Source organism: Poecilia reticulata, linkage group LG16 (assembly GCF_000633615.1).
Source record: "Poecilia reticulata strain Guanapo linkage group LG16, Guppy_female_1.0+MT, whole genome shotgun sequence".
Taxonomy (NCBI): Eukaryota; Metazoa; Chordata; class Actinopteri; order Cyprinodontiformes; family Poeciliidae; genus Poecilia; species Poecilia reticulata.
In genome coordinates, this window is record NC_024346.1 from 11,192,448 (window position 1) to 11,262,570 (window position 70,123).

The 70,123-nt window shown below is 40.0% G+C and overlaps 5 protein-coding genes across 10 annotated transcripts in view; 3 read left to right on the plus strand and 2 right to left on the minus strand.

Moving 5' to 3' along the window:
• The window catches only part of cdc42ep5 (CDC42 effector protein (Rho GTPase binding) 5), a 4,524-nt gene extending 4,299 nt beyond the window's left edge, over nt 1-225 (plus strand). Inside the window, exon 2 of the mRNA XM_008431571.2 lies at nt 1-225. This exon is cut by the window's left edge and continues 3,504 nt beyond it. The gene's annotated coding sequence lies outside the window, so the exon portion shown is untranslated.
• A 1,396-nt stretch (nt 226-1,621) lies between these two features.
• On the minus strand, nt 1,622-16,553 carry grwd1 (glutamate-rich WD repeat containing 1). The gene is made up of 11 exons (XM_008431570.2): nt 16,003-16,553; nt 15,542-15,648; nt 15,199-15,270; nt 14,747-14,893; nt 12,467-14,598; nt 12,261-12,378; nt 7,835-8,000; nt 6,900-7,110; nt 5,676-5,821; nt 4,964-5,155; nt 1,622-2,212 (listed from the first exon to the last, which is right to left on the minus strand). Exons 5-11 carry the CDS (start codon nt 12,669-12,671, stop codon nt 1,904-1,906), a joined length of 1,347 nt encoding a protein of 448 aa, XP_008429792.1. The 5' UTR covers nt 12,672-14,598; nt 14,747-14,893; nt 15,199-15,270; nt 15,542-15,648; nt 16,003-16,553; the 3' UTR covers nt 1,622-1,903.
• Nucleotides 16,554-17,853: 1,300 nt separating this feature from the next.
• On the minus strand, nt 17,854-28,618 carry flcn (folliculin). The gene is made up of 12 exons (XM_008431568.2): nt 28,385-28,618; nt 28,013-28,219; nt 27,778-27,924; nt 27,165-27,386; nt 26,894-27,060; nt 26,722-26,813; nt 22,369-22,526; nt 22,081-22,194; nt 20,764-20,887; nt 20,558-20,680; nt 19,212-19,314; nt 17,854-18,828 (listed from the first exon to the last, which is right to left on the minus strand). Exons 2-12 carry the CDS (start codon nt 28,217-28,219, stop codon nt 18,621-18,623), a joined length of 1,665 nt encoding a protein of 554 aa, XP_008429790.1. The 5' UTR covers nt 28,385-28,618; the 3' UTR covers nt 17,854-18,620.
• A 211-nt stretch (nt 28,619-28,829) lies between these two features.
• Nucleotides 28,830-38,616, plus strand: leng9 (leukocyte receptor cluster (LRC) member 9). 5 transcript variants are annotated; one of them, XM_017309602.1, is made up of 8 exons: nt 28,830-28,942; nt 29,048-29,273; nt 32,831-32,924; nt 34,202-34,338; nt 34,451-34,780; nt 35,826-36,066; nt 36,388-36,508; nt 36,591-38,616. In XM_017309602.1, the coding sequence occupies exons 2-8, from the start codon at nt 29,126-29,128 to the stop codon at nt 37,209-37,211; spliced, it is 1,692 nt and encodes a 563-aa protein (XP_017165091.1). In that variant the 5' UTR covers nt 28,830-28,942; nt 29,048-29,125; the 3' UTR covers nt 37,212-38,616. The 5 variants fall into 5 exon arrangements, with proteins under 5 accessions (XP_017165091.1, XP_008429785.1, XP_008429786.1 ...); XM_008431563.2 differs by having other exon boundaries at nt 28,831-28,942; nt 34,454-34,780; XM_008431564.2 differs by having other exon boundaries at nt 28,832-28,942; nt 29,048-29,264.
• An 847-nt stretch (nt 38,617-39,463) lies between these two features.
• Nucleotides 39,464-68,163, plus strand: ttyh1 (tweety family member 1). Of its 2 annotated transcripts, none has more exons than XM_008431561.2 (15): nt 39,464-40,020; nt 48,306-48,470; nt 50,414-50,643; nt 53,593-53,704; nt 55,997-56,334; nt 57,112-57,207; nt 57,312-57,384; nt 59,488-59,563; nt 59,739-59,794; nt 60,865-60,957; nt 61,044-61,136; nt 61,217-61,356; nt 62,416-62,583; nt 66,347-66,425; nt 67,089-68,163. In XM_008431561.2, exons 2-15 carry the CDS (start codon nt 48,336-48,338, stop codon nt 67,170-67,172), a joined length of 1,773 nt encoding a protein of 590 aa, XP_008429783.1. In that variant the 5' UTR covers nt 39,464-40,020; nt 48,306-48,335; the 3' UTR covers nt 67,173-68,163. The 2 variants fall into 2 exon arrangements, with proteins under 2 accessions (XP_008429783.1, XP_008429784.1); XM_008431562.2 differs by having other exon boundaries at nt 39,473-40,020; nt 62,416-62,476; nt 67,089-67,177.
• The last annotated feature ends 1,960 nt before the right edge of the window (nt 68,164-70,123 follow it).

Sequence of the window (70,123 nt, forward strand, 5' to 3'; positions counted from 1 at the left end):
ATGTGATGACGGTCATCACATTGCGCCACAAAACAATTTTCTTCTCTTAAATGATTCTTGTGTTCTTATTTTAGTGCAGCACCTTAAATTATTCACTCAGTTGTTCCTCATTTTGTCACATTCAGCATATTTCATTGAGCTGTTGATCAACAAAAGTCGTGCGCGAGTGAAATGGAAGGAAAATGATGCATGATTTTCTAAATTAATAAAAATCTGTAATGTTTAGCGTGTATTTGAGTTTATTACAATACCCCTGAATAAAATCCAGTGCATCTAACCACATCAGAAGTTGTTCAGCACTCCACCTGTGTCCAGTTTAATCTCAACACAAATCCAGCCGTTCTGTGAAGAGCTCAGAGGTTTTTTAAGAGAACAAACACAGCAGACGGGTCAGGCAGAACGTCGTGAAGACGTTTAAAGCAGAGTTAGGTTAGAAAAATAAAAACAAGACACTTCTGGAAATCGTGGATGAGCTGCAGAGATCCACAGCTCCGGTTGGAGAATATGTTAACACAAGTCTGCAGCCGAGGTTTTTGTTTTTTTCTTACCAATTTTCTAAATATATCTGCATAAAGTTTCTACAACAAAATAACACATAGTGCAATAATTTATTTTCCTTCTGTCTTTTTTAATCAGTCAAAATCCTTTTATATTCTCCGTTTTCCACAGTGCAGAAAAAGTATTTCTGCTTCAAGGTTTTTCTTTGAACTCCTGCAAATAAAATAGTTATTTAATTTGACCATAAAACAAGACGAGCTTCAAATGTGAACTTCAAGGCCATGCTGATTTAGTGGCTCTATACAAATGTTATTAAAAGCGAGGACAGAAATGGCTCCCTGGATTTGTAAAGGTAGCTGATCTCCGTGGTTACGGGACAACCATTAATTGTGCACCATGCAAATCTGACCTCTGTGGAAAAGTGGAAACTAGAAAGACATTACTGAGAGAAAGAAGAAAGAAAAGATTCTGAGCAAACATGTGGAAGAAAGTGATCAGATAAGAACAATAAACCGTACGTTTAGAGAAAAACCAACAGTACACATGACCCCGAACTCACCGTAAAACATGGTGGTGGCAGAATTATGACATGGGCATAGATTTCCTTCATCTGATCAGAGATTATGAATTTCTATATGGAGGTAAAACTGACGTATGCCCAGAGAAAACTGCTACAGACTTGAAACTGGGGGGAAATTCATCTTCATGTAGAATAATGGCAGTGGAAGATGAAATCATACTGTATGAAATGGTTTGAAAATCTATGCCAATCATTCAGCTCCACAATCTTACTGCGAATGAGGTAGTTTGCAAAGAATTAGCAAAGGATTCAGTCACTAGATGTGAAAAGCAACCAATCAGAGCAGCTGTAATTACAGCAAAACCTGGTTCTGCAAAGTATTGACTGAATACGAATATTTAAGTATTACAAAAACCCAAAAAGATTAAACAAACACACTACTGTGTGTTGGTCTAGCCACTAAAATCCCAATAAAATATTTTACTGTGCTAGATTACGCCAATCACCGACGAGGCAAACTGACTCATTTCTTCTGATCTAAGTACACTATGAATAAGTTTTAGCATGAAGTTAATTTTTCTTTAAGAGTAGAAACAAAGCAGATCAGAATTTAAACTGTTTATTGTTGGTGAGCAAGAAGAAATGTCTAAAACAGTTTGCACATCTGTAGAGCATATAGAAAATTAATGATACGCTTTTCTCTGCCAGTAAATGTCAGAAATATAGTTATTACTTATATAACCAGGTTATTTACATTATTACAAGCTCCATTCACATATTTACGACTAAATGCAAAACACACACACACACACACACACACACACACACACACACACACACACACACACACACACACACACACACACACACACACACATCCACGGCCTACACAGATATAGTCCTGAAGACGTTAAACCCTGACAGGGCCGTGGAGATCATCACGCCGGGCAGCTGGGGGTGCCAGTGAATCTCCTTGATCTCCGACTGACCCTGGTGCAGGAACAGCAGCTGCGGGGGCAGATCCTTCACCCCCTCCACCCTGGCGACCACGTCGCATGACTCCACGGAGAGGTCCCACTGGCTGACGACGTCGTCCGCCCCGGAGGCGGCGAACACGCTCGAGTCCACGGGGCTCCACTCCACCGACGTGATGGGGCCGCAGTGCTGCTTGAAGCTGGCCACCGGACAACCCGCCTGCAGGTTAAAGACGCCGGTTAATGTGGGACGGCCATTTTATTACCGATCTTTAAAAAGTCTGACCTGCCGATTCTGAATTTAGCCGATTCCAATTTGTTTTTTTTGCCTGAAATATAGCAAGAAAGTTGCTGATTTGGTAACAGTGTGACCTGGTGGTCAGGTCCGTCAGTCGAACCTCTCACTGCAGAGCAGAAGAGGACAGTGGTTGATTTTTAGACTCAAGATTGTTGGAAAAGATAGTCTTTATATGCAAGTATTGGCCAATCGCCAATCACCCTTAATTAAGGAAATTGGTGCCGATGGATTGGTGCATCACTACGTTCTATCATAGTGGCCATATGCATGTTAACTTTGTTTTTGTGGAAGCATTAATGGTTTTGTTTGACTCCGGGAACTGGAGCTCAACACGTTTCCACACGGATTAAAAGGAGGGCGGTAATAATCATCTTAATTATTGTCGGAAAGTTGTGTAACAACCATGAAATGGAACAAAGGTCTGCGTTGAGCTGAAGCTGGATAAATAACAAGGCTGCAGACAATCTGATGCAACATACAAACCTATAAACATTGGTTTTCATGTTGCAATGACAGAAATTCACTCAAGTCTCAGTGGGAATTGTCTGATGTATACAGGAGTAATTGGAAAGTTTATTTGCTTCAGTAATCCAGTTAAAAAACAGGAGGTTGTTGCAGATTCCTGGTTTCTGTCCGTTTTACTGATCACGGCTCACGGCTAGAGAAAAAACTCGATTCAGTTTTTAGTTTCTTTCAAAATTTGAAAATTGCAATCAGCAAAACTCACCAAAAAGGAAATTTAACACATTTAATGGGCATGAAATGGCCTACAAGGTGCTTGTCTTGCAGGGAGTCACTAATACCAAAGTTATTTGCTGAAGAAGCTGCTTATTAATAGAAACCTTAGTTTAAGGAAAAAGTGTAGCGCAAAAGGTGGAAAAGCAACAAAAATTACTGCAGCCTGGATGAGATTATGTAGCAAATCCATTCAGGAGCCAGTTATCAGATAAATGTTGCGTTTGAATTTCCTTTGGAAATCTCAGTCCCAGAGTCTGGGGAATCAGTGGAGAAGCACAAAATCCACACAGCCCAAAGTCCAGTTTGAAGTTTCCACAGTAAGCGGTGAACTGGAGAGCTGCTGGTGTTGCTCCACTGAGATGTATCAAGTTTAAAGTGTTTCCATCTTTTCCTCTATCTTTTTTATCTGCTTACACGCTGCAGCTTACATAACCATGTTTACGTGTGACTGCCGGCAGTCACACGTAAACAGACTGAAACTGATTAGACTACCTGTTAGGGAGGGTACGGACTGCAGAGAAGAATAAAAAGCTAAACTCGCGCTACAATCTTTGCCTCACTTGGTTTAAGGTGAGCTAGGTGTGGCTCAGCGCTGGACGGTGAATGTAACTATCTGATCCATCCGCATGACATACATGGCTTGTGACATTTGATCATTTTTCAGCATTAAAGACTGCTTTTATGTATAACCAAATCTCATCATTTCTAAAGCTAATTTACACTCAGGGGTTCTGGTCGGGTCCTGGAAATGGTTAACGGACCTGGTGGAGCACAGAAACAAAGTGAATGAACTCCAACAAAAGTCAGCGTCGCCGTCCACCAGGTCACTTTAGAGCTCCTCATGCTCCCCTCTGCAGATGAGCTTTGTGGCGGCGCTGACGTCAGTTTTCAGCAGGACTTGGAACCTGCCCACATTAAGCCTGATGCAATAAGCAATTAATCGCATGATCAATTAAAATGAGCTCAATAATTTTGTTTACAGAGACTTCACAATCTACCGTATTTATGGTTTTGGTTGTTGCATTGGCTTTTATTTCTATTTTACTTATTGTTTTTAGATGCGTTTTATTTTGGATATTTATGAAGTCTTCTAAGTGTTTTGTACAAAGTCATGGTTCATTAAGAGGAAAAACTATATTACTATAGTTTTATTAACTATATTATATTATATATTACTTGAAAATGGTCAATGATCACCATTACCGTTTATCGCAATAATTTCTAAGACAATTTATCCTCCAGAAAAATGTGTTTTTCTGTACCAACACCTGTTTTAGTGGCCATGATATATATCACTGTAATTTATTGACCAGCAAACATAGATAGTTTTCAGTCAACTTTTCTGTAAAAAATACTTTTTTATTGGTCTTGTGTGAAATTCTAATTGTCTTAGAAATTTGAATTTAACCAGCTGTAAATCATAATCATCAAAATGTAAAGAAATGAAATACATTAATCTGTACCTAAAGTCACTCTGAAATAAACAAGTTTTACTTATCAAATTTAATTACAGAAATAAATTGTGTAGGTTGTATCAACCTTACAGACCTCTCAGGTCTTCTGGTTCTGCTCTGCATCCCCAGAACCAGAACCAAACGAGGAGCAGCATCATTCAGCTTCTATGCACCACAAATCTGGAACAAACTTTCTGAAAACTGCTAAACAGCTGAAACACCGAGTTTCTGTAAATCAAGACTAAAAATCCAGCTGTTTAGAGTTGCTTTTGAAACTTAATCATGACTCATTTATCTATAATCTCATGTGCAAAATGTTGACTTTGTAATTTTGTGTTTTTAAGATGTAAAGCACTTTGAAACGCCTTGTTGCTGAAAGTTGCTATGCAAATAAAATTTGATTTGGTTTTGATTTGATTCAGTTCTATAAGTTATTGTAGTTTATCGAGGTCTTTCTGGATAAGCTGGTGCTGGTTCCCACCTTAAACTGTCGCAGGTCCCAGACCTTCAGGAGTCCGTCGTCGCCTCCTGACAGCAGGAACGGCTCGCTCCTGTTCCAGCTGATTACATTGATGTCTGACGAATGAGCCTCATTGGCTGAGAGCATCGAGTTTGGCGGGGCGCGGATATCCCAGATACGGATGGACTGGTCAACAGAGCAAGACGCAAAAACCTAAAAGAAGAAAAGAAACAACAACAAAACGTTTCAACTGTTTAAACGTCAGCAGTGAATCACAACCAACATAAACCAGGTCTGAAACAAAGCAACTGTGTTCTTTCTTTTTTTCTTCTTCTTCTTTTTGGCAAAAGGCTCAAGCCAGCCTCAATTTGCAAGCTGCTCACTCCCAAACCTCAAACAAGATGGGGACTGTTTCGATTTTAGCCGCAACCTCGTGTTGCGACATAATTGCAGTGAGCCAGGTGTTCCTTTACAATAAACATACTTTCATCCACTCAGTGATTTCACTCGACACGCCCTGTGTTTTGTTTGTTTTTTTGCGTTTCCCACAGCCAAGAACCTGCAGAGCACAGAGCAGGTGAGCTCAGCGTGACATCATTAATGCATGTCTAATCAAAGCATTCATGCACTCATCGCCAACTCAGAGCCTTCAACTCCTTTCATCTGAGAGGAGGAGGAGGAACAGAGGAAGCCCTGTGAATGTGACCCGCAGTGTCTTGATAATTGCACATACTGTGGCTTCGGTGGGAGACCACTGCAGATCCTCCACCGACTGGCTGTGGGAGCTGAACGGTCTCTGGTCGATCTGCCACGAGGCTCCACCCTCGCGAGGCTCCCACACGTGGATGTTCTTCCTGCAGTCGCCGCTGACGAGGCGACCTGGTGAGGAAAACGCGGGAGAATCTATTAAAAGTCTAGTCTTTATGTTTTTTTTAAAGCTTTGATGGACTAGATAAAAGTATTGGGCTTTAAGATTAATTTCCCTTCATTCTGCTGCACATTTGGTGATCAAAATGAAAAATATGATCCTGAAATTTCACTTTAATACAGTGTTTCACTTTGATTCTTTAATGAAATCCGTTTAGGTTTTCAGATTTTCAATGGCACTAAAAAAAAAAACTTGGAATGAACCAGGTAATTTAGCGTATTATTTTTTATTTATCCTATCATGTTCAGTATGCATTTAATTAACTAGAGGCCAAATATAAAGGGATAGCAACAAAAAAGTATATTTCACTTAAACTTTGATATATCCTTTATAGAAAGTTGATAAATTATTACACCATTGTTTAGGCTGGTGAAACTCACAGAAGGTTAGGGCTCAACGTGCTGCAAAGCAAACCTTAAAATCTCATTTTAGGGACGTAAGAATCCAGAAAGAGACAACTGCAGAAATCCCACTGGCATCACATTACAATAAAAAAACAAAATAAAATATAAAAAGAAAGTGTCGATGTTTTTGCAAGGTCCTGTACTTAAAGATCATCAAGTAGGGCTGATCGACAGCAGTACTTAGTATCTATGCAGAAGGTTATTTCCTTTTAAATACCGTTTTCGAATTTGAATTCTTATATTAATCCAAGTTTCTCTGGAAAAGATGCACCGTTTTATTAAAATCCAAAGGAACAAATGGGATCATTTCCCGCCACATTTTTTAAATCTTCAACTTAGAGACACCCTTAAATTTCCTCTGTTTAAAATATTATCTATAATTAACTTTGTGAACATCCAACTCAACTGAAAGCCCTTTTTTTCTGTTTTTTTTTATTATTGTCATTTTAAAGTTTCTACATCCTGAAGTCATGCTTGGATCTGGTTACCAGTTTTCCCTCTGATCAGACCCACAGCGTGACATCCAGCTCAATTATAGCCGAAGTCTTTGTTATTTTTGGCCTGCAGCAGAAATTCTTGTTTTTTTTTTTTCTTCCTTCTGTCTGCAGGAGGAAGTTTGACTCACCTGGGACTTTAGGGGACCAATCAATCGCGAAGCCTTCACTCATGTGTCCTGAGAAGCTGAACAGCGGTGTAGCTTCTTTCTGCTGCTGGACGAACGTTGCCATGGCAGCAGAGCTGTGGATGGCCTCCAGCTGAGGTCGAAGGTCGAATATCTCTACCTGTCCCTTGTCCGACCACACTGCAGCCAATGGGAGCTCGCCACACTGGGTCACCTGGAAAATAAATTCAACCAACCATTAAAGGGGGCCTGTTATAACTTACATGTTTTATGCTCCCATTTGGGTTTCAAATGCTTCCAAAAACAGCTCAAGAACTGTAAAAACAACAACAAACAAATAAAATCCTCCTTCTGTTTTTACGAAATAAGTTTATGTTTTTGATTGTGTGGAAAATGAGCCGTTTTAAAAACCTTCCAATGGTCAAGTCATACTGGCGTTACCTAGCAACCCAAATGGAGTACCAGCATGTTTGGTCAGCTGGTTTTACCGCTGTACTGTGCTGTACAATGGCAGCTGGAAAAGACAAGTGATTTGCTGTTGACTTACCATCCAGAAACCACTTGCTGCATTCTTGTTGGTTGCGCAGGAGGCTCTACTTGTGCTTTTCAAAGATGTACGGTTGTATAACCGTATTTTTTGCAGCCATTTTCACGTGTGAGGGTGAATGTTGAATTTGAGGGCATCGCCAGCAACAGCTAATTTTGATTTAAAGTGACAAGAGCCCTAAAATGGCTCATTCTGAAAGGAGCTCAAATTAGGCAGAACTGACCAAACGAAAATCTCATTATCAAAGAATGATTATGTGCAAAAAAAAAAACAAACATTTTGTAGAGCGTACAGACCTACACTAACCTGTTAAATAAAGCTAATTAGTTCTCCTTTAAAGAAAATCTGTGCCCTAATTATGATTTACCTATATAAAAAATGACAGACTTACTCTAACTCTGTTAATCCCTCCATAGTGAGGCATCATGGCCAGCTCCAGCTGTGGCTTCTTATCCTCTTCCTCCTCCTCCTCTTCATCGCTTTCCTCATCGCTGCTTTCCTCCTCTTCGTTTTCCTTCTCCGTTCCATGAAGGTTGTGCATGCGCATCACCAGAAGTCTGCAGCGAGAGAGAGGAGCACATTTGCCAGAAAGGTGAACAAAGAGGAGCTTGAGAGTGAAAGTAAAAAACACCCACCACCTTCTAACGGACTCGATTTATATTCAAGTTCTGACAGATTTTCAGTTAAATCCTGACTGGCAGGTAAAGGATTTACATGAGAGCTAACCCGAAATCCGCTCACCATGAACAAGTCTGCTTTTATCTGGGTGTAATGTCTGTTTCTACCACTGACAGTCATTCATTAATGTAAAAGGAGAGTCTTAAAAACAATATTGCACAATGTGAAACGAAGCCAAGAGGAACCGTTCAGAGATTTACTAAAGCTTTAGTTCAACAGAAGTATCTTACTGAGCTTAAAATAATCACAGGAGGACTGTTTAGTTTATTAATAATTTGACTTCTTGACACAATAGGTTGGATTTTATTCCGGTTTTCAGAGTAAAGGGGTAAATATATAAATGCAATGCAAAGATTAGTGAGAATAACACTTCCTCTTCCTTTAATTTCTTCTCAAAAGTTTAATAAAAATTCATAAATATTAAATTTCTATTTTTAAATTTCTTTTCAGTTACTTTAGACGCAAATATACACACAAAGTTCAACAATTATTTACTTTATGGGCATTTCCCTCCTATTTTGTCAGGAGGAAACTTCATTTTTGTGATAAGAAAAACACAAAACATACAAAATCTTCCAATAATAGGTGGCAAAGGAGAATAATTGGTATGAAGTGATTACAACTATCCATCCATCCATCCATTTTCTTGCACCCTTGTCCCTTAATGGGGTCAGGAGSRTTGCTGGTGCCTATCTCCAGCTAACGTTCCGGGCGAGAGGCAGGGTTCACCCTGGACAGGTCGCCAGTCTGTCGCAGTGCAACACAGAGACACACAACCATGCACACACACACACACACACACACACTAACACCTAGGGGCAATTTAGAGAGGCCAAAAAACCTGACAGTCATGTTTTTGGACTGTGGGAGGAAACTGGAGTACCCGGAGAAAACCCACGCATGCACAGGGAGAACATGCAAACTCCATGCAGAAAGACCGAGGCCGGGAATCGAACCCAGCACTTTCTTGCTGCAAGGCAACAGCTCTACCAACTGCGCCACTGTGCAGCCCGATTACAACTATAACTTGACAAATGTTAGAATCAATAATTTATAGAGATGTGCCAACCAGGTTTTTTCCTGCCGATACCGATTCCGATCACCCATGAGGGCCGATCACCGATACCGATCACATAATTATTTTTTTAATCAAAAGCACTACCGGTTACATTATGTGGAAAAAGGAATCATGAATTCACCTTAATTTAGACAAAAATTTGTTTTTAATAACTTTTTCCAAGAAAAAAACAGGCATTGTGCAAATTGTCCTGCTATTGATAATACTATCTTTAACAGACTGAAAACATATGAAGGCTCTGAAGAGGCTAAATAATGCAAAGAGCCAAAATAAAATCTCTCAACATTGCCAAAAAATTCAAGTATAAAACTTAACATTCAAAGGCAAATACAGGATCCATTACAATAAACAATCCTGAGTTACTGAATGAAAACTTCCTGATAGGTGAGTGTTTGTAGCTGTGCGCTGCTTTACCTGCTATCTGATCCTCCATATGTCTTTTTTACTGYAGTGAGCCTCGATGTAGCCAAACTCCTCAAGTATGGCATTGTTTTTATGCCATATTAGCTTCGTTGTGTTGATGCATTTTGACCTGCTTCAATTTTCCGCCGCAACACGCAAACGTCCCCATTCACTCAGTGCGTTATATAGTTCCACATCGCTTAGGATTTGTTGCTGCGCGTTTGCGCAGTGTGAAGGAAAGAGGAGACCAGCTGCACAGGCAGRCTGMGAAATGAGAAGCAGGTGATCGGTTTGTGTGATCGGCAACAAGGGACCGTGATCTGTGATCACCGATCATACACTTTTTCACGGAAATCGGCCGATTATGATCGGTGGCCGATTATGATCGGTGGCCGATCGATCGGCACACCTCTAATAATTTAGGTTAATTACTGGTTAAGAGAGAAAAAATGCATTTCTGCAGTAACTTCAAACCTGAACATATTCAGAGCCTTTAAATAAATATTTATCCCCTTGGATGTTTTACAAAATCAATCACAATCATCATTTGGCTTTCCTGAGGGAAAGAAATAAAAATACAATAAAAAAAATACTTTAACGTAAAAAAAAAGTAATTAACATGCAACATAAAATAAATGTCATTTATAATTTGTTTTGTCAAAAAAACAAATTTTGTTGATCATGATTGAGCCATTAAAGCAATAAAAAAGTAAGATACTTTTTAAAGGCACTGTACAATCTGAATATAACACATACTGTTTTATTTGTCTTATATTCACATTGTGGTCCATCACATTAAAGTTTTTATGGTTGGATTGTAACAAAATGCGCAAGAATGCAAAGGAACAAAGAAACGAGCTTATGCAACAAATTTCACAATAATCAGGCTTAAGACAAAAAAGCAAACACAGATACATCAAACTTCAGTAATCTGGTGGAAAGCTGCACATGCACATTTCTGCATGTTTAACAAAACAACAGTTTTATGGATTTAGCTTCAATCTGTCTGAGAAAAGAGTAAACAACTGACTTGGAGTCTAAGCAAACACGTAATCTATTTTTTATGTGCGTACTAAAACCACAACCAGTCCTGTTAACTTCACGTAAACATTTGCTTTCCGCTCAGCTAAACAAGCACAGAGAATCCTTTGCCATGTCGATGTCCCAACACAGGAACAAGGCTGGATCGGATCAGCTGGATGAAAACGCGAGCAGATGTAACATTTCTGTTGTCTCTTGAGACACTCCCTTCCCACTTTTTCCTCCACAACAAAAAAAAAGAGAGCAAAGTGTTGAGACAAATACTAACTACAGCTTTAAAAAGTTGTTGATAGCATCGCAGATGCACTAGACAGAAAGCAACAACTGGTGCTTCTGTGAGGATACACACAGCTTAATTTAAGCAAAGCTACAGTCCTTTGCGATGCATTAATTTAAAATGCTACGGTCACCTTAACTGCAGTAAACACTAAGCAGAAGCAATCAAGTAAGAGGGAAGACAGTTTGACTGGTGATTATGTGAAAATGAGAGGAGAAATGCAGCCAAATGCGTCCCACCTCACCATTAGAAACTACTTTGTGTTGGATTAACTTGTGAGAAAACATTATAACAAGATTGTGGCTTTTCACTAAACCTGCCACAATAACAAATGTGGTTGTCCCAGAAGTTATTGCCATAAACAGAAAGATTGTTGTTTTTATATTTACAACCAATTAAATGGCAATGGCATAATAAAGCGAGAACGCATCCTCAAAGATCGATAAACTTTAAATTCTAATGAACATCTAACCCTGGAACTGGAAGATATTTTAAATATCCAAAATAAACAAAACAAAACAACAGAAACAACAAATAAAATTAATTTTTAAGTCTCTGCAAGCAAAATTGTCCTTCAAACAAACCAAAGCACCAGACTGAAGACTTTCATCATCCAGGTTTTGGTAGAAAGAGAAAAGAGACAAATGATAAACCATGTGACTGGATATCATTGAGCTCATTTTAAATGATCACATCCATCCATCCATCCACTATCTTACAGGCTTATCCCTAGTGGGGTGGAGAGGGGTGCTGGTGCCCATCTCCAGCAATCAACTCATTTATTACTTGAGCAATTAATTTATTAATTATTGCAACAGGTCAGACAACAAATGTTACTAGATGATAAATTATCCTCAAAATTATTGCGGTAAACAATCACATTGTTGTTTTGAGACCATTTTCAAGTAATATAATGGTAATGACATAATAATGCAAGTTCGCCCTCTCAAAGAATGAGAAACTTTCATTTTGTACTGAACACTAACTAGGAGATATCTTAAATATTCTAAATAGAACACAACTATAAATAAATAACATGGATTACGAAATGTGTGTGAACAAAATTGGTCTTAAAACAATGCTAATCATCGATATGAAATTATCGAGATCATTTACTGCGATTAATTGTTTATTACTGCGTGTAAAAAAAATAAAACTTGTTGCCAATAGCCTGAACTAAAACTACAAAACAAATCACCGAAACAAATAAACCCTGCCACTCGGGTATTTTATTTTACTAATTATTTCCTTTTTGTTTTGTTTCGTTTGTAACATAAATTTGCAATAATAATCTGGAAGATATAAGCCAGTAGTCTAAAAGTGAGCGGCAGTGTGTGGTACCTGTTCTTCAGGGCTGTTTCAGCCTGCGTGCCCGCGCACAGCAGCATGGACACGGGGAACTGCTGCCTGCTGTCTCCGTCTCCGTCCTTCATCACGTCGAAGCTCAGGCACGGAGCACCTGAACGAAAAGTCAAAAAGTTAAACCTGGATGGAGCTCCTGCAGTCTGGCTTGAGCAGCACGTCCAGCAGGCCGGGTCCGAACTCGCCTGTTTGGCACTCGTGGTACATGCGGTACGCGGAGCGGTCCATCTCCAGCTGCTCTCCGGGCTGAAGCGGCTCGATCCCGGGGACGTACACCTTCTTTCCCGCGTCTCCTTCCTCTTCCATCTCTACCCCTTCGTCCTCTTCCTCCATCTCTGCCATCTCGCCTTCTTCTCCTCGGTTTAACGCGTGCTCATCGGGCGCAGACATCTTGGAAGGGCACTTCCGGTCTATGAAGCGGCCACGTGGTTTGAGCGTCCTCCCTCTTTCTCCTCCTCTTCCTCCTCCTCCTCTCCCCTCATTCTCTCTCTCCCACCCTGTTTACGGGAATTCAGCTGGTTTCTTTGGCGCTTGGCTCCCCGCTGCCAGGAAAAAGCTGTCTTTCAAAGATTTCTCTCGAAAACATGACACCAGACTGTTGGCTGTATTGTGTGCATGGTCAACCTGACCTCTCCAAAAAGCCTCCCCCGTATGTGTGCTTTCTTTTCTTTTTTTTTACTGGGGTCATCTGTATTCGGTGACCCACCCAAGACAAGGTTTCAGTGAATCACAGTTAAGCCTATTTACGCGAATTATGAAACCTCCTGACATTAGTACCCCTGTCACAGACTGGAAACCAGGACTTATCCCTCCACAGGCAGACGTCTTAAATATTTATGCATCAGACTGGAAAAGGTATAAAGAAGCGGTTCACGTAATAAAACGTAAGTATTTCCGTCCCCATTTGTACAAATATGTGTTTGTTCCTCCTTGCAAACTCTTGACACAAATTCAGTGTAAACAATGAGCACGCAAAACATGGTGCTTCCATGGCGACAGCAAGGCAATGCAATGCACTTCAAGGGTGAGGACAATGGTACACATTACATGTTTGGGTGTGTGTGCAAGCAGGGGCAAGTGCTAGCATAAAGATTTCACTTTTATTCCTCTTATGGTTTCAGACAGAAGCCAGGCCGCCACGATGCATTCCTCCCCCGTCTGCAGCTTATCTTTACTTTTTTTTTTTTCTTGCTTTCACCCGACATATCCACATCACAGTTCACCTCACATGAATAGATAAAGGAATCCAGGGGCATAAACAAAAGCATCTCATCGCTGAAGGGGCCGCCAAAGCATCCGAGTGATCTAGCATGAACAAAACGTAACTTTAAGGACTACTTTGTTCGAATTAAGCAAACGAAAAGAACTCAAAGACACGGAAGCTGTAAAAATCAAAGGTATGAAAAGAAGCATTTTACTGTTTCAGTAACAGAGCATTGATCCATGCAGCAACATTTACTGTCTGATAAATGCTAAACTATTGCCCTCCTGTCATTCACTAGAGCTAATGCACTCTTCCATCTTAAGACACACAACAAAAGAACCGTAGTAATAAATATAAGTTACTGGACCACTCTAATTTAAACCAAATGCCACTATACCTAAAAGTCTTTAATTTACATTTACTTACAGGAATAAACTCTCACAACATTCATTTGTAAACAGTGAGGCAACCACGGAGAATGGCTTATGTGCACCGACTAGCTCAGTTTGGATCTCTTGTTAGCAAGGAAAGCACAATTAGCTGGAGCTTGTGGCTTTTTTTTTTTCAACCAAGAGAGTGACTATAAGGTTTAATATATATTTGATATAATAAGAGCAAAGTTAGCTGACTTTTGGCATTTAATTTAAACAGCTTGTGCATATCACTTCATTTTAGCAAAGCTTACTGCAACAAAACTCAAAAATAACTCATTCAGTGCCAGGTAAAAGTTTCATTATTGTGCAATAAAAAAACCCAATGTTGCTACCAGTAGAGTCCAAATAACAACAACAATAACAAGGGGCACCAGAAAGCTGCAGGACAAGGCCGGGATCGAGATCTTCCACAGGACGATGGAGGTTTATTGTCTATCATTTTTTCAGGCTGGTCTTCCTCGCGTCTGATGGCTCGAGTGGTCAATAGTTTGCCCCTCACCGGACCGTAGTCCTTCCTTTCCAAAGGCGTGGGCAACGTGGGCGGGAAACAAGTTTCAATTGAAGGTGAGCAACCCACCTGGAGCCACCGAGCAAAAAGTTCTGACGTTAGATTTAATAGTTCTTCTGGGGAGGAGGACAACACTGGGTACTGGTTGAGATTCATCTCCTCCCGGAAACTCTGAGAAGAGGAAATGACGGAATGATCAGAGAAACAACTCAAGGTAAGTCGTAAAAGCTGCGATACTTTTACGACTCCTTCTATAGTTTACAAAACTCATTAAATGGAACATGTCAGGAAATTAACACATAAAGACTGAAAATCCTACCTCTGTATTTTTGTTCTTTCTAACAATTCTATCCAGTGTCTGCTTCAGCTCTAGGATGAAGGTGTAATTGAGATGCTGATCCCAGAGGTTTGTGAAGAGCACATGCCAGGACTGCACGAGAACCACTGCTGCCGAGAACACGCAGCACTGCAGGGAGACCTCAGAGTTAGCAATGCGCAACACATGACGGATCACCACAAGAACCACATCAGTAGCACCCGAGTGCAAGTGACACTAGAGAGCACCTGCTTCAGCAATCTGTTCACAAACTCAGTTTTTTTTTCTCTCTTTCTTAAGATCTGTAAATGAGTGTGGGAGAAAGGTAATAATTATCCAGGTTATGGAGTCAAACATTATCCCAAAAGAGGAGGTTGACTTCCATGAAACACACAAAAGCGGTTTTATGACATGCGAGACTCTGCTCCCTCCGTTTAACTGATAACTAAACTCACCGGCTCAGTTTCGCACAGCATGCTTCGAGTGTAGTGGTGCGCTACACGATAATCTTTAGGGAACACAGACCGCTGGAGGAGAGAGAAGAAAACAAAAAAAAAAACAAAGATCAGAACTGATTGAGCTTTGTACTGAAGTTGATAAAGTGAGGCATATCTTTTGTAATTGTTACAAATCTTCAAGGTGACTAAAAAAAAAGTGCAAAGCATCACATAGTTTGATTTCCCTCTCTGATCTGATGCGCTTACTCTGAATCTATTTGCTATTCCTTCACATCGTTACATCACATCCTCACTGACAAAAAGCTGCTGATTTAAAAATAAAAAAACAGTAAAGACTTACAAATCCATTTGGATTAGAATCGATTGTTGCCTTTATGTTTTCAACACCTTTCAGGTCAAAGTCACATCCACCACATTGGACGATGAAGAGCAGCAGCAAAAGTAGACCTGTTTGACACATGAGTGAGGATGAAAGGAACAGATGACATTCAGATAATAGGTGGAAACTTTCTGTGGTTTCTATCTTCTCGAGCTGCATACCTACAGAGAAACGTTTCAACATATCCTGTGTCAATTTAGCCATTTCTGCAGAAAACAGACGAAAATACTCTGAGCTGCGGTTGCATCGCCAGCTCCAACTGCATGACATTAGTGTGGCTGAGATTGTAGCGACACATGCAGTGAAAGTGTGCTGTGATACCTGAACAAGCACGAGTAAGAGTCTGCTCTACAAGTTCTACAAGTACGCACGTAGAAATAAAAGCTGAAGTAAAGCATTTGAAGGGTGTTCTTATTTCTCACCTGGCATTTTATCTTTCTAAGAATGGACACTTCTCCATTTCTCTTGTTGACAGCAATCACTCTTCAGCTGTGTCACTCTGTAAAAGGCAAAGTTTCCTCCTCTGTGGTTTGTTGAGGTCTCTGACAGAGCACGCTTCTGCCTTTCCTCTCTCTCAGCGGTCGATGTTCAGTCCCCCTTGCTCACATCCCTCAGTGCATTCTCTTCTTCTGGTTTCCTCTGGTACTTTCCAAAATATGACCCATTAATCTCCACAAGCCATCATTCTCTTTCACTTTGGATTTTCCCTCTAAATCCCAGAGTGGCTGCAGCCTTCTTTCGTTTTCAAGAGCTTTTTTTTTTTTTTTTGTCTCCCCTCCTTTTTTTTTTGGTACTGCAGACCTTGAATCTTCCTAAATCTCAGTAGCTCCTGGGTTCCTTAATGGATAAAGCGGCAGAGACGCGGGCCACCCTCCTCTCCCTCTGGTCACTCCTTGTGTTCTCCACTCAGACACAGGCGCCGCTCAAAGTGAAAGTGCTACGCTGGATTGCCTGCCCCTGTTCCCTTTAAGTCCCGGCCCCTCCCACGCCACACGTTTTACCTCACTATTGCCTCCCCACATTCCCTGACACCCTCGCCCCCTTCCCCCCCTTCCAAACAGGGACTGAGGAGGCTTAGTCATGCAGTTGGAGCGTATGTTTCTCATTTGGAGTCTCCCCCGCACCTCTTCGCCTGCAGATCTGCTCGTCTTTCTCCCCTCAGATTCAGTATCATCCCTGATTAATCGTCACATGGGCCGCTTTTGTTTCTGCTTTAAATAAACAAAGAATCACATTCCTTGTCAATCTGGTGAGCAGGATTGCAACACCCCACTGCCAGAACATGCAAGTCATTCTATGTAGAGCAGCTCTTCACAGTCAACGCCATTAAATTCACAGATGCGCCTCATGGGACACTGAAGTCCAGCACTGTGAACAGCTGTCAACATCTTGTCTGTAACGTGTTGATGCGAGGCCTCAGGTCATCTGCAGCATCCTGTTGCTTCGGATTTCAGCGACGTGTCACGAAGGAGGTTAATTACTACTGAAAGGAAGGAGGAAAGAAGTTGTGTCTCTTTATCTTCTTTCCGACTGAAGGTCAAAGGAAAGTGGACCGCTTGCTCTGCTGAGGGGGAATGGAAACTACAGAGCAGCAGCAAAACCCGCCGTACGCAAAAGAAAGCCCCGGTCCAAAACTCCCAGAGGCCTCATCAAGTGGAAACCTCTCGACCTTTACAATGTGCTACAATGACAGTTATAAATATTCAGCCATTGTGCCGTCTTCCTGCTTCATGCATCACTTGCATGTTGAGAAAATATGCAAGCAATTTGGAAATAATGTTTTTTTGGATCTAGCAGAGAGTCGGAGACCAAATGAAATCCAGATTTGAGTTATGAGAGGAGAAGCATAACACCAGAAGAGTTGGTCAACCGCTGCATCGAGAACAAAAGTGCCGGTCAATCCAGTATTTTTAAATTTCATCTTGGAGCAGAGCATGAGCCCAAACTTGTTTCATTGTACAGGGTTTCTACACGTGTCAAAATCCCAGACTTCCTGGTTCCTGGCTAATATTGAGATATTAACAGAAAACATGACTGTGGGTTTATGGCCAATAAAAGGATTGGTAAGTGGATGGGTGGATGAACACAACATTTTGACAGCAGGACAGGAAATTAAGTCTGGCAACCCAAATCTTTTTCTCTTGTGTTTTTTTTCCATACTTATCCAGACCAGGATCCATAGTCTTTCAGACTGTGCAGGAACCCTGGTTGCACAATCATCACATAGTTTCAGGTCAAGTAAAACCCAATGGAAAAAAGAAAAATCTACCCGGTTTAAACAGAGCCGTATGTTGCAGGATTTTATTGACCGAAGTCTGCGGACCTCAGCAAAGCAAGAGACGCTTTGGATTTACACACAAAAAAAAAACAAAAAACAGAAAAAGCACAGAGGATCAGTGTGTGACTGGCTCGTTAAGGAGCCAAAAATGTGCAGATGCCGCGGCCCTACTAGTGCAACCATTTTGTACAACTTTGAGCTGCAGAAAACCTTAAAAGTCTTGTCTTACACCACTTGAGACTTGCTGGCTGATGGCCAGTCAAACAAGTGAGTGGGAGCTGGAGGAGAAACACTCCTTCTGCACTTTCACTCCTTTTACTTCCCCACTTCACCACCAGATGGAGCCAATTTGGGAATAAAGTGCATCAGAGTGAGTTTGTTTCTTTAGGACACATCTGTATTGATAAACAAAGCGGAAAAACTTTTGGTAATAAGTTAAACTTCACATGATGGAAGGTCCTATAGAAGGATTCCCTTTAACAAAAAAAAGCCCCCCTGATGCTTTATCCAAAATTACTCCATGTATTAATCTGAGCAGGATAATCATCTGAGGCGAGTACACAATAGATTTCTCATTACTTAAAAAGACAATAATGGATGAGCAAAATCATTTCTGTCATCCATTCACAGTGCTCCTCCATTCCACACTGAATCCATACAGTTAACAAAACTACCCATGAAAAGACTCACTCCTGCTTCGTTTAGCTTTAGATATTACTGCTGTCGCTTTTCTTCACCACGTCCCTCCTCCTCTTCTTTTTATCACTGGCTGGGGCTCCTCTCCCCTCCTCGCACAGCTGTCATTAAATGACTCTTGTAGGTTTTGCTCAGTCCAGTCATCCAGTACTTTAACAGCCTGACGTTGTCTTCCTCGCCGGGCCCCGTGGCACCCAGAAGGGCCAGAACCTTCTGGGTGTCCTCCCTGCCCCGGCCGTCCACTTTGGAGAATTTAAACAGCACTTTGACTTTGCTGAAAGAGTGAAAACCTGCGGTGAGAACACTGAAATCTTTCCCGCATCTATGTTGACCTCACACTGCAAAAACAGAAAATCTTCTTGTTTTTAATCGAGTTTATACTGCAAATGTCTTTCTACAATTGAAATAAGACAAAACTAACTTAGGAGCTTGTTTTAAGTAAATGGTTCCTTAATATTGGTGAAAACTGAAATAATATGGCAGTGGATCTAGTACTTTTTCATCAATACTAAGGAATTACTGAGTTTAAACTTGCTAAAAAGTTACTTGTAAGCTAATTCTGTCTTATTTCAAGTATACTAAAACATTTGCACTAGAAACTGGACCAAAAATACTTGGTGAGATTTTGGGTTTGTGCAGTGTTGTCGTTTTGCTCACTTCATCCACTCCTCTTTCAGGCACAGCAGGCAGTGAGACACAACATCCACAGACAAGTTCTCGTTAGACAGGGCCACCTCCAGTTTGTTCAGCAATGTTGGACCTGGAAAAAGAAACAGTAAAGATTCAATAAATCTTAGTTTCACAACAAACCAGATTACACAGGTTTGCCTCTGATGTGTGCCGTCTGAACAACTTGCTCACAGAACAATTCTGAATTCAAGCTGAGGAGTCTGGGGAGAGTCAGTGGCCAGATAATTACTCTCTGACGTGGAGCCAGATCCTTGAAGTTTATTTATGCTCTGAACAGTTTCATAACTTGCACAACAACCGCTGCTCTGGCTTAAATCACAATTAATGAGTAGCCTCACATATCACACCGATTAGAGTCCAAAATACAGTATTACAATGCATTTTAAGGCTCAACTGAAAGGTACACCATATTTTCTATTATTTTCTAATATCTGTGAAAAAGTGCTAGTTTCACGGACAGATTAATTAATGTTTTAAGTTATTTTTCCCATGTTACCATTGTCTGTATTGTTTTATATCTAGTATTAAGATTTTAGACTCTCTAGTAGAAATGCAGCACATAAGAAGAATAAAATTTTGTGCTTGACTGGCCTTGACTGCTGAAAACTAAAACTCAAATCTGATCTTTCTTCCAAACTCAATGCCTAATAGCTACCAGGTTACACACAAAAAGTATTGTTTCAATGTATGCAGGATTTTGTTATTTATCTTGCAGAAATATAAGAATCAAGTTAAGTTGTTTTCTGCATATCAGGACTTTATTAAATTGTAATAAATAAAGTTTACCTTCCAGATCTCAGAGCAGTATATTTATAAACTCTTTTTTAAATAGTCTATTTTTTTTTAAATCAAGGTTTTTAATCTCTGTAAACGAGAATTTACTGAAATTTTTTATTTTAGTAAATTAGAAAAGCATTCTGATAAGGTTTGTTTGTCAAATTAAAACAACTTTTACGCAGGTGTTAAACATACTTTTCATTAAGTCCGTTTTAAAAATGTTTTTCTTATTGGTCTTATTTGTAATATTTTAACCTTAAACATTGTGTTTTCAGTAGCTATAAGCAGAAATGTAACAATCTGCATGTAATTAACCACTATAATGTGTTTCACTTAGCGAATGTAGATACTGAAATAAATTTACTTTTACATATTTATAGAATATGGTTGTATAGGCAGTCATAATATTATTAAACACTTTTATTAATAAAAGTGCTGCGTTTTGTCCGTTCTACAAGCAAACAAATACAAGACGTTCAATAAAAACAGCAAGTCAGATATTCTGACCTCTACCTGCTTACGGCGCGCAGCCTCACCTCTGTCTGTCGGCTGTGTATTGGCGCTGCTGATGGTGAACTGATAAAGTGCAGAGATTTCATCTTCGCCTGCAGCTGGACCGTGACAGGCCTTCAACGTGACGTCCACCAGTACTGAAAACTCTGCATGACAAACAGAGCAGATGTCACACATTCATCCCATCGTGGCCTGCAGGTAACTTTGAGATCAGGGGGTCGTTTTGTACCCGAGGAGCTGACGTGGGCCGGGATAGGAACGTCTGGGCTGAGACCCAGGAAGTTGCATTTGTAGGCCTCTTCGTACTGAGCGCTGTATGGGACGGAGCGTACGCAGCCCACTGGCAGCAAAGACTAACAGGAGCACAAAGATTCACAGGGTAAGCTGTGCTGGATCAGAAACAAGTGATGCACAAAGAAACCAACTGGTGAGCAGAACTGGGCCAGTGACATCTTGTCTACTTCAGATCAGTGAACCCATCGTCGCCCATCAAGGCGCCACCGAGTCGCTGACCACATCAGGCTTTGCTGAAAATGTTACGACGTGAAGCAAACTCAAAGTTGGTCATTTTTAGCATCAGTGAGTTAAAGAAAAATGAAGCAAGAAGAAACACAATGATGTAAAAAAAAAACTAATTCATGTCAATAGCTAATTCAGGCTGCAAGAGAGCGAGAGAGAGCAAGGCTTTCAGCTGGTAACAGGAAGTCTGAGCATCTTGAAGCGAGGGATGCACCAAATATAACAAATTTACAGACATTTCAACAACAAAGTGTGGAATGTAGACATAACCAAGAACTGACTGGATTGCAATAAGTGTTAGCTAATTATTTAAGTATCATGCATACAGTCTCTCTGTCACTTTATTTAGAGAAACTTGTCATTTAATGGAGCACAAGTTTTAAGAGGTTAAGAGGTGCTATGGTGGTTAACACAGAAATAAAAAGTAATTTATCTCAATGCCAATACAAAAGGCATCAGCCAGAAACAACTTTTTCAATAAAATCTTATTGTTTAAATGGAAATAATGAATTTGATTTGGTATTAACAGCAGCTGGCCTGGCTTCTCATTAGCTGAAGCCAAAACAGAAAGGCATAAAAAGCTTTTCAATTATTTATCTGAAGTCATCTTGCATCATGGCATCCATTAAAGTGATCACATTTCACATTTTCTCCTAATGCTATGCAACCCTAAGTACAGCAACATTATTACGTCCTTTGGAGCTTTCAACCTTTGAGTGTAATGGAAGATGATGGGTTTATAAATGTGGAGATCTAAAAGTTTCTGGCTCAACTTCACAGACTCCCGACGTGCAAAGAGCCTGTTGGGAAATCTCAGAGATTAATATAAAGATCTCTATTCTCTGTGGTGTTGATATGCATAATTAGTAAAGCTAGCAGTGATGCTAATGACAGTTTACTCAATATCCTCTTATTTGAATTCACTTAAATTCCAGGTATGCAATAAAAGAGGCATTTTAAATATAACAACAATTATTTCTCATTTTATTGGACTCTATTTTAAGATAAGGCTTGCTAGCTGAGTTACCTTTAGCACAGTAAATGCTGACTGGATGAGTCCGGGGTCTGCACTTCTCCATATGACCTGATTTCCCATGAGCACATGCCATGATAGCTGTCGAAAGTCATTTGCCCCGAGGACCTGCAGACAAAAACACAAACAGCAGCTCACAGACAGAGTGTAGTCCACGACAAACAAACATCTTTTATATATTACTAAACAAAAAGTTTCTCTATAACTTTCATTTCCAGCCATACAATCTCAGTGTTCAGTGATTATGCACAGCAGAATTATGTTTCTTTTAGACATGCTTACCTGTCTCAAGTGTCTCAGTGATTTAAATTTTGGACCAGGGACATCGTCTGATTTTGAAGCTTCACACAGCAGACCCAGTTTGCTGTCGGGTTGGAGCAACTGTGACTCTGACACGCCTCCTTCTGCTCCTTCCCAGCAACTCATTTCTTCTTCTTGCTCTTTGGAAGACAAACAATGACATAAAGAAAACTTGAAAACCTAATAACTAAAATAACTTGGGGAATTTTCACAGGAAATTATTGCAAAGGACATGTGGACAGGTTGGGACGCGACTCCTCATGACTCCTCTTATTTTGCCTCCTCACTGTTCACCAAAAAGTTTCCTAATTTCTTTTAATCATCGGCCGAACCGACGGTGCAGTTTAAGAGCAAACTGTGTGCTACAGTGTTTGTTGTTTGTGTTGTACCCACGCAACTTTTACTCATATCTTTAAGACCACAATACCGTGAGGGACTTTCCGTCATTCAGGGGGCTTTCCATCTCTTTCTATATGGATGGCAACAAAACCTACCTGTGGTCAAGATACAGCTATCGATCAACGGATTTACATATCTCACAAAGGCTTTCTCACCGTCGTGAGGAAACTTCCATTAAATGACAGGCCACATATTTAAATAAAAATAAACAGACTTTACTGTGGATGAAAATCTGTCAACATATTTGCTTTTGATAAAGATATTTGCTTTTCACAAGCCAATATTAAAGTTCTTGCTATGATACGAATGCGGAAGTCGGCCTTCATTCAGACCTAAGGTTAATTTTATAAATAAAATATTAAAATGATTAGCTACAGATATGTGTTTGCTTTGCTAGGAACACACTGGTTTCCACATTTTTATATCTTGAATCCCATCAAGGGAATCTTTGCTTTTAGTTTGAATCTAGGATTTATTCAAACTAAAACCTAGTTTGCTCAAACTAGGTTTTGAATAAACTAGTGCATATTTTTTAAATACACATTGAAAATGTTGTATTTGAACACATTTTTCAAGTTTCAGACTTAAATTTAATAAGATTTATTTAGCACAAAACATATACCTTCATTGCTTGAAGGTATATGTTTTGTGCTATATGTTTTTGGTACTATATATATATATATATATAGTACCAATGCATTGGTACTATATACTCGTTGCATTGGAAGTCAACTGCAGAGGTTGACTTCCAATTTGGAATCAAATAGACACTGCTTTGCTTGAACAAAAACATACTCAGAATACGAACCACCGGTCAAGTTCAGAACTGAAAATAAACTGACCAGAATTTCCAGGTCGATGCCGATCTTTTTTACTACTGACCTGTCCACTACAACTTATTTTCTAAGGACGATAACAGAGAGAAATATGTGTGCTGTAGGTCTTTTAATAGCACAGGGGATCTGAATCTAACAGCAAACTAAGGAAGTAAGTTCAGTTGTCTTTATACTCTTTTTAACACAACATTTACTAAAAACGATTCTAAATTACCAGACTAAGCTATCAAGCACATTTCAAACTGCAAAGTAAAAAGCAGAATTTTTTTTTCTGCATTTGGACAGGACCAGGAACTGTGTTACTTAAATTCCTGTAATAAAAAGAGCAGTTCATCAAAAAAACTGGCAGTCACTGTAAGACTACAGAGTGATAACTCTCTTCTCTGCGGTGAATCATGTTATGAAGGAAAATTCTTCCTGCTTCCCAGAGGCTTAACGTTTTTTGAGACAGGAATAAATAGGGCCTCTTGTTTTTTTCAACCTGTTACTGCAACAACCCTCCACCCAAAAAAGCAATCGTGAAACTGACAGAGTTATTCAGTATTTACTGAACAGCTCAGTTCTGAGGGAATTAAGGAAAGCTGACACATAGCAAAACAGAAACTCAAACCCGCTGGTTAAAATCCAGGACAAGAATCCTAAAAGCTCTCTTTTATCCCCACTCAAGTCTTTAAGTCATTGTAAATGATGCAATTTTATGTGCAAAGATAAAAAAGAAACAATAAATTAATAGTTTTGTTATCTGTGGCCAGGAAGGAGTTCAGTGGAAGCTTTCATCTGTAAAGCGATGGCAGGCCATTTTGAGTAAGGATCACTTTTGTCATTTAATGAACTAATTGCTCTGACAGTAACAATCCCACCATTGTCCTTTTTTCTCAATTTTTGAGGATTTTTCTAGGATTAGATCATAGTGAGAGAAGTATATTCTTCTTTGAAAAGAGTTGGGATGAGGACAACTACTGAATTTATCTAACATGACCAAATCCCAAACAAATAAATACAGAAAGAAAGAAAATGAAAATGTATTGGTTTAATAGAAAACAGAACAGCAATATGATTGGGTCTATAAACAGCTTCCAGAGAAGTGCAGGGCTCAGGGGTAAACATGTGGGCTGGTTGGGGGCGGGTGGGACTGGTTCAGCACAGAAACTCTGTGTGCAAATCTTCAGAAAGCATTGCTCAAGTCAATATAAAACTTTGCTGAATTTGGGGATTGGAGTCATTTACGGTCCAGAGATTTATTAAAATAGACTGAGGTTATGCAGACACGTGTTCCATGAAGCAGCAGGACGGAAAAGCCAGTAAAATGCAAACATGATGCAGAAATATATTTCTTTTTTTTTTTTCCACTTTCAACATCTGATATGACTTTGTGTTTTGGCAGGTTGTACCTGAATTCTGATTCTACACAAACATTAACATTGTATTCACAGACACTTCAAGTTCATCAAAGTTTTGGAGCACAAAGTGTTACTTTATTGACATTTACGGCACAATGAGTAGTCAGTGTTTGCCTCTATATGTTATATTTCTAGCTTGAAAACCACTTTTATTTGTACCTTCAATGAGCACGATCCAAAGTTATCCTTAAATCAGTGTTTCCCAACCCTGGTCCTCAAGGCACACTGTCCTGCATGGTTTAGGTATTTCTTTGCATCAGTCCAGCTGATTTCAATCAATGACTGATTAACAGGCGTTTGCTGAACTGAAATCAGTTGAATTTGGCACATTAAAGCAGGGAAACCTCTAAAACATGTAGGACAGTGGGCCTTGAGGAACAGGGTTGGGAAGCACTGCCTTAAATAAACCCGTTTCTCAAGGTTGCTGTAATAAACTGAACCTGACACTGTTGTCTAGGGTCAAGCAGGAAGGTATTTATTACATCTGAATCAGTCTGTAAGACTGGACTTAATTAAAATGTTTGTATTGTGAAGTGCCTGGCGGTGACTCCTGCTCTGAACTGAAAAGAAAACATTACAATGTTTCCGATGAAGTTTGGATTGATATTTTTTCCACTCTACCAAAGCTTGAATCAGACAAAGTAAGTAGACTGCTAACTTCCTAATTTGAGATGCTAGAGAAAGTTCAGGACCAACTCCAGTTTCCTTCAGTAAAACAGCACTCCATACTCGTTGCTGCATACTGCTGGTCAGCAGTCTGAAACATTGCTCTCCAATAACAGAAAGTCAAATTCAGGTTTTAAAAATACATCTGCCAGAGTTACAAATAACTCAGAGAGTCATGATGTGGTAATTACAGGAGTGCCACCTATCACGCTTTTAAAGGAAACTACAGTAATAACCAGATGATATTATTATGTTATTAGAACCACAAAGTACATTTTAAAAGATCATAGAGCACCAAAATGCTAAATAATTTTCAAATGTTTTTTTTTATAAATAAAGATCTCAAAAGCATGTTGAGCAGTTTTATTCAGCTCCCTGAATTATTGCTGTGCAAAACCACCTTTTAGGCTACTTCTATAGCAACTTTGCACATCTAGACTGAAATCTAGATTTAGGCCTAAGCCATTCTAATACATACATATATATTATGAACCATTTTACTGCAGCTCTGGATGTTCACTTGGGGTTGCTGTCTTGCTGGACGGTGGATCTTAGCCTCTGTCTCAAATCTTTGCAGCCTTTAGAAGATTGTCTCACTGTGCATTTGCCCATTTGTGATCCTGAATTGCATACAATTGACTATTAAGACAGTTGGTCTAAAAGCTGCACTGGACTCAGAGACTTTTCTGTAGATCTTTTTACCACTTTATAAATCTTGACCAGAATAGGACAAGCTCTGTTGAGAGAGGACAAGTTATCTGAGTGTCGTCATGGTTTTCTGGCTGCAGAGACGGCGTTCTGTGCGATCCAGTGAGTCAGATTTTAACAGGACTGTTTTCAGACTAGAAATAGGGAAACCAACTAAGACTGAGCAAACATGTGGCACTGACTGAGAGCACCTATCATTAAAAGAACAATGCCTTACCACATTATGCAATAACTTATATCACATTTTTTTCTTCGTGATAAAGGTGAATGTAACAAATATTTGTGCTGCAGAAAGGCTAGAAGAAATTTAAGAGGAAATGTCGTACCTGTTTGTCTCTCTATAAGCACCAGTGTGTCTTCAGTGGGGGCCCCCTCAAGAAGCTTCTCTGTTAGACGACTGCCGCTAGCTTTCAGCAACCTGGAAAAGCGACAGAAAACACAGATCAGCATGACAAAAGGAAACTGTCTATCCCAGTGAGGCAAAGTTTTTCAACTCACCAGCTAAAAGAGCAGTGCAGACTAGCCCAGAGGTTGGGGTGCTGGGTCAGGGAGGTTAGCGATCGAGCCGCATTCCCACTTCTCTGGTGTGGAAAAACTGCTGGGGAAAATACGCTGTTCATCCTCAGAGCTCTCTGGGGACAACCTCCTTGCTCAGTGTCAAACACCTGATGGGGAAAAGAGAAATATATGTGAGCAGAATGAGGATCGTTTATCTATATGTTTAGAAAAATAATACTAAAGGCATACAGCAACCATAACATTGATCTACCTTTAAAGCTGTGCTTTGCAGACTATGTATTGTGAGCTTGAGGTGACGTAGCAGGAAAGGCCAGGAGTTGATAAGGTAGATCCTGTCCATGGCCACCAAAACTATACTGTACCATCGCTGAAAACCCCGGGCCAGGCTGTCTTTGATAAAGAAGGTGTGTGAGAACACAAACCCATGCTGCTCATCGCCAAAAAAAATGGGCCCCTCACGGCCAGGACACACCTGAAAACAAAGGACAAGACATATTTAAAATGAGACTGTTCGAAATATAAAGAAAACAGAGAATCAAATTAAGTGCTTAAAAGTCTAACACCTTGCAGTATATCACATTTGCCCTGTTCAGACTAGGTGTGGGGTAACCCATAATGTTTCCAAGTATATTGTGAGAGTAATTTATGTTACTTATATTGCTTACTGCTTGTTTCTTTTGGCGAAGTCTGAAACAAATATAATATTTGAGTACTCTTATTACGTTTGATCCTCAGACTATAATGTAAATATTAAATTCCACTGCTGTATTTCATCATGTATGGACTGATTTGTTCACTTTTTCTGAATATGTTTTCCAAGATAACTTCTACTTTAAAGTCTTTGTGGAGTACTGTTAATTTACCTCACAGCTGAGACTGCGTACACAGGCCTGTCTGACCACACTGAAAAGCTGGGATTGCCTGGGGTGCTGATGGCTCAAGAAGCGAATGCCTGTTTCATCATCGATGCTCACAAAGCCAGGATGAGATGCAGGTAGAGATCGACAACCCTGTGAGGAGAGAAGAGGTGGCAATAAGTAACTTTGAAACAGACTACAGGACTTTATTCTCAAAACAACAGGCTTTCAGTTCACTCACCTCACACATCTCTCCTCTCTGTGTTGCTGAGCTGTTGGCCCTCATAGTCAGACCTTCACCCTCCCGGTCACCATCCCTGTCTCCAGGCACGGGGGTCCCCATCTGAGACGAAGGGTCTGGGGATGGTGGGTGTAGCGCCTCGGTGCAGAACAGTGTTCGGGGGCCATGAAGCTCACAGAAATGACACAGAGCCACCAGCGCATTCATCTGAGAGACATGTAATACATGTAGATAAACTATTGAATAAAAGTTTAGATGTCGTACAATTTACACCCTGTGGGTCGCATTTGTTTCTAGCCAGTACGTGACTTTACAATTCTACGCTTATCTTAATACGTTGTCATAACAACAAGCTAAACCGGAGAGTCTTACCTTCAGCGCAAAGATTGGTACGAAAACACAGCTGCTTCACTGGACTTCCGCTGCTTGTGTTTAAAAATATAAAGACGAGCAACGGTGAAAGTAAAAAATAAATTAATCTTCTAAAACATATTTAGCAAAAACTCATTATTAGACGAGAGTAAATGGATATTTGCATTACTTCCCCCGTTTCTGTTTACATGATGTTAGCAAACAGAGGAATCACATGACGTTGAGGCACGTCGCACGCGCTGACTCACTGCTGACTGCTCCGACGGTAAACGTCACATCACAACTTTTAGATAAACGTTGAGACAAAACATTATTTTTAAAAAATAAAAATATGCTCTTAATCTTTTATTTATTTATTTATTTATTTTGCTTTTGTTGGTAATATTAAGCTTGCATTTGTACATTTAAATTCGCTTCGCCTACAGATATTTTTCAATAAAACTGCATTAACCATAATTCCATTCGAGGATTACAGACGGGGTCAAAGAGTACTAAAGAGAGCGATCACTTTGGTGAACTTCATTTGGCTTCTTTTCTTTGTCAAAGAAAAAGAAAATTGTATGTATATATATTTTTTTTTACTACCATGCAAATCTAAGTTAGCCGGATTGCTAACTTGGAGTACCGGATGGCTAACCCGGACTTCCGTGTTTGTGTTTCCAGGTGTCCAGGTAGCAGAGACAGTTTATGTCACGCCAGTCTGTCAGTGAAACGCTACAGTGATATCTCTTTGATTTGGAAATGGCGTCAGACGGTCCAGAAGTTTCCTCTGACTCTATGGAGAACCAGAAGGTCGGAGGTGAGAACCTCCTGACGTCCACCTCCCTGACTGACTCACCGGATCTGATTGCTGCTGTGGCCGAAACTGATACCCGGAAAGGTACGGGAGGTAAATGTCTCAGTGTTATTCTATTGCTTCATGTCTGCTCATCGCTTTTACAGATGGTGTTTTTGATAGATTTGTTCTATTTACTCTAAAAGCCACAGCTATTAAAGCAGAACCCCAGTTCACCTTTTGCACCTCATTCTTGGCTCTAAACCTGTGTTTGTTTTTCGTTTTGTAAGGTTTATGGCATGTTTACATGCAATAACTAATGTTAAAAGTTCTTCTTAATAACACAAACACGCTTTTGTGGAGTAGAGAGAATGTTAAGGGTTAGATTCTGAAAAACTAAGATATGAGATGTGCCTTCAGGTCCTCTCCTAAATGTAGATGTTGTCTTAACACACATATTTTTTAATGGTTTAGTAACTAATGTTTACTTGAAGAGTCCCAATTCAAAACAGTTCACATTACTGTCAATCAGCATAAACACAGCAAAATTAAATATTTTTCTTTCCTAACAATCAATGTATATTATTTATTTTGAGGTATATCAATGTATTCTGCTTGGTATCTCATTTTGTTGAATTTAAAACGCCAACAATGAAAAATACAAACAGGAAAAAAAAGTGTGTCAAGTATGTCACAAGAATGAAAATGCAAAACCACTTTAATGTTTAGTCATATGCAATCTGATAAATTACCCTAGTAAAAAATACTAAATATGAATAATTGAGGAACAAGTATCAAAGATAGATTAACACTGCACGTTGTATAACAAGTATCATATTTAGAAAGCAGGTTTTTCCCAGTGTATTTTAAGCCTGGCGCGCCACCAGGCTTTACTTGTGCCCCCACCAGGCTAAGCATTACTTATTTATTTAAGTCTTTAAGTTTCTTAAGATTTTATAGTTGGTGTTCAGGTGTTAATCTTCCAATAACACATAATTATCAAGTGATATTTTAAAATTTTCTGTTAACTTTAAAACTTTTTTTAACTCAAAAACATGATGGGCTGCTGGATGAATGACTGCCCTAGCACTCAACCGCCAGGCTTAATGAGTTTTCTGGGAGAAACCTTGGAAAGCAAAGAGAAAGTACAATGGTCATGTTTTTAAGAAGAAAATGCCAAACATCAGACTGTAGCCAGAACCAGCTATTCAGGTGGAAATAATGTTTTTTTTTTGTTTTTTTTTTTAGTTTATTCGGTATCTGGATACACTATGTTCTACGTTAACAATCAACCGAAAGCACAGACATAAAATAAACACTTTTTATTTATTTGTTCATTGAATGTCATTTCAGTATCAAAAGACTTGCCAACATTATCTCATGTTTTCTAATATCATGGAGCCCTAATATACACTATATATATATATTTTAGTATAACAGCAGTACATGATCAGAAACCTAAATCTGTTTTTTACATTCAGATACATTCAGTACAGTATGTTCTTCCCTAACAAGTATAAAACATTACTCATATAAGCTCCAGGATTTTAACTTCCTACCTGCAAGCGGGAGCGTTCAGTGACGTACATTTGTGGAAAAACAAATGTAAGAACTGATGATAAATTAATGTGTTGCCTGTACTTTAAACAAATTTTATTAGTGTCGCATTTGAACAACTATTTTGATTAATTTATGATGAATAGAGGTAGGGTACAAATAATAGTAAAAAGTGTGATTCACCTTTGAACCAAACTGACTTATGGACTCCACACCTGCATTAAATGACTGGATGATAAGCATCCAGTCCTTCAAAACCATAAAATGGCAAGAAAAATCAGCAGTATGTCTCAGAACCCATTTAAATAACGCAGGACATCGTTTGCTGAGGACTAGAATTGCCCCCTTATCTAGTAAGATTTTCTTCTCTCTTTAGCTTCATTTTGAAAAAAGGTTTAATTAAATTTTGAGTCTTCAGATAAAATGTTTCATTTAACTTCACCTAATCTGAGTCCCACATTGCCCTTTTAATGGAGATTTAATTAGAAAAAACTGATTTCAATTTCTTTTTATGCTTGCACACTTATTGATAAGAGATATTTTATGAAAGAAATTAGTTTATTACTGCGTAGGACTGGACTTTGTGATTTTAAGTCACAAAGGATTAGAACATGAAATTTTGTTCATTGTTTTTATTATTCATAGTTTTAGTTCCCCTTTTACGTTTCGCTTCATGAACTGACTTCGTAGAAACAGCATATTTTACCAGAGTTGTTGTCTTTTTATGCAGAAAATTGTGCTATCAGAGTCATATTAGAGGTATTTGAGAATCAGCAGTTTTTGAGTCTTTTTGATGGAACTTAATTGATTATTTTTTAATATTTTTAAATTAGGGGTCCACCATTTGCAGTTTTCTGGCCGATTGCTGATTACCAATCTTTTAAAATCCTGACTTGCCGATGCCGATTTTTGTTGCTAAATATTGCAAGAAAGTTGCTGAGTTGATAACAGTGGGGTGATTATTATTGACTGCAAATGTGCAGACATGACCTGGTGGGCCGGTCTACCAGTCAAACCTTGATCACTGGAGGAAAAAAGGACAGTGGTTGATTTTTAGACTTTTGCTGATCAAGTATGTATCGGCTCATCACCGATCTCCCAAAGTTAAGGAAATCGGCACTGATAAATCAGCTGGCTAATAAATCGGTGCACCCTTATTTTTAAATACGACTTTAAAATATTGCATTGAGATGTGTCCTTTCCACTTACTGCAGCATTGTCATAAGGCAATTATGGAAACAAACCTTTCAGTGTTTCTCGCTCTCTCCCAGAGCAGTTTCAGTTCTGGTAAGCTATGTTATCATGTGTCTCTTGACCCTCACACACTGACAGAGGCAGCTGAATTCATGGAGTAGTGTGGTGTAAGTTTCTGACTTCCTGACAGAATGTTCTGCTGGACCAGTTCCTGGCTTCAGCAAATGACTCAAAACTCAAGACTCTCACTCCCAGAGGAGGAGAGAGATTTCACTGTCTGCTTCAACATCTGCATCTATCACTTTTAATCCCAGTAAAACTCCTAAGGAACAAGTACAGGGAAAAAAAAATGCACTTCCTGTAAGTTATCGCGCCTGGATTCGGGTCAGATGGTTTTGTGCCAACTGGCGTCATCTCAGTTCTCACAAGAAAGACATTACAGCTATAGTTTAGGTATTTGGGCTGAGAGTTACATTCAGTTCTGTCCAAAAATAGAAAAACAGGAAGTGTGGTGTGAACTCTTGGATGACTTTTCAGTCATCTGGATTGAATCATTACCACCTGTTACAGGGTTTGTAGTGTTACTGTGTTGGAGGGAAAATATAATATCCGGAGTTGTGCTTTTTATTGTAAACATTAGACTAACAAATAATTAATGATTAGAAGCGGTGGTTTTTAACATGTCTGCACTTACAGTTTACCCGCCAACATGCATTCATCTTCATTATGTTCATACAGAAACAATGTCGGTCAGTGTGTTTACGTAAGAAGCCACAGAAACACCAGACATGACTGCATGTGTTGTTGAGCAGATTTCTCTTTCTTTTGATGACATAGTAAAGACAACATTCCTTAGACTTTCATTCAGATTTTACCTCACGTCTTCTCTCTGTCTTCCTTATTGTTGTTCTAATTTGTAGAGTCTTCAGAGCAGAACAAGCATGGATTAAAAGTGTGCCAGTTTTTCCAGAAGGGAAAGTGTCACTTCGGAGGAAGATGTCGTTTATCACACAGGTTTGCTCAAATTCACTTGCCTCTCATAAGTAACAAGAAGGAGGTCTCTTACTCTCTGTTTGCACTTTTTCACTAGTTCATAGTATATAGGTTTGCTGTTTATATAGGTTCAGTTAGAGATTCAGAGACCAATCAGCTGGTTACTGGATTCAGATGATTTTCAGCGTAATCACCTCTGACCGAACTCAAACAAATAAATTATTCCCAACACTTAAAACACCATATAAGAACCACAGCCTGGGTTTGATGGAGTTCCAGAGAAAAGAGGGAGTCAGAGTCTTGAGTTTTGAGTCAGCTATTTTCAATGTCCGCAGTGATTTAAGTCAGGAAGGAAAAATATGTAAGAAACAATTTAACATGAAACGTGTCCAAACATGTGTGCCGTTCTTTCAGGCTGTGAGGAAGGAACAGAGAGCAAATCTTTAACAACAAGGCTAAAAGTATTACCGCAAAGTTTAACTGGGTTTAGAAATGTTGGCAGTCTTTTGGAAATGACAGAATAATGATAAAAATCTTCATTCTCTGTTGACACACTATGACAAACTACCATGTTGCTCCTGGTGACCACACTAATCTAATATGAGATGCTGAGGTTAAAATGTCAACCTTGATTCGTTTTTTTTTTTTTTTAATGTCAGAATCCAGTTTTGCAGCAGCTGATCTAAAAATATAAGTGAGCAGAAGAAAGGCTACAAAAGCACTAAAATGATGTCTTCTTATGTTTTAGTCGAGGGGTAAAAGTAATTAATTAAAATGGTAACCAGCAGGTCAGAAAGAAGGAAATAACATCTTTTCTTACCCTCCAGCACAGAGTAAGAAGAAGAAAAGGCTCGATGTAGTTTTCTATTTTGTGAATGAGTAGACTGTTCAAACAAACTTATTTTCCTTTTAGATAAATAAAAACATTTTTACAATTTCCAGTTTTATTATGTTCTCATTTTTAAGGTGAAAATCCCTGAGAACTCAGTGTTCCTGTGCATTTTCCTGTGTTATTTGCCCTTTTAGTTTACTTTGCATGTTTTTATGTTGGATTTGATTGGGAAATTTTGATATTAATCTGCATTTAGATGCAAATAATTCATGATGTATTATGTATTCTTCTTATTATTATTAATTGTGGATCTTTTCTTTAGATTTTTCTTTAATTTCATGTAAGCTTTTACATCCTAAGTAACATCTGTTTCAGATTAATGTAGGGCTCCTGCCTTTTTAATTTGTCATCATTTGTGACCATATTTACTTTTCCCCCCATCCTCTATTGCTCTCATTTATTTCAGTGACCCATCACCGCATGAGTCAGCGGTTCTGTGCCCTGACATGGATGACAAACAGGATGAAGAAAAGATGGAAAAACACAAGAAGAAAAAAGGCGCTGTGAGCAAAGTGGCGAAGCCGAAAGACAACGAGGGGAAAGGTCAGTCCTTATTTATTCATCTGGATGTTTCATGATTAATCTGAAGAGACTTTTATGTGTTTATCTTTCTCTTTGTTCTTTGTCTGAATGGAAACGATTGAATTCTCTCCAGCAGATGTGAACAAAAAGCCCCGCATGCGCACGGCAGATGAGGTTATCTCTCGCATCTTGTGGGACACATCAGTGGACTCTTCAGAGTTTGTGGTAGGCTATGTGGATCGCTTCCTCGGCGTGCTGGAGCGCCCTTTCTGTGACTTCAACTGGGACACCAACCCGTGTGACTGCGACTACACCACAGAGCTGGCTCTGCCGAGACACCGGATCCAGTACTTTGCCTACAGAGGGCACCGCGTCTGGGACCGCCACAGCAGAACTGACAGGGTCTTTGGCTCCACCGGTCAATCTCTGGCTCCCCCGTTTGGAAAGGAGGAGGAAATAAAGGGTGAGACCCTTCTCTGCCTCCATCCGCACAAAACAAAATAATGTGATCTTTGTCCTTTCTCAGCCACAAATTAAAATGTTTCTGCTGGGAACTTTTGCAGAAGATCATCATAAAGTCGGACGCATTTATGAAGATGATGAAAACTTGCACAAGGTTTTATGAATTTAGTTTGCAAGCAAAAATCTGAAAAGTCTTGGATACGTGTGGAGGCTTCAGATGTTTGTTGGAGAACATTAAATGAGGGTTTGGTTCATAAATTATTGTCACAAGCCTTAAACATCTCACAGAACACTTTTGAGTCAATCGTCTGAAAATAGAGCCATTATGCTATGAGGATAATTCTCCTCATCAAGAAAGCTGGTTGATGCCTCATGGGGAAAATGGGCGATAATGGAAATGGATGGAGACATATTTAATAAATGAGAATTTTTTTTGTAAAGTTGATTCATTTCAGTTGTTAAATTCCCAAAGTGAAATGCATTAAAGTCATTAAGCACAGACAGATGATTTCAAACATTTCCATTAATTATCATCATTTTCCTCTTGCAGAGAATGAAAACACATTTCATAATAAAATATTACATCAGACCAACAGAAGATTACATTACAGTGCAGAAATATGAGCTTAATTTAAAGATATTTAATATGTGCTCAAAGGTTGATATTTTCAAAAGCTCTTACAAACAGGCTTTGTTGGAGTCAGTATTCTGATTTACTGAAAGACTTGATTAAGTTGTTCAGAGATTCAATCAGACTGAGCTCAAACTATTCTGGAAAGAAATATGTGGAAAACTGCTTTAGAAATACTTTAAGACTTGCAGTATAGGTGGTTTTACAAAGTATTCACTCTGAATACAAATACCTACCACACCGTTTAGATTTTTTTTTTTTCTGTACAACATTTACAGAATTTTATTATACACAGTTATGCACTGCTTTGTATATTTGTAGTTGTAACACAGCAAAATGGGGAAAAGCTCAAGTGGCATGAATACTCCTGTACATCTGTACTATTTCTCAAACTAAAAATGATCCTTTGTTTCAGATGGAAGCAGAGTAAAGGATCCAGAGCAGCAACAAGACGGTGGTTGTGAAACAACAGAGGAGCAGACAGGTGCTGTGGGTGGTCGGGAGGAAGACTGCGCTCGTACCAAAAACAGACATGAGGAGGAAGAGGAGCTGAATGAGATGAATCACACCTTTGCCCCCACACATTGTGCAGGAAACACTTCTCAGGAACAGCAAGATTCTCATGGATTATGTGTTGAAGAGCAGGCTGCAAATAGGTCTGGTGTTTATTCTTACTGCAGGTTTTATCTTGAACTCATTGCAGACAAAATGCCCTGTGTGAGGGAACCCCCCCCCCAAAAAAACCCCACATTTGAGTAAAATGTGTGTTTTAAATACATCAGTTTGGATAAAATGCTCAGAAGGAAGCATAATAGGTCACCTTTAATATTTAGAGGACAACTGATATAGTCACTAACTTTCCTGAAGCAGGTGAATGAATCATTAGATTTCTGACAATGTTATTGTTTTGTTTTAATAAAGTAAGTCATTTTTATTCTGCCATATGTATTTATTTTCCTTTCCTGGTTCCTATTTAGACTCCAATCAACTGAGAAAAATTCCTCATGTCAAGAAAATGACCAGGATGTAGGTGAGGATGGAGAGGAGAAGCATTTTGAAGACTGGGAGGAGACCTTGGAAGGTCATGAAGACACACAGGTGTGGACAGAAACCCTTCCTCTGACGGACACCGTCGCAGTTAGAGTTTTTAATTTATCTCCACTTTGATGTTCCTCCTTAGGATCCAGCACCAAAGCAGGCAGAAGAGAAATGTGGTGGGCGTCCTCCTAAGAAAAAACCCACTCACTTCATCACCTTCCGGGCCAACACGCCTACGATCCTGTCCTGCTTCCAGCAGCTGCAGGAGGAGCTCACCGCTCTCCTCCCCTCCTCTGCTCCTCACTGGCAGGCCGCCTCCAAGCTGCACGTCACCCTGTGCCTCCTGGTGCTGCGCGGCCCGGCCGAGGTGGCGGCCGCCGCGGAGATCCTCCGCCGGTTCGCCCAGCTGGACCGCAACCCGCCCGTGGCCGTGACCTTCCCGGTGAAGCTGAAGCACTTCAACGGCAAGGTGCTGTACCTGAGCCCCCAGCCTCAGCTGCGCCTCCACCAGCTGAACTGCGGCCTGCAGGAGGCCTACAGGAAGGAGGGCTGGCTGCACCGGAGCTCCTACAACCCGCGGTACCACCTCACGCTGGCTAAGGTAGACGACGCGGAGAGGATTTTTGACGGCGTGTGGGACCTGAAGGTGGGGAAGGGGTTGAATTTTGGCCGGCAGCCAGTCAACACCTTACACCTTTGTACCGTTAGCGGCGCCGAGGTGAACGGTTTTTATGATATCATCTGCACCGTAACTCTTCGATAATGAAGAAGTATCTCTCATCACCTGCACTATTCTACATATAGCTTATAAATAGTGCTGTAAATAACTAAACAGCACATGACTTGGTGCAACAGGATATGTTTACTTCTTATATTTATTACTTCAGTAAACCTGACGCTAAGGCAAGGTTTTTGGTATTTATCGAAGCATTAAGTCATAAATTCAAAGGGATGCAGTTCTCTCACATAGATTATGCTTTACTATTTTTCATATTTGCCTTAATTTTACACACTTTTATATATTCTGATCCCCTTCATTTAGTGACCCAACAGTGTCCCTTGGACATAAGAAGTACTTTTGTAAAGACTGCCATAGGAATTTTATATATCAGTGTTTTTGTAATCATTAATTTCAGTCCTCACCATACAGAACCAATTTCTGTTGTGTTGAATGTATTTCAATGCAACATATTGGAAAAATAAATAAAACCAAATCAAACTGTAATGATGGTATAAAACCACAGATTGTTTTATCTAGTTTCAAGGCATGAAAATTACCCCCAAAACATGAAACTTGGTCAATTTTTCTTTTACAATTTGCATGAGCACATTTGATAATGCACAAAAATAAAATAAGTTTATTGGTAGTTTAAGTTTAATTAGTCACAAAAGCTAAATTATTGAAGCAGATGCAGCTCATCTGAACTTTCTGTAAGCCTTTTGTTTACAGAAACTCACAGAAGCATTTGAATTAGAGCAGAAATTGTTACAAGATCTGTTTGTTTTCTCAGGATAAAAAGTTTTGAGTTGCTAGAAATTCCCATCAGACTTTAAGGATGAAGCTGCTGGGATTAGACATTCGAGCATAAAGAAGAATTTACTAATAATACTTCATTTATATTAGGTGAGAGTTACGTTTTTAGCTGTATGACTGTGACTTTTTATCAGATTTTCTATCAGATTTTTACAGAATTGCATTGATTAAAGCTGATTAGATCAAAAAAATCTAAAAACTCCAGAAAACAATCAATAGACAATCAATTATCTACATAATCTGGATTATGTCTAAATTGAAATTAGCTGTTTTTTTATTTCATCTGACTTTTTCTGAAGTTGATGGATCTAATCTCCTACTGGTTTGAACTTTGGCCTGTTTTTTTGTTTTTTTTTTTACATTTTGTCATCATTCACAATATTTGTACTGTTTTTTTAAACACTTGTGATAAATACATGGTAATTAAAATGCAGAAACGTTTATCGTCTCGATATTGTAAAGCTGTAAGGGTTTGTTAGCCACTGGGCTCGTTCTCTGCTGCCTCTCATGATTAATTCGATCATGAATATTGAATGTACTGTGTTTCACAAGAGCGATCACTCTGTATTCCCTACCAATTATTGCGACCGCTAGTTTGCTTTTACAATTAAACTTTAAGCGGATGATTCAAAGAGCTGTGAGTGGTGATTTTTCTCTCGTCGCTGATGTAACGGATGCTCGCTCCCTAAGCAGAGGATAATTAATCTGTTTGTTTTCTTCCCCGTTTTCCTTCCAGATGCATACCCACATATACACTATCCATAAGCTGAGTGAGTGTGTGAGTATGCTCCCTGCTTCTCCACTGTTTGCTCCCTTCGCTTTCATTATCTCCCCTCCCCCACTCCCTTTCAGTGACACAGAAAAGCCGACGCCCCCTCCCTCTCCTCTCCTCTCTCGTGCCTCTGCCCCCTTTTCTCCAGTGAAAGGCAAACACTTTTTGTTGCTGCAGTTCACCTCCATGCCTTTCCTGCACTCTTCTCGCTCCAGTCCCTGAGAGGGCATCTCTCTGAGCGTGCACTCATCACATCAGTCACGTCGCTACACGTCCTCCGCCACCTCCCCCGTCACTAAATCGGTGTTGATGCTGTCCTGCAGCCTCCACTGGAAACTGCCTTCGCCTACAAATCCACTGCACGCTGCTTTGCCCCTTTCTGTTCATTGTTAGTTGCTCCATCTCTCTCACCCTCCCTCCTCTTTTCTCTCAGCATCCCTCCATGGGAACCCGCATTTTTATTCTCCTCAGGTTTTCCTGTTCTCTGCATCCCTCCTCCCCCCCCTCTTCCTCATCCCCAAATTCATCTCTGTGTGCCTCTTCGTGATTCTTCCTCTGCTTTTACCCCTTCAGTTTTCATATAAGCACAATTTTTCATGTAAGGTGTGAGTGGTGTGCTGAAGCTTCCACAATCATTTTCCAGTCAGTACATTTTTACAGTTCGCCTTGGTAACCTGGACTGGATTCACCCTGGTGGTCTGGGCAGAGATTGGTTGGTCGGATGGGCGAGCTTTTAGATGTTCAGTGGGGGTTGGCGGTGGAAAGGGAGCGAGTGAGGGGTTAGACCCCGCTAATCCGCGTTAACAGATTAATTATCTCGGAGCAACATCGTGTTAGGGCAGCGTTTTGAACTCGCTTGGGCGTTCGGCAACGAAGGGCTACAATGCAACGATAAAGAGTCCCTCAGGGGTGTCTCCTCAATCCTAATCCCTCCCTCTCTCTCTCTCTTTCTCTCGTTCGCTAACCCCTGCTCGCCGAGAGCTCCTCGCCCATCCATCAACACAAGCACCTCTCCACTGTCACCAGACAACCACACAGTTATTGACCATTTAATATTTCAGCAGCTGTTACAGTTACCACCCTCGTTTTTCATTCCGTCTTCACGTTGGCATGTCTCTGAGCCGTTTCTTTGAGGATGATCAATTTTCAAGAGCGTCCAGCGTTGACGACAGGCACGATAGCTCTCTGAGTGGGTAAATATTTCACGGACACCAGCAACGAGAGAGAAGACAGAAGGAGACAGAAATCTCCCAGCAGCCGACTGAGGTAAGAAACTGATCCCTCTCTTGTCGCCATGTCTTAATTGCTGCTGTTGCTGCGGGGATTAATAATCACTGGGATGAAACATTAGACGATGGAGATGTGCATCTCGCACAGAAAAAGCAATGCAGTTTTGTTGCACGTTTTATTTATTTATTTTTTTGCTAATTGATCAGTCTTTCTGGGACCATTATCATTTTCAGTTGTGGGTGGTTCATAAATCTAATAGAAGCAGCCACTAATTGACATTTACAGAAGATCCAGTTACGCTGATAACACTGGGCATGGTTTGATTGCATCCAGTTTTTTTTTTCTACAAATTGAGGTTTGCCAAAAGTCATTTGATTTTGGTCAATTAGGGAGGACACATTTTGTGCCCTCTCCCTTTCAACTTCATGTCCTGCTGGACACTTCCCCTACGGCTCCGGTCAGCGGCACTTTGAAGGGTTTCACTTTTTGGATTTAAAGCTTTTTACATGACGTCTCATAAATGAAGCTGTAAGACAAACTGCTGGGGAATGTAATCGAAACTGATTTCACGAGGCAGAATGAAACATGCATCACTTCGGCTGCAGATGCGCGTTATTTATATCGTCTGATTCAGAGCGTTGGTCTTGGTGAAGGAGGTGGGGGGGGGGGAAAGGTGCCAATGATTTTTCATGCACTAAAGATGATTCTAAGTTCAGTTGACAAGCAAAGCTTCAGCCCCGTCCCCATTAGCTGCCTCACAAAATGGCCCTTTTTCTTTACATAATGGAGTCTCAGTATGCAAAGAGTTGTGGGTGAGCTTCAAGCACAAACAAGACAACAGATTGTATTCCTTTTTTAAAACCCTTCAAGCTCCTCCTAAGGTTGGAACCAGTGGGTTTATTCCATCTCTCTGCTGGTGTTTCCCATTGTTGTCCCCTTTGACTCGCTTCATTTATTTGTCTTCAGTTATGCAACAGTAACAGGCATTATAAGAAGCTGGCGAGAGATATCACGTCTCCTTGAGGTTTCCTATCTGTGACAGCTGCTGAGTGAACCCCCTGCTCCACGACGCGTTAAATATCCTCCATTTTTTTTTAGGTTTGGAGGAGAATCTCAACCTTGACTTTCACGTGACGTGTCATAAATCTTCGACTCTTCAGTCACGTTAATGTGCAAAAGAAGATGGAGGCTAAAGAACTGTTTTATGAACTTCCTGAAGATCTTAATTTTAGGATCTACTTTGTGTTGCATCTTCTTGTTCTTACATTAAAATGCACAGCGTTGCATTTTTTCCTCAACAGGTGAAGGGATTTTTCTTTCATTTTTGCATTCAGTCGTTCGTTTTTCTATGTGGATTTTTGTTGTAAAAACAAGCTTCTACTAAAAATAAACACAAAACTCCACCTCAAATGAACGAATTATATTACATTTTACATTTATTACATTTAATGACTTCTTTGCACCGCACACGTACTGGTATATTTATTACAAATTCTTGTTTGCAATAAGAACAGATAAGATCAAGCAGCCCACTTTCACAGTTAACAAACATTAGCAGCACTATTGAGGTCATGAAACGATAAAAACAAGCTGAGGTTACAGGATAGGATAAATATTTTAGCTGAAACGTGGGCAGGTTTCAGACCGTGTCTTCTTTAGAATGTCTCTAAAAGTTTGTGTTGATACAAAGATGCTCATATTTAATATTTACTTAGTATATGAGATGCAGTGTCACAATTAGATCCAAGAAGATTGGGACATGTCGCCATGAACTTCCACTAAAGGAAGGCAAACAACCAAATGTAAAAAAAGAAAAAAAGAAAAACTGGTTGGATGATAATTCAGCACCACTGACATGAAGACTTGAATGAAATTCAGGAAAAGTCTCCAGATCTCATCAAATTGATAATATTTGCTGTTTTTATTTGAAATAATCTTTTCAGCACTGAGGGAAAAAAACAAGAAGTAAAGGTTCACATTCTGGGCTTCATTCAGGGTGTGAAAAACCTTCCAAATATGTCATAAAGCAGAAAATGTCCAAAGCAAATGGATTAGAGTTGCTTTTTCACAGCCACACCTGTTACTGCAAGAGCCAAACATTTGTACCATTTGGTTGGGGCTCACTTGAATCTGAACAGGTGAGCAACTTTAAATTACCATCAAGAATTGCGAGTCCAGCACGCTGGATTTACAAAGAAAAGGACTAAATTTAAAACGTCTAAAACCGAAAGGTTCATGTCTTAATCCCACAGATTTTTTTCTTCTCAAAAGGCTGGAGTTGTTCAGCACTTCTGGGCTGCAGACAGAGTTTTGGGGAGAGTCTGCTTTGTGGACAGCTACTCAAATGATGCTCGTTGGTTCTGTCTAAAAACCAATCAATTTAAAGTGGATTACACTGGCTCCAGGACAAACATGAAAATGGAGTCTGAGGTAAGATAAGTGGATCGATAACGCAGGTCTTTAAAAGTCAGAAACTGTGAGAACAGAAGTGTTTTAGGGAGGGTTTGATCACATCAATAACTGGTCTGTAGGTTTATCAGTGGAAAAGGACTCTAGCACAACTCCAGCACAGTCAGTGGCCACTTTAATAGGTACATCTTGGTACGACTGCGTTAATTATTCACAGCTTAGATTCAGCAAGGTGAGGGAAACATTCCTCATCAGATTTTAGTTCATGTTGACATGACGGCGTCACAGTGGCTTTGTATTTGACAAATGCAGAACCATGAATCCAATGTAGCCAACTGGATCCAGATCTGTTGAATGTGAAGCAGAGTTGGGAAGCAACTAGTTGCATTTACTTGAGTAACTTTTTAATTGTACATTTTACTTTGAGCATTATTATTATGAAGTGTCTCTACTCTTACTTGAGTAAAATTTCTGGATACTCTACCCATTGTGAGTAACTTCACTGCATGAGGATAAAACAAAAAATGCATCAAATACAGACACTCCTTCAGCTGAAGTTAAAGTGAGATTTCTTGTTTGTTTTTTTTGTGTGTTTTTTTGTTTATCTGTTGAGAGTGCTGTGCTATTTGGGACTGGAAGTAGTACTTCACCCCATTCTGGCATATTGCATTGCGGACAGGTTTAATATATTTTTTTCTTCTTTTTTTTAAATATAATTTTAAAAAGTGCTGCTTGAATCTATTATCCTTCAGTCACGTTATGTATCTGATTATTTATGTATTTATTTGAGTCTTTAAAATACCAGAATTTGGACACAGCTCCATATTTTTGAGTGATGACGTCATTTTTATATATTAAATCAATTCTGATCAGTTACTCAGCTTATCAACGTTTAATGAAATACTTTTCTACTCTTTCTTGAGTAATTTCTTGGATGTTTCATAAAAATCTGTTGAAGTGGTGTTGCTCTTACTTGAGTACAGCTTTTGGGTTCTCTGACCTGCTCCGCTTTGTGAAGGCTATAGTCAAGTCCAAGAAACCAGTTTGAGATGATCTGGTTTCTGACAAAGTGGTCAGAGGTTTTTGACAAAGTGTGCTTTCCTGCTTGAAGTACTCTGTGGTCACAAAGAGATGGACATAATACTTAGGGAGGCTGTGGCTATTAAGTGAAGCTCACTTGGTACTGAGGGGATCAAAGTGTGTGAAGACAACCTCCCACACTGCCAGCAGCCCGATCCAGTCAAACAGGGCAGGATGGAGCCATACTTTGATTGAGTTCCTCCCTCTGTGGTCTTCTGCTGCTGTAGCCGATCTGCTGCTGTGCACACAGAGATGATTAGCGCAGTTATTTCATTTTCATCTAACATCCAAACAATTGCTCCACACTGGATAGAATTTTTATTCCACTCCATTCTCTGCAAACCTTCATCGCATCTAGATGGCTATAAATGAATCATCAAGTTGCTGCTACATGAATTTAGTGGAACTTGAATTTTTTTTAATTGTTATTATTTTTTTTAACAAGCAACTGAATTGAACAGATAGAGCCATTAAGGTGAACAGCGCCGCTCCGTCCTTGCTTTTAGATGAGCATCATAGATCCTGCGTAAGGTTTAGGATTTTCCAAATCCACGTCATTGAGTCAAACGGGAACGCAGTCACAAAGCAGCAGCGTCTTCAGCGCCGTCTGGTCGGTGAAGTGTCAACACTTCTGATAAAAGAGGTCCAGTAATCTTTCCACTGGTTGTTGTTGCTTTGTTGCTGGATTATGATCTCACTTCACTGATCCGTCTGGATTTCCTCCCATTAAAAGGAATTTCTCGGGTAAAATCTTTAACCCGGTCATTCCGGGAACAGAAGGAGGAGTTGTGAGCGATGACGTAGTTTTTCTGCGCCGTTTTAGAATTGTCCTCTGCCTGTAGTTTTAGCAATAGCAGATTTGTTCAGTCCACGTTGGCCACTCTTCTGTTATTTTATAGTCACTTGTTAATAATAAAGTTTATTGGGAAGAAAAGGCTGCTTCCAAATATTGAATTAACAGCTGAGTCGTTCGGATCGACGCTTCTTTCTTCGCAGTGCAGAGAATTTCGGTAAGCTACGTCACATTGCATATGAACAAATGTTAGCTATTGGAAAAAAAGCACAATTTTAATAAAGTCCAAAGCCTATAATAAAGGATGAATAAATGTCCACAAAAAGCTCAGAAATTTTGAGATTTATATTTTCTAGAAAAAGCTTGAAAATTTCTAGCTACAAAAAATTTGCCAAAAACAAAAAAGATTAATTAGAATAATCTCAAATTTTCTAGAAAAAAGCTTGGGAGTTTTCTGAGATCCAAAAATAATAAAAATTCAATTTTCGACACTCAGAAAATTTCCAAGTGTCAAAACCTTTTGCTTTACAAGTTCAGAAAATCTCCAGTTTTTATTCTAGAAAATTTCTGAGATTACTCTGAAAATTTCAGAATTTTTTTTGCCGGAAATTTATTCCTTTTGTCCATCAACACTGACCCTAAAACGCCGTCTATACAAAACGAAGCGTAGAGCTAGCAGCTGGTTTTCACCAAGTAAAGCTAAAGGTGCTGTAGGTTGGCACAACCAGAAAAAACCAGCTTGTCTTCTGTGATGAAACAAACTGAGATGACTGAATTTGAAAGATTGATAGAAAATATCACTTTAACATGAGTTAATGGCATATTATTGCACCTCTTCTGTTTCCCTGCTCAAAGTTTAATAAATGTCTCTCACAAAGCTTTAAGTGAAATAATCTCATTAATTCACCCATCGTGTTTACACACCAGAGCGCTCACGTGTGTTTACACCGCTGAGGTATGGGTGGATGGATGTGATGTGATTTGAGCCAACATGTTCGGCACAGATTTAATAAGAGAAATGGAGTGCTGGCAGTGATTTGATTTGTGACAGTTGGGCTGCTGGACCCATTAAGGTGAACAGGCTTACTGTAATGGGCTTAGAGCAGGGCCCTGTCTGGCCTGTGGGCGATCTGTTAACTTGTTCTCGGCCCGTAACCCAACCCAAATCTGAATGGTGACACTGTTGTGGGCGTCGTTGTTGAGTGTGACAAGTGGCAGAATCCAAACTTTTACCATGCACTGTATTGAGCTCGCAGAGGTCTGGCCTCGTCTGAGCCGCCACTGTGTGAGGAATCAATGGGAACAGAAATAAAGTGGAACATTGTGCATGCATGCTGAAAGTTTTATTTTGTTGTTACTTTGAATACAGCTTAGTGATGTGGAGCTGTACAGTTCAGAGCTCTGTAACTATGTACTGTTGTTATAAATGGTTCTCTCTGTATTCTCATCTTATGAACTCCTAATGTGTGGTGGGGTTTTACCAGCCTCCTTCATGCCCCTCCTGATGCCTCCATCTTTATCATGATGGTTCCTCTGTGTGTTTTAATTAACCGGGTCTGACCTCCCTCTTCGCCCCCGTTGACCAGCTTTGGGATGATATGAATGCAGAACATTGTAGGATCATTCTGTATCATTTATTTGTATGTCCAGTTATTATCATCTCACCACTAAATTCATAAATGCCACTGGTTTTATGAACCGTCTCAAGGATTTCAATGAAAACGGAGGCGAATAAACAATCAACCAGTTATCTCAAAGTTAAGAAAAGGAGTCTGAATTTGGATAAATTAGAAAAACGGAGATTTAAACTGGAGGTGTAATTGGAATTTTGCGTTTATATTGAATATAGCTGATTCCAATTTCTGTTTAAGAGCTATAAAAATAATTTAAAAATAGCATTACAAACATTATTTTCTAGCTATCCTGAAATATGAGGTCCTAATTTGTTTAGGAGTTAAGGTGACACATTGTGTGTGAGAGAGCAGGTTTAGCATCTTAAATTGACAATAGACACTTTGGGTGCACCTAACGTTACTAAAACAATCTCTGTGTATCTTATTTACTTACTGAAAATGAGATTTCCAGAACCTTACCAGCATGCGTGTCAAATCCAGCATGTTTCTTTACACAATGTGAAAACTCAAATGGATAATGGAGATTTGTTTTATTCTAAAGCATCTCACTGATACTAAAGCAGCTCTTTGCTCAGCAACAACTTCTCCCATTCTGTCAGCCCGATGCCATAGCGCTTAAATATAAAATTGGATATTTTCTGATTCAGACTGTCCAGTTACTGGTCATCAATCTAAAAAACAAACAAACATTTGGTTCCTCTCACATCTCTGTCCAAAGCAAATCTATCTACTAACTTCTATGAGGATCTTTGAATTTGTCTTGGTGTCAGAGTCAGAACAAGTCAAGGCAGATGTGGAAAAACCAATGAAAACTGATCCGGTTGGGGTTTCTAGTGCAAGCCCTGTTCGGATCGCTCTTACCTCATCTGTGTCCGTTCTGTTTGCTTCCTGGTCAACGTAAAAAAACTGCGATATGAATGCACAGGACGTGAAAACCACAAAAAGATATTTCATCTCTGGTCCACCTTGGAAGGTAATAATGAAGCTGTAATGACTGCAGGGAGAGGGACCAGGTTTCTTTAAGAGTGTGTGGTAGTGATATGATACAAACACAGACAGAAGCAGCTCCACGAAGCACCGGGTTGGTGCACAGTAGGGTTTTTTTGTGTTTTTGCGCATATATCTAAAGCATATTGAGTTGTAAGTTACTCCCCTTTTAGTTTTGTGATTCCAGCTGCCTGCTCTGAAACATGACCTGGGATCTCGCCAGTTCGACTTGCAGTAAGGGTTTGACAAAATGATCCATAAAGGAGGAGTTCAGTTTTAATTCATAGAGCTGAAAGGAGCAGTAGTGGGGAGAAAATAAGAATTATTATGTTACTATATAATTTCTGTCAGGGTTTTTAATCATCCCTGGATATCAAATTAACATGATTACAACACAAACAGCGATTTTAAACATCTCAACTTAGGGAATCATTTGACTAAAAGTCTCTAAAATGAAGAAGTTGTCTTTCTCAATTGAAAACTTGGGAAATACAGTTACAGATTAAATATGCTGCAAAACACACACATGTTCTGATGCTGTAGCACTCAAAGATTTCACTTGATGGATAAATTGCAGGTCTCTGCAGAACAACAAGCCGTTGACGTTACCTTTAGAAGAACCTCTAGTGTTGGAGCAACAGAAACATCTAAGGATGCATTCACACCAGCTCTGTTCAGTGCGCTTTAATTTAACTCTTAGCATATTTGTCTAAAAGGTCCAATTTGTTTGGGTAGGTGTGAACGCACAATTGAAAATAGGTCTGCCTGCAAACCTTGGTCATGTTTTGTTTGAAGTGAACTCTGGTGCAGTTTGAATGCAGTGTGAATGCCAAGTGGACCAGAGGTCACTTTAAAAGCAGGAAGTGGACTATAGTGCATGGCATTCTAGGTAAATACAACCAAAGCAAATGTGAGAGTCTAACTCTAGAGGGAAAAATGGCTTATAGTCTTTTACCAAAGACAAAAGTAAAATCCTACGACTGCTAAAATCTGATGCAACTACATTTTAGTTTACATTTCATGAAGATGAAAGTTGCACTCTTGTCTTCTTCAGAGGTTTTTGTGTCGTTTCCTTCTGTGGTTCTTGATGCAGCGCCACCACAGGCGAGGAGGTAAACAGGTTTTTCAAAGGTTTTGGTTTGTTTGACACGGTGCGGCTTGAAATCAAACCACGGTAGCTAAAAATGTAACAAATGTCGCAATTTTGGTCCCGAATTGAACCGATTCTACCAGACTAACAGGTGTGAAAACCTCCCAAAACCTTTCAGTCCAGTTGATCACCTATCAGAACGCCTCATTGTTTCTGCAGCATCGCATCCAAGATGCACTTAAGAAAACCTGCAACTCCCTTTTTTCCTTCTTTTTAGTTCTTACCTCACATCCAGGTCCAACTGACCTCTGTGTCTTCCCTCCTGCAGGGTGGCGGAGGGGACCGCTGGCAGTGGAAAATGGCCGCCATGATCACAGTGCCCAGCTATTCTCCTTCGATATGGGTGAGGATGTGTCACGCCCTGCCCCGGCTGGACCTCAGCATGCAGATGAGGGACAACATCTTCGCCCCCGACAGCTGGGAGTACCAGCAGGTAACGGGCTCTCACCACAACCACTTTTTAACCCACTGTTTCTGTGTATGCAGGTACAGTTTAGTACATGTTCGTGTGATGATGGAGTGTTTGTCCAGAAAAACTCTTAATTGTTCCATAAAAACCTGCAGATCCATCACAACAGCATTTAAAGGCATTTAAACCTCTTGTCCTTGTTTATTAATGGACCCAATTACAGGAGGGAAGATTGCATTGAGCCGTGCAATTAGCTCTCAACTCTTGCCCATCTCTTCTTTGCAGATATATTGCAGTGTTTCTGTGCAAATTGGAGCTATGTAAAGCAATTTGAGGTTGCATGTTTCCACAGTTGCTTTTGTTTGGATTATGGAGGCATTTCTGAAGCAAAAAGCAAAATTTCAATCCCTTTGGTTAAGCTTCCATTGGTGACTACTCTGTGGTACAAAAAAAGGAGGTGGGCTGGTGAAGGAAGAGCAGAAATTATTCTGCAGAACAGAAAGACAAAAGAGACCAAAAGTGCTTGGAGACAGAGAAATGGAGAAAGAGAGAGAGAGACGGGATGAGAGTGGTGATGAGTAATACGTGGAGGTTGATGAGCGGAAAACTGGGCAGAGACGGAAAGGCGAGCAGAGTTAGAGCAGGGAGCCGGAGAGAGTGGCAGCGAATGTATTTAAGTAGGTCACAGATTATTAATAGAGATTCAGTGGTGTGGATAGAAAGAAAGAAAGAGACGGCAGAGTGGGGGGAAAGGAGAACGAGAGCTGGAGAACGTGAGGGAAACGGCTGGGGCGGGGAAGAGAGTCTGAGAACAGGAGGTGAGACAGAGGGAGTAAGGTGGAGGAGTGACAGACGGGCAGATGGATGAAGGATAATGCCGCGGTAATGTGTCAGAGCAAAATGCCTTTCAGTGATGTTGACTTTGTGACATGGAGCCTGGTCAAAAGCAGAGTCTGATATGGCTTAGTGGCGTTGAAATCCATCACAGAGCAGAGAGACATCAAGGTTTTAGAGCTGAAAGTCTCTGAAATAAGGATAGAAGACAAAGAATTACCTCATGTTTGCAGCATTTTAAAAATCTGTTAAAGTATTTACATTATGTGTTTGAAGTATACTCCTGTTGATCAGCTCTAGAGTTCAACGTTCTCAAATTAATCATCTTTATTACAGTAGACCAGTCTAGAATACACCAGACTAGAATAGAACAGCATAGAATAGCATAGCATAATGTAGCGTAGCATAGAATACGACTACTCATACAAATATAACCATAAGAAATATAACATTTATAAAACATATACATAAGTGTGGGCTGCACAGTGGCGCAGTTGGTAGAGCTGTTGCCTTGCAGCAAGAAGGTTCTGGGTTCAATTCCCGGCCCGGGTCTTTATGCATGGAGTGTGCATGCGTGGGTTTTCTCCGGGTACTCCGGTTTCCTCCCACAGTCCAAAAACATGACTGTCAGGTTGATTGGTCTCTAATTGGTCTAAATTGTCTCTAGGTGTGAGTGTGTGTGTGCATGGTTGTTTGTCCTGTGTGTCTCTGTGTTGCCCTGCGACAGACTGGCGACCTGTCCAGGGTGACCCCGCCTCTCACCCGGTACGCCAGCTGGAGATGGGCACCAGCAACCCTCCCGACGCCACCAAGGGACAAGGATGGATGGACATGTGTTAGTCAAATATGTCTAAATAAATAAAATAATAACAAGAATACACGTGGAAATACTGTCTATAAATGAGAGACTTAAAGACACTCAGTTGGGTATTGTTTAATCTGATGGCTACAGACAGAAGTGATTTCTGATTTGTGGTGCGTTTTGGTGCTCAGTCTCTGGCTAGTGTAGCCGGCCAGCACGTTATAATAATTATTTGAATTAAAATTACTTTTTTTCCCCAACACATCCCAGTTCATCTGCTGTTCTCACCCTCTCCCTCTTCTCTCGTCTCTCGTCTTTTTTTAACCCACAGACTCTGCTCATTCTGTCCAGTCTATCGGCCATCGCTCTTGTCATCTCCCTCCTGGTGGTCCTGTCCTTCCTCATACATTACTGCTGCTGTCACCGCGGGGACCGGAGCGAGGGTTCAGAGGAGGAGGACGATGATGAAGACGGCAGCACGGGTCATGGTTACAGCGGGAAGAAGGGGAGGGGCATCTGCTGCGTCACGTGGGTGGCGGTGGCAGCTGTTACACTGTGCTGGTGAGAGGCGGGCGCCAGGCTTCATCAGCACTACAGAAATGTACAAAAACTGTTGCGAGAAAAAGTCACACATTTGAAGTGTTTTTTGGGGTTTTTTTTTACAAAATGACACATTTTACATTATGCATTAAGTGAGGGAATACAAATTACAATACAATATTTAATTCTAGATGCAACCCAGCTATATTTTTGGAAAATACAATGAAACAGAAAGATTAAACTTGGAAATCTGTTGTTTTTTTTTTCAAAGGGGACCTATATGAAAAAATCACTTTTTGCCTGTTTTTATGCTTCCATTTGGGTTTTAACTGCTTCCAAATAAATTCCCAGACACATAAAAAATACACCAAGTTCTTTTTTCGACAATAAGTTAATGTTTTTTTTATCTGTTTCAAAAAACCTACTGAAAATTAAGTCACATTTGGCAGACACTGCCCTGTTACCTAGCAACTCAAGCAAATGCCCAGCATGTCTGGTCAGCTGGTTTTACCACTGTATGTGCTGTATAGAATAGAATAGAATAGAATAGAATAGAATAGAATAGAATTGTTGACTTATTATTCAGAAACCACTTGTTGGTTGTGCAGGAGGCTTTACTTCTGCTTTTCAAAGATGTACTGTATGATTTCCGTTATGTAAGAATGATTTCCAATTTTAGGCAAAAAATGTAGTGAACAGGTTTAGTATAGCCTGTAGACCTCTGCTAACCTGCTCAAGAAAACATAATAATTATAATGACAGATAATTTCCAACTTAACAGCAGATGTAATCAGTTTTTCACCCTGAGCCAGTTTTTTTTGTCTTAAAATGCATATATAATTAAAAATTAGTGGTTTTGCTAGCTCTGGTTATCACCATGTGGAATCAGATGTTGTTTGCACTAAAAAAAAAACCACCTAAATCTTACCAAGTAACTTTGAGTTTCAAGTGCAAATATCTTTAAATAAGACAACATTATCTTATAAGTGACTTTTCAGAAAAATATTGGAGCTTGTTTTCAGTAAACAGTTCCTTAATATTGACAAAAAGATGCTTGTACCAGTGGCAGATTATTTCGTTTACAACATGGGAAAAATGTCTTGTTAAATAATCTTCTTCATCAACAGTGAAGAACTGATTACTTAAAACAAACTTACAATTTAGTTATAAGTGTATCTTAGTATTTCAAATGTACTAAGATACAGTATTTGCTCTAGAAACTAGACCAAAAATACCTGGTAAGGTTTTGTGTTTTTGCAGTGTAATTGCATCACTTGAGCAACAAAAGAAGCAAAAACACATTAAATTTGTCGAGGGGACTTTTTTAACAGTACATATCTTTCTTAATGCCAATCCCAAAGCTAACAATGACCAATTGAGGATGTGTTGCAACAGAAGGAAAGGGGAACTGAAGTCACAGTAATCCAGAGCCAATCCTTGAGTGGTTTTAAATTGCTTTTAATGTTACCACAGTGTCTGGCTGTTCTTCAGCATTGCTGCATAACTGCATAGGTAAACATTAACACTGTTAGAAGCAGCCACATTGTCGGGAAAGTGAAGTCATTGTGGAAGTACCTCAAAGTGCCTTAGCACTAAGCCTCATTCAAACAGTGTCAACTTATTTCTAAAAATACTGAGTCGATGAGTCATCGCAGACTCATTGTAAGCTGAATTTCCTCTTAAATTCTCTTTGATCAGCGTGACAGAGCAAAACAGCACGCCAAAAAATGAGGAAGTCAAAAAAAAAAAAGAAAAGCATGACACTAAGCCGCATTTAGGTGGTTGAGATTATACTGAGCAGTAAAAAGTGCAAACATCCGACTGTGAATCACAGGTCGCACATCATCACTTCCATCATGTGGCTTTCAGTTTTCCACACAGTCATGTTATTTTCCTATTTCCCAACCACAGCCTGCCACAGCATTACGTGTGCGGAGTGTCCCAGCGCAGAAACCGCTGGTCCTTTACCCACCAGTTGTTCCCCCCACGTCTCCGCTGATTGTGCTTTCATCGAGTCTGCACATTGTGGTTGCCATACAGTGCTCAGAAACACTGCTTGACATCTGTCCAACACGCGCCTCTTGTATAATGGAAGAATGAGTCACTCAGGGGAAGCTCTGCTGTACATCCAAAGCTTCAGCCATCTGTGAGGTGCAAGGAAATCAAAGTGCACTTTAATGCTTTTAATGCTCATTACGTTCCACTTCCTGTACTTTTACATGCGTTCAGACTGCATCGCTGTCTTGCAGGGGGGGTAATGTGCAGCAAATTTGATTTCAGCTTCCATAATGTTGTCCTCGTTTACACACTGCAGGATGATAGAGTGGCTCGTGTCTCCCCCTTATGGACTGCGATGAAATATTAGGGCCTCATCCTCACTGATGCTCAACATGAAAGCTCTCTGTGCATGAATAGCAAATATAATGTTGAATATGCCTAATATGAGCCCTCAGCTGCTGGCCTTTGCTTGGATCTAGCTGGCTTGGTTCACATTTGGCAGCTTGGAATGAAAAACACATATTCCTCCATTTCCCCTGCTTGCTTTCTAATCTGGGTCACATACTTTGTGGGGGATTGGGTCATACCATTTCTCCTGGGTTCGAGGGGATTTGATGAACATCTGGCCCGCGCCTTAATCTGAATATTTGAATAACGGAGAAATGTGTAAACACTATGTTTAACATTTTGAATATTTCCCCCCCCCCCCTCCCCTGGAGCTTATGCGTTAACAGCCAAGCGCCTGATTTTGTGTTTTATTGCTGCTGTCATCTGTTTATTCTTTTCCCTTTTGCTTCACTCTTGGTACGCTCATCCAAAGCACTTCACATCTTCCTCCGTGTCACATTCATTTAAAATGTACACACTGAATTAAACATTGCATTTATCTGCTCTTCTATCCTGCTTTCTGCCTGTCACCCTCCAATAATGTTCTCATGCTTTTCTTTACCCTCCTCCCTCCCCTTTTTGCAGTGTTGCCATAGGCATCGGTTTCTATGGCAACAGCGAGGCTCACGATGGGATGTATCAGTTGACCTCGTCTCTTCTCACAGCCAATTACACGCTAGCTTCCATTGATCTGCTGGTGAGTGCTGCTTCCCCCCGCCCCAGGAAAATGTCATGCGGAGTGTTGTTTGTTTGTTTGTTTGTTTGTTTGTTTGTTTGTTTGTGTTGGGAGGAGAGAGGGGCAGATTCACATGTGGTAAGCCTCACAGAGGAAAAAGAATCAAATGCAAACTTATCGATTTGTCCTGTGGTCTGGCAGCGGTTTGTGAGTCAGACTGCTAAATGTCACTCCTCCATGAGGTCAGGATAATGATGCTAATACGGCTGCGTTCACACCGCAGCCCGAAGTGACCCAATTCCGATATTTATTTATTTATTTATTTATTTTTATTTTTTTGCCTCAATGCGACCTGTAGCTATATGATCTTTTTATGACGGTTTGAAAAAGAGGTCGGATTTTTTTCGAATGCGACCTAGGCCACTTCCAGAACGTCATTGATTCTCGACGAACGTCACTATTCTGCATCCTGATATGGCGCACGCAGGAAGAAAAAACGACAACCATGGCGGACAATAATGAGGGTTAAGTTGTTACTGTGCTGGCTCCAGTCGGACGACAACTTCAAAATCGAAAGCTTACGCTCCACCTTTACCATCCATGTTTACTTCCGCAAACACCGAGCACGCTCTCCGTGTGTGACGTTACTGCGTCCTCTACTGCGCATGCGGGACACTTTCAGTTCGTTTGCAGTTCACATTGGAGAAATCGGAATTGCGTCACTTCGTGTTGCAGTGTTAACGCAGCCTAAGTGACAGCAGAGGTGAATATTTATGAGTTACAGCAACACAGATTGGATTTGGGATTTTCATTGGTACAGATAAACTATGTGTGACATTAAGTTAAAAGATGCATCATCCTAAGCTATCTAAATATGGTTTGAGTAACAGTAAGGTGACCTTTTCATCATGTGATTAATTATTAAATGTGCGCAGTGAATCTTTCCTCCATTTGTGATTTCTGCCCTGAGCAATTTGCTCCATAATAGAAAAAAATGCCGTGTTATTTAGTACAAATTAACTAAATTAAGGTCCTTTCACAAAACAAATGAACGTTTGACTAATTCTAAAACGTACTCTACAGGAGCAGGAATGAAAAATACCACTGAACACTAAGTTCTAAAAATTTATTTTTCTGGAATTGCAGCAGCATAATCTCACTTTTTTGAAATCCCCAATCTGTAATTTGTTTAATGAACACTCCCTCACCTGTTTTCACCCTTAAAAATCCATGAAAAAGTGGAACTGAAACATTTATTAATGTATATTTGATCATTTAAAATTGGTCAGAACTTTTTTTTTTACCAGAAATCTATCATTTTCTGTTTTCTCTAAAAAAAAGCACAAGTTGATAAAGAGGCCCACTTCTTCCAGCTAGTCCTCAAAATGGGAAAGACAAGTAGATCATGCAATTCTTGTGAGACAAATGTGTTTTTGTTTTGCAAGAAAACACTTTCCCAGCTTAATATACCTATACTTACAGTCAAAATAGTTTAAAACAACCGGAAATGTGACAAACCAGACTGAATGAGGACCCAGATTCATGTTGTCATCACAGACAGGGAGTAGATTTGTGATAAAGTTCAGAAAGTCTTCAAAAATCAATGTTTTTAGCACGAGAGTGGTCTCCTGCAATAAAAGAGTAGTATTATTTCAAGGCTAATTACACATTTTCACAAGCGGCGTCTGTAATCTAGTGAGTGCTGCAAATATAAACATTGAGTGTTTACCATTTGAATCGTAACTAAGCTAATTTACAGGAAACTAGATGAAAAATATTAGATTTAAAAAAACAAAGGCTTCCATTTGTGGCTGTAGTATAGCAGATTAATCTCTGCAGTGAAGGATTCAGACAGATGACAGATTAAATGAGAGAAAAACCTTGACACAAACTCTGTTGATGTGCTGACTCTTAGAAAAAACTGTAAATCTAAATCAATAGAGATCTGCTTGTAGAGATCACATTCCTGTCTCGCTAGGAGACGTTTATTTCACCATGATCAACACCCGGCTCACAGGTTTGATTAAGTTTGACTCACTGAAAAGTTTTTGGGGACTTTAGGGACTTAATTGTTAAAATCTCCTGGTTACAGAAAAGTGCAGAGTCCCTTTTCGGTGCTCTGACTCAGACGCCCCTTTCTAAAAGGGAGCTGCTCTCTAATCTATTAGCGATGTTTTAGGTTATAAGTGCATTAGCACTATCTCCTTCTCTATGCAGCTACTTTTATGTGCAATTATAAGCATCACTATGGCTGTTTTGTGGTTTTTATCCCACTCAGCTCGCCCTCACGCTCTTCCTCTCCTCCCCTCGTAGATTTCAGACACCATTACTGGACTGCAGCTCTCCGTCTCTGGCCCTCTCAGCTCCATGGAGGAGATGTTTTCCGGCAGCAAGCCGTTCCTGGTGTCGACGCGGAACTGCCGGAGGCTGTCCGAGAACGTGATAAACCTCCTCTCCTCCATCTCCCTGGCTCGGTCCAGCGTAGAGGCGGGGCCGGGAAATGACAGCGGCGTCAGCGGGGCGTCCATCACGCCCCTGACTCCCGTCCCGCCCTCTGTGGTTCCCACGGTGGTGCCCACCAGCAGCTTGTTGCCCAACCCCTTCACGCCTGGCTGGGCCGCCAACACACTGATAGTCAATGAGGACTACAGGTGAGGTTATTTATCAAAGCTTAAAGAGATTTCTGTGGATAAATATTTATTCAGTGGAAAATTATTCAATTCTTTTGTCTTAAACAGTACCCATATAAATACGATTTATGCAAAAATGACAATGTCACATTACTATAAATAGCAAGTATAAATAGTGGAAACTTTATGTATTTTCTACTGTCTTACTTTGGTATTCTGATAATTTTTTGTTTATTTTAATTTCAAACAATAAAACTAAAATGATTGCTTATTTTTAGTGATATTTTTATTTGACAAATTCAAAATGTATCAATTTGATTTGATAAATTCAAAATGTATTAATTTTGAATTTGAAAAATTTGATACATTTTATAAAACTTTGGATAACATTTTCTCTAAAATTATCAACATTTTCGATACATTTTTGACAACTTATCAAAATTATATTTGCTTTATCAAAACACATTTGATCAAATTTGATTTATCAAATTTTTGTTAAGTAAAATCAAACAAACAAACAAACGATACCAAAGTAAGAGTAAAAAATATTAAATTTTTGCCTGCCATGATAAATAACATTGTACCAGTTGTTTAAAATAAATATAAATGTTATTTAATACCATCATGTTTATTTATCTTGACGATGAATTTTAACTTCATGTCTTGAGATACAAGTTTTAACACTTAAAGGTTGAATGTAATCAACTCAACTGATACTTTCTTTACTGCGTTGCGTTTAGGATAAAATTGGTTCTGCTTGTTTGGTCACTGATGTGAAAATCTCCGTGTTTCTTTCAGGTGGCTGTCGTACGTGTTGCTGCTGCTGCTCGACCTCATAGTGTGTCTGTTCATCCTGCTTGGACTGGCCAAGCAAGCCCGCTGGCTGCTCATCCTGTGAGTGCACTCGGTTTTTTATCTCCAGACTGAAACCGCTCTGGCCTGATGTACTGAGTGTCCCTTTGGTTGAGCAGCGTTTGCCTTCCCCTCCTCCCTCACAGGATGACCGTGCTGGCGTGGCTGGCTCTCTTCCTCAGCTGGGGCTCCCTGGGTTTGGAAACTGCCACGGTGGTGGTGAGTACGGATCCAGAAAAACTGGGCAGGAACAGGAGTGATAGCAGGGACTGTCAGCGAAAGGCAGCAGTTGAGAGATGATGGATTAAAGAGGCCTGACCCCTGATGGCAGGCCTGTGTTTAATTTCTGTCTCCATTGTGCTAAACTGTGAAAAGCCCAGCATCGTAGGGAATGCTGCAGTCATGGCAGAGAACCAAGACGGCAGGAAAATGGGTCAGAGATTAAAGATTCAATGAGCGTGTGCGCGCTTGTTAACAAAGTGCATTTGTCCACCGGAGTGCGTGCTCTCGCATGCAAGTGTACTCGCAAGTTTGTGGGCATTTGGCTTGGAGAAATAAAGATAAAAGATGAACAGAAGTGCCTTAAGCGAGAGCAAGGAGGGGACAGGAAGAGCTGGGGAGTGCATTTTAGGACCAGAAAGCAGAAACAATCAGCTTGCTGTCTGTGGGATAAGCTCAAAGGTTTTGCTGCAGCCTAACCTATTGGGTAATAAGACCAAGTGTGAAAGTAATGTACATTTACAATGTGGGGAGCAAAGGCTGACTTTTATGGAGCATAAAGAAGCTGTTTACGTCTGCGGCCGAAGAATGTCCATTTTTAGTTGTAAAGTGCGGCCATTGTCTCGGAGGAGGGGCTGCTTTCATCCTTCAAAAGAGTTGAAAATGTGGGTATATTTTCTATTCAGTTTCCCAGTGTCATGTAGGGCTGGTGGGAGATGTCCCAAAGCGTATGCGTCCACACAGAGCCACTCTGTCCTTGGTTACTGACAGGGAAACAATGGAGCAGCTGTGAGGCGGCCCAGTCTGTGCTGTGTTGGGTCAGTGGTTCCCAGTCTGTCAGCCGGCCTGCTTGTGTGGGGCTCTCACTCCCTCTTCTGGTGGGGCGATCTCAAGCTGCGACTTTTTTTTTTTCTCTTTTTTCTTCTTGCACTTGAACTTTTTCAAATTTTATCACATTCTTACGCTAAACTTCAGTGTATTTTATGGGGATTTTTTTTATTTAGACCAAAAAAACAAACAAACGTGGTTTTACTGTGAATTGGATGAAACATGAGAACTGTGGCGTGCATTTGCATTTAAGCCACTTTGTTTTGATACCCTTAAATAATATCATATTAAAATATCATATTCGCCTAATCAGGCTGTCTGGGAGTGCATTAATCAGAGAAGCAACAAAGACACCCATGGTAACTCTGGAGGAGCTGCAGAGTCCACAGCTCATGTAAAATTTTCCTTCCACTTCACCGTTTTGTGATGATCTGAGGGGCGATGTGGACTTGAAGTTTTATTGTAATATTCTGTGCTGCTATTGTGAAAACAATAAAAGTTACGATAAGACTTTTATCGATATAGTTTTTTAGGCAACTATATCACTGTGAAGGCTGCAAAACTTGAGCAACATACCCATTTGTAATACGCTTTTTTAGGACACCAGTCACATAAAAAAAGTTTGATTAGTACTACAATTCACACAGTAACGGCATTTAATCCTGTTTTCAAATTTATTGATGAACAAACAGCGGATGAAATGGTTAAAAACAACAACAACCCAGACAGTTTTTTAAAAAACATTACTAGTTGGAATTTATCATGAGAACGATAAATCAAAATTCTTAACACGACAATAAATTTATTATGATAAATGAAATAATAAAAGATATAACAAATGCAGATTCTTAGTTGGTCTTACACACAGTAGGCTAATAAATTGCAAACCCCTTCGTGAAAAATGTTTAAAAGTTAGAGCAGTCCGAACACTTTCGCAAATAACTGGAACTCCAACTCAAAATAAGTTCAGGAGGGAAAGCACTTATTAACGCCACTTTTACAGGAAAAGAGATTTTTAATCTCCATGGGATGTTCCTGGTGAAATAAAGATTAAATCAAAAATAAAATAAATAGAAAATAGGTTAAAAGGCAGGAGGATTCAACATAACCGAACCAAAGCTTGCCATAAATTTTGGACTGCAGTTAGATATGTTAAACATTTCAACTGGCCAATGTTTCTACTAACTTTGTTCCTTCTATCATTTTCTTCATTTCTTCTCGTCTATCCATCTGTCCCATCATTCCTTTCATGTCATCCCATCTTTCCTGCTGCAGGCCCTCAGCGACTTCTGCTCTGAACCAAACACGTTCGTCCTCAACTCCACCCAGATCACCACCGGCACCAGCTCAGGTACAGACGGCACAGCTTCTGAAAAAAAAAAAAGAAAGAAAATAAACCCCTGCCCTGTACATGATCTACCGCCCTAAATGTGCCTCAGATAGCAGAATCCAAAACAATACCAGATGAATGTTCCTTTCTGTTGTTCGCTGATCTTTTGTGTGCTGCTGTTTTGCTGGCCGTTCAGACGTGTTGGATTATTACCTGACCTGCAGCAGGAGCATGAACAGTCCATTCCAGCAGGTAATGTGATCGCTTTCAGCCGTGTGGACATGTTTCAGCACATTGAACTGTGAGCACTGAGTCGGAAAGTGGAATGTCAGAAGCAGAGATGTTCATGTACGGCCAGTTTGTTTACGTAAACTCATCAGATCAAACCAACCGTGATCATGATCATTTGAATAAATCTGCCTCATCCAGCTGCAGAGAAAACACACCACAAATAAACAGCAGAAGAGTTTCGTGGTTGGGAAATTTAAAACCTGCTAAATACTCTGCAGTCAGTTCTCAGCAGTATTTCAGTGAAGCGACTGAGACAGAATGTGGACAGAAACGTAAAATCGCAAAGCGAGATTAGTTGAGACTGAAAGGCCTAAATCAATAACGATATAGATCAATAGCAGTCTTTCAGAACTGTTTTGGGCATTTGCTCCAGAGAGTCCACAAGGACCAACCATTGTTTAGCTTATCCCTTGTTAAGTGTAGAACTGCAATGTAATTTTATTTATGGAAAATAAATTACACTGGAAGAAAACAACATATGTATCAATAACAATATCAGTAGATAATACGGCTGATAGAATGTTCAATAATTTCACTAAACTCTCATCCAGAACTGCACAGCATTCGTCCCAATTTTTACAGCATTGGCATGTCTTCCCCTTCTCTCCAAATCCTCTTTCCTGTCTAATTAATGTTCAATAAAAGCCACTGGTGCCAAAATAAATATTTAAAAAAGGAAAATGTATAGATTTTGCTTTATGTCATAACACAAAGGCCTGTGTTATGATGAGATGGAGGGATAGTCTGTGAAAGGGAACCATCAAATGTTTTGTTGACCTCTGCAGTGTGGTATAGCTCATCTGCTGAATTATTAATGTAGAATTATTTGAGCATGTCTGCATTGCAAACAAAATACACAAAATATAAAAAGATTGCATAAGAATAATTCAAAGTCTTGATGATGAACATTGCACTGGTGCTGTAGATTACTCAGATTAGCACTTACACTCAAAACAAACAACAAAGTAAAAGTGAAAATGCTAAATCAAAAGCGTGTGATGGCACTGACCTCGGTGAATTTCTGGGTTTAGCTGCTGACCCAGTCTCAGAGGGCGCTGTCAAGCATCCACACACACCTCTCCAGCCTGGACAGGAATGCTCTGCCACAGTTCCCCAAAGCCGAGGTAGGGAACAGCTTTTGCACAGAAAAGTGCAAGTAAAAGACTCAAAAGGAAAATTCTCACCTTTGTCAACTTTGTGCCACTCGCAGAAATCACTCAGGGAGGTTCAGCAGATACTCAACAGCACAGAGGGCAACTTTCATCAGCTGGTGGCACTGCTGAACTGCAGGATCCTTAATAAGGTGCAGCATTAAAATCAAGCATTCCCAAAGCAAAACCTCCAAACTTTCTGAGCATTTTATCCCTTTTTTTCTCCTTTTAGGACTACATCGACTCGCTCAAAGGCCTGTGTTATGACGGGATGGAGGGATTGCTCTACCTCTCCCTTTACTCTTTTCTCTCTGGCCTGGCCTTCACTGCCATCCTTTGCTCTCTGCCTGGAGCCTGGAGAAGCTTTCCCAGGTGAAAAAGAAGCACCATGCAGGCATTCGAATGGCTCAGATATCTGTTGCTCTTTAACGTTTACGACTGTCGATGGTGAACATTCCTGCTTTAAAAACAGATTATATCAGGCTGAGTTTGTTACTCCACTGTTTCACAGTCCCCAGTCTCAGTTTAATTAAACCTAAAACCAATTATTTATAAGGACACTGACAAAGAGGAGATTTGAGAAAACTCTCATTTGTGTTTGCGTGTGTTCATGGGAAAACGGAGATGTAGCGTCCGGCGCATTACAGTCTGCGACGCTTATGTGGTTTTGACAAGATTTCCAATCAACATCGCCTTGTGTTTTAATAACTTTCTATTTGAAAACGCTACTGTAAAGTAGTTCAACCTATATATCTGTCCATGCAAATGAACCTTCTGCTGCCATGTTTAATTCCTAACAGGACGTCGTGGTTATTTTGAAGCAATTTGAGAGACTTACAGGTTTTAGCTTTGTGCTATTGTGCCCCCTATGGGTGTGGCATGTTTAAAACAACACTGAGGGGCAGAATTTTGCAGGTTCGTGGATAAAAACTATTCTGAAACTGATCACATGTGTATGATATAATTTTTCTAAACAATTGGCAAAGATATTTGTTTTTATAAAGACCCGACTACATGAGTATAAGGTGTAAACGTCTCAGCATCAATCAGTCCAGGTCCATGTGCTTCAGGAAAAGCACCTCATGCCCAGTCTCCAGTCAGTGGAGGATCTGTGAAATAATTTCTACAGTGACTGAAAATAGAGCATCGGTGGGTTTTTCAGCTACATAATTCTCCAAAATATATGTTAAGTGTGCAGAATATTGTCAGCAAAAGTACCAATAACTGTGAAAAACAGTAGTGCATGGATTCCTCACCAATTCACAATGAACAGATTTACTCAAATCAAAGGTGGGTTCCTATAAATGTGGCTGACACTGAACTTACTCAATCTACCAACTATAAGTAATTACAGAGACTCAATGGTTTCCATTTCCTTGCTCTTATGTTTCCCCGTTGTTTGCTTTTTCTCTCTGTCATGGACGCCAACAGTGAATCAGAGGAGTACGACGACTCGGACAGCGAGAGTGAGGACCCCTTCACCTCCCATCAGGCACGTAGACAGGCATCCTCGGGGTCTCAGCGAGGGGCAATGGCCCCCTTCTATAATTACCCGGGGGCCGGGTGGACACCCCCCTTTTCTAGTGCGCCGCCCCTCCCGTGAGTAACACAGACACTCAGACACACAGACAGACAGACAGACAGACAGGGAGACAGACAGACGAAACATGCTGAATGTTTTCAGACACACATCAACCTTGTGATTCTGTCGCCACATCTGGACCATCTGGCACCTCCACACTGCTGACCCCCATCTCAGACCAGGGTCCATCAGGAGAGAAACACAACACAGAGTCTGAATCATTGCTGAGAGCTTTGAGCTAAAATCCTAGTCCATCACTTCAGCACACAGATTTATCACAGTGTCAGCAAGCTACGCTCATCTTTGCTCAGAGAAAGGCAGGTTAGACACGAGGTGGCGCCAGTAAATTAGAATTCCTTCCAGTAAATGAATTTAAAAAGGTGAAACTACATTTAGAGTGGAATATTTCAGGAATTTGTTTCCATCAATTTTGATGATCATGGCTTACTAATGGCAAAAACCTAATGTTTGGATTTTGAGAAAGTAAGAAAATTACACGAGACTGGTAAATGAAAGCATTTTGATACTGAAATATTACGTTAAAACTAGGTTAACTAACAATATAAGCATCTCATATCAGTTGATATCGATAGTTATACTGGTGGTGTGACCTTTTCTGTTTTATCCACAGTTTTCACTCCACATGATTGTCTGCTTTTAAGCAGTTATGAGGCACAGAGGTGAAAATTTAAACTGCTGCTGTGCTGTGTCAGTTACTCAACAAGTTGTTGCTAGGTAACCAAAGAGTGAGTGAGTTGCTAGGGAAACAAAGAGTGAATAAGTCGGTGTAAGCCACCAACCTTGCTTAGCCGGCTGTGAGAAGTTGAGCTGCTAAAGTCTTTCCTCTGCCTACATCTGCGTCCAATACTAACAGAAAGTTGAGTGGAAGGAAAAAAAACACTTTGTAGAAAATGTGTAGTTTTGGGGAAGATTCAAAAGAAGTGGACTTCAATTTGAGTGAGTGACGTTTCCAGGGCTTGGCCTAAAACTGTGGTGTTTGTTGTGTTAAGCATGAACCAGAGACAACATCGATAAATGCTAAAGATGGAGAAAAGTTACTTTTGCCCAGTGTACCAAAGTTCTCCTTTTGTTTGCTTAAAGTAGCAGAGTTTGGATAAAGAGTAGAGAGGCACAGGACACAAGAAGCTTGGCAAATCGATGATGATTTGGGGTTCAGGATTTTGGAGATTTATCAAGTCCAAAGTCAGCACATGTCAGAGCAGTTCATGGTTCCCTCTGCAGATGAGCTTTAATCCACCCACCATAAAATTACTACGCTTTATTGGCCAGAAAACTGTCCTGACCTGAACCCCACAGAAATCTATAGAGAGATTGTCAAGAGGAAGACGAGAGACACCAGACCCAACATTGAAGGCTGCTTTTAGAGAAAGCTGGACTTCCTTTACACTTCAGCACTTCCAAATGCTGATCGCCTCCATTCCACACTGCATTGATGCAATAATCCATGCAAGAAGCCCTGACCGAGCACTGAGTGGACTTACTATACCATACATGAACATACTATTCAGCACATCAACATTTCTGCATTAAAAAAAAATTTTTTTATTAGTCTTATATTCTATTTAAGTTTTTAAAGGGGACCTATTATGTAAAATTCACGTTTTACATGTTGTTGTGCTTCCATTTGGGTCTCAACTGCTTGGAGAAACCGCCCAAGCATTATAATTAAAAAACAATAATCATTTAGTTTTAGCAATGAGTTAATGTTTTTTGGTGTCTGGAAAATAAGCCATTTCAAAAATATCCCAGTTGTTAAGTCACACCTCATGGGCACTGCACCATTACCCAGCAACCCCTGCTAAGTCTAGCCCCGTCACCAAGCAACCCAGGCACGTTTGGTCAGCTGGTTGCACGACTGTATGCGCTGGGAAAAAAGAATAAAGTGTTTTGTTGTTGACTTAACATCCAGAAACCACTTTCTACATTCTTGTTGGTTGTGCAGGAGGCTCTACTTCTGCTTTTCAAAGATGTACGGTTGTGTAATTGCACATCTGTTTGAAGCCATTTTCATGTGTGAGTGTAAAGACACCCTAAAAAACTGAAATCTCATTTTCTAAGAATAATTTTGTTCAAATACTGCAATGAACATGTTTTGTGTAGCTCACAGATCTAAACTAACCTGTTCTAGCCCTTTAAGAAAGTTAATTTAGGGTTTTGATTAAAGGTGTAAGCCAATATCATCAAAATGAACAGAAATAAAAACTCGAAATGCGTCACTCTGTGCAGAATAAAGATTAAAAGGAATTCACTTTTTGAATTTAATTACGGAAATAAATCAACTCTTTCTGAATTATTGGGGATGCAGTTGTAGTCTCAGTGTCTACATGTACACATGCACACACACAGAGCTGCACATGAACTGCAGACAGACACACAGACAGGTCAGTGTGAAGCAGAGTGTAGGCAGAGGAACAGACACAGCTCCAGAGGTCGGTCGGTCTGTCTGTCTGTCTGTGTGTCTGTCTATCCGTCTGTCAGGTGTTTTCAGGACAGACGATGTAGTGCCGCTCGGGGACATTTCACAGATCTGGTTGCAAACGGCCTCCTGTCTCCTGGACAGCAGTCCAGGTGCACTGCTGTGCCGGAGGGGGAGGGCCTCTCTGACAAGGCCGCGCTCGTAAAAACCTCCGGCGATGTGAGGCTCAGGTTGTCGATAGGTAAACCCCTCGGCCCCCCCACCCCCCCTACTCCCCAGTCCTGCATCATCGCTCTCATCCGTCTCCTCACTGTGGTGTCCGGATCGCTCAGGTTATTATCTCCCTGCGACCTGTCCTGCTGCTTCTCTCTCTCCAAGATCCTCCTGATCCCCGTTTGGTTCCCCTTCTTTTACACTCCCCCCTCCCCTCAAATTATTTGGTGCTATCTTGCTATAAATCACTCTGATTAGTCTCATTGATAATATTATCACACAGATACAAATATACTGACATAGCTTAGGAAGAGAGCAAGCACTAAAGCATAGTCCACTCATTTTAAATTTACTCAGATCTCTGCAAAAACACAAAATCTTACCAAGTAGTTCTGGTCTAGTTTCTAGTGCAAATATGTTTGTGCTCTTGAAATAAGACAAAAGTAACTTTTAAGCACAATACGGGAGCTTGCTTTAAGTAAACAATTCCTTAATATTGATGAAAAAGTGCTGGTTTCACCAGCAGATTATTTCACTTATAACAAGACATATTCCCATTTTAGAAGTGAAAAAATCTGCCAGTGGAGCAAGACATTACAACTTATAATATGGCAAAAGTTTCCTGGCAGATTATTTCACTTATAACTAGTAATTTTTTTTTATCAGTATGAAAGGAATTATTTATATAAAACAAGCTCCTATTTCTTGCTGAAAAGTTACTTAAGTTAGTTTTTGTGTATTTGCACTAGAAACTAGACCAGAAATACTTGGTGAGGTTTTGAGTTTTTGCAAGTCAAAGTTCATTAGAGCAACATCAGAGCTGGTTTGTTGGTGATGAATTAATCTTAAATGCAGGTTTCTGTTTTACATCAGGAGTGGACTGTGTGCCTGTCTGGCGCTTCCCTTGAGGGCCAGTGGTGCTTATAGTTACACTAAGTGCTGTGCTTTTCTGCACTTTATTTCTAATCTCTCTCTTCTTCTTTCCTTTTACCTGTCTTTGGGTCCCGTCACCCTGCGGCCCCCTCGTCCCTCGTGTCATTCTGATTGTGTCTCACCCCTGCCTCCCCCTTCTCTCCCCGCTCCTTCTCTCCCTCCCTCTTCTGTCCTTGTCTCTTTCTGTCTCCACACAGGACTCCAAACGTTTCCTCCAATGGCAACCCTGGCTATGAGAGCCTACCCCTGACTGACAGGCAGTCCCCACCCCCCTCTGTGAGTTCCTCTGTGCCCATGACGCCATCATGATGTGTTTCATTTTTCCATCGAGGTCCTCGCTCACGCCAGGGACAGAGACGCACCGATCAGAATTTTGTGGCTTTGACCTCCTGATACCAATTTCCCCTTAAGAACTATATAGCAGTTGTTATTATAGTGATTCATTGTTTATATTTGAAGCAGATATGCCGTCACACTGTAAAACATGATTTTTACATTGATTTTAAACTGGCAAAACTATAACTTGTAATTTTAGCTTTACTCTGCGACAGTGGTGTCCAGAATCGGCACTTAAGCTTGTTTAATGCTGCCTTCCACTGCAAACACAAAATCCTACTGTCTTTTTTTTCTAGTTTCTAATGCAAATATATTAGTACGTCTGAAAAAAGAGAAAACTAACTTGCATGCAACTTTTCAGCAAGAAATATGAGCTTGTTAAAATCAGCATATCCTCAAATTGATGAAAAAGTTCAATAGAAGCATTTTATTTACGATGATTTAAAGATGTTTAACACGTATCGGATGTTTTGATTGTTGCCAAACTTGAAACCTTTGTCGTGTTTATCTTCACTTGTCTGAGAAATAAATGTCTTTTCTTCTTTTTCTCCCCTCTGCGACGTCTCTGGACCATCTCGACCTCCTGTTTTTGTGGAAGCGCAGTACTCTCCCAGCATGCTGACTGGTTACGGGGGAAATCAATCACACCCCAACCCCTCCCATTCGAGGAACCTGTATTCACGTTAATTCTTTTGTTTTTTTTTGCTAGAAAATGTATAGAAAAAAAAAAGTTTAGTTTTCATATGAATGGACACTTTAATGAAATGAAAAAGAAACTAATCTAAATAAAGTGAATGCTAGATGTGAATCAGTACCACTGAAAAAATATTATTAAAAGCACTTAAAAAAAGGAAGGGATTGCTGACGTAACCAGCTGCGACGCTGCTGGTTGTTGGTGCGAAGCTACGAATCGACGCCTCACGGTCTAACTTCTTCCCCCTTTGTTTGTTGGAAATCTGTGTAAACTGTGAACAGTGACGAGGCCAGTCTGAGCGGTATCGATGCTACAAGCGTTGTAGTTTTATATTCTTACATGTATCTGTACCACCCGTTTTATTTTCATGTTTTTATATGAATATTGTGTAGGGAAAAAAAAACAAAACACTGGCTCGTAGCAAAACAACTCATTTTTTCTGTGAATGGTTATGCAGTTCCTTCACTTGGTATACATCTTTTTTTAAATTATTATTACTTTTTATAGGTGGCAATTCTGTCTTTTCCTTGTACTACTTAATGATGCTACTCTGTATATTTCACTGTCGACCGTATCTCAGTATTCATGAGCCTTTGTCTAAAAGGAAAAACAAAACAAAAACAACAAAAAAAAAGGAGAAAAACTCTACCTTGTTTAATGGAGAACTACAACTGCCACTCGGAGTGGAAAAACTACAAATCCCACGCAAATGACAGCAGGTACATAGCAATATGACCCTTGCTACTGGTGCTGCAGTAGCTCTACCGTAACAAGCAATAATAACTATGTATAGCATCGGGTTTCTGGGATCTCTCCAAGATGTTTTGTGTATATATGGTACGATTTGAGATTTCATCGAATCCCCCTTCCCTGCCAACTGACCCTGTTAATTGAGTTTGTATGGTTACCTATGCTCCTTTTGAATGGCATCCTTTTACACTCGAGAGTCTAATATAAATAAAAATAACTTCAATAACCTGTAAACAGCCTTTGCTTCCTTCTTATAACAAAACAGTGTGCGTCGCAATAGATTAAAACAAGAGGTCCACGTTTTTTATTATTATAAATAAGCATCAACAGCAGGAACTCAAAAGGTTCAGGATTAGTCACTAGTGTCCATCAGAGACGGCGCTCCTACTTACTTGAGTATGCATAGTTCAACGGGCGAGACAAAAAATACAAACATAAATACAGCATCCAATCACAGAACAGCTTTGTTTTTTTGCATGTGTTACAGATGGCTGAAAATGACTTGAATTTATTTGATAATTCATCAAAATAAACAGAAACCCCACTGCAGATAAGACTCTGCCTGCATCGTCGCATCTTATTAGAAAAAAATAAAGACATAAGATGTACATTTTGATGAGGATTCACATGGGAACTATGAAGCAGGCTTAAAAACACTCAAGAATATTAATTTGTTCTGGCTCGATAACGTCAATCCTGCGACGCTGCTTTTCCTAAATGAGACATGGATCTATGCGGGAGCTTTTTAGAAGAACTATCATCCCCTAACAAGCTCACTGAACACTCAGTGTGTGACATTTTCTGGTGCTTAGACCTGTCATCTGCAAGTACTTTTAATAATTTAGGTTTCTTTTTTTAGGCATTTGACATTTTCCAGGGTGAAAAAAACAAATCTATAGAACTCTAAAAAGTTTTCAGAATAAAAATTGGGAGCACACACTGATGCACAAAAGGGCCAAAATTATATCTCCGGGTTCCAAAATAAACGTACAACCTCACTTTGATAAATATTTCGGTAACACTTTATTTGAAGGGGTGAGCATAAGACTGACATGACACTGTCATAAACATGACATAACACCTGTCATGAACATAAACAAGTCTTTATGAATGTTTATGACAGGTGTCAAAGTGTCATTCGGTAAATAATGACACTTTTAATGCAAAGTTGCTCTAAAAGTTGCATTAAAAATCCATTAAAAATGCCAACTTTGCATGTTTTTGTAAATTATAATTTAATGCAAAGTTGGCACTTTTAATGGACTTTCAATGCAACTTTTAGAGCAACTTTGCATCAAGTGTCATTATTTACCAAATGACACTTCATGACATCTGTCAAACATTCATAAAGACTCCTTCATGTTCATGACAGACGTTATGTTATGTTTATGACAGTGTCATGTCAGTCTTATGCACACCCCTTCAAATAAAGTGTTACCAATATTTCTTTGCAATTAGCAGTGCCCGCAGATTTTTATTTTTTTTTTTGTGGAAAATATTTGCATAAAATTACAAGAATTGAAAGCCAAGTAGTTGGAGTACTGTGCAGTCTCAATAATATAACACAAAAACAACCAAAAAGGAGCCCATACTGTCACAATCTGGGAACTGGATGAATACCACAATCAGAAAACTGGTAGATGTTTCAGTGCAAAGGAGACTGGAAACTACAAGAAAAACTGCAATGGAAGCCTTCTGAAAGGGAATAACTTTCTTTCTGATCCCACATATTAAATGTCAACAAGAACTAATTTAATAACCCAATCAGCTGTTCTCCCAAATAGAAGTCTATTTCATAATGATTCTTGTCTGGGAAAGCAAGAGACAGCAGAGCATAAGAAAACACTTTCATTCAGTAGAAAAAGTTGTTTTCTTTTTCCACTGAAAATGATTGGCAGGTGTGTTTATGTGTATTGACAACCCGGGCTGCCTACAGCTCAGTTCAACAGAGCAGACAAGATCCGCCGTTGTGACGATATGAACTCACAGCAGGCAGAGTCACAAAGTTTCCTGATTCGTAGCCACAGATCCTGCTTCATAGTTCAGCCATCCTGGTAAGTGTGCCTGCATGAGCACAACCATACACATTTACAACCTCGCAAATCCCACTCCGCAGTGCATAGAAGAGAAACGACAAAGAGGAAAAAGACAACGCAGCTGCTTCACCGGCACGTCCCGATATGGCCGAGAATCA

What these genes read in the sequence shown, in the direction of transcription:
- grwd1 (XM_008431570.2), bottom strand. Translation starts at nt 12,671, where the DNA reads ATGTCTGCGCCCGATGAGCACGCGTTAAACCGAGGAGAAGAAGGCGAG. An exon ending in GAAACAGCCCTGAAGAACAG is followed by an intron (nt 8,001 to 12,260) that starts GTACCACACACT and finishes CTCTCGCTGCAG; the next exon opens with ACTTCTGGTGATGCGCATGC. An exon ending in GGGACCTGCGACAGTTTAAG is followed by an intron (nt 2,213 to 4,963) that starts GTGGGAACCAGC and finishes TTTAACCTGCAG; the next exon opens with GCGGGTTGTCCGGTGGCCAG.
- ttyh1 (XM_008431561.2), top strand. Translation starts at nt 48,336, where the DNA reads ATGGCCGCCATGATCACAGTGCCCAGCTATTCTCCTTCGATATGGGTG. An exon ending in ATAGTCAATGAGGACTACAG is followed by an intron (nt 56,335 to 57,111) that starts GTGAGGTTATTT and finishes TGTTTCTTTCAG; the next exon opens with GTGGCTGTCGTACGTGTTGC. An exon ending in CACCACCGGCACCAGCTCAG is followed by an intron (nt 59,564 to 59,738) that starts GTACAGACGGCA and finishes CTGGCCGTTCAG; the next exon opens with ACGTGTTGGATTATTACCTG.
- leng9 (XM_017309602.1), top strand. Translation starts at nt 29,126, where the DNA reads ATGGCGTCAGACGGTCCAGAAGTTTCCTCTGACTCTATGGAGAACCAG. An exon ending in GAAGAGCAGGCTGCAAATAG is followed by an intron (nt 36,067 to 36,387) that starts GTCTGGTGTTTA and finishes GTTCCTATTTAG; the next exon opens with ACTCCAATCAACTGAGAAAA. An exon ending in AAGGTCATGAAGACACACAG is followed by an intron (nt 36,509 to 36,590) that starts GTGTGGACAGAA and finishes GTTCCTCCTTAG; the next exon opens with GATCCAGCACCAAAGCAGGC.
- flcn (XM_008431568.2), bottom strand. Translation starts at nt 28,219, where the DNA reads ATGAATGCGCTGGTGGCTCTGTGTCATTTCTGTGAGCTTCATGGCCCC. An exon ending in TGCAAAGCACAGCTTTAAAG is followed by an intron (nt 27,061 to 27,164) that starts GTAGATCAATGT and finishes TTTCCCCATCAG; the next exon opens with GTGTTTGACACTGAGCAAGG. An exon ending in GCTTATAGAGAGACAAACAG is followed by an intron (nt 22,527 to 26,721) that starts GTACGACATTTC and finishes TGTCTTCCAAAG; the next exon opens with AGCAAGAAGAAGAAATGAGT.